This window comes from Amphiura filiformis, chromosome 14, assembly GCF_039555335.1.
Source record: "Amphiura filiformis chromosome 14, Afil_fr2py, whole genome shotgun sequence".
NCBI classification, from domain to species: domain Eukaryota; kingdom Metazoa; phylum Echinodermata; class Ophiuroidea; order Amphilepidida; family Amphiuridae; genus Amphiura; species Amphiura filiformis.
In genome coordinates, this window is record NC_092641.1 from 3,133,939 (window position 1) to 3,206,027 (window position 72,089).

The window sequence follows — 72,089 nt, forward strand, 5'->3', positions numbered from 1 at the left end:
AAGTAGCTATCTACTGCTGATATTGGTATTGATGAAGTAGCTATCTACTGCTGATATTGGTGTTGATGAAGTAGCTATCTACTGCTGATATTGGTGTTGATGAAGTAGCTATCTACTGCTGATATTGGTGTTGATGAAGTAGCTATCTACTGCTGATATTGGTGTTGATGAAGTAGCTATCTACTGCTTATATTGGTATTGATGAATTAGCTCTCTAGTGCTGATGTTGGTGTTGATGAAGTAGCTATCTACTGCTGATATGGGTGTTGATGAAGTAGCTATATACTGCTGATATTGGTGTTGATGAAGTAGCTATCAACTGCTGATATTGGCATTGATGAAGTAGCTATCTACTGCTGATATTGGCATTGATGAAGTAGCTATCTACTGCTGATATGGGTGTTGATGAAGTAGCTATATACTGCTGAAATTGGTGTTGATGAAGTAGCTATATACTGCTGATATTGGTATTGATGAAGTAGCTATCTACTGCTGATATTGGTGTTGATGAAGTAGCTATCTACTGCTGATATTGGTGTTGATGAAGTAGCTATCTACTGCTGATATTGGTATTGATGAAGTAGCTATCTACTGCTGATATTGGTGTTGATGAAGTAGCTATCTACTGCTGATATTGGTATTGATGAATTAGCTCTCTAGTGCTGATGTTGGTGTTGATGAAGTAGCTATCTACTGCTGATATGGGTGTTGATGAAGTAGCTATATACTGCTGATATTGGTGTTGATGAAGCAGCTATCAGCTGCTGATATTGGCATTGATGAAGTAGCTATCTACTGCTGATATTGGCATTGATGAAGTAGCTATCTACTGCTGATATTGGTGTTGATGAAGTAGCTATCTACTGCTGATATTGGTATTGATGAATTAGCTCTCTAGTGCTGATGTTGGTGTTGATGAAGTAGCTATCTACTGCTGATATGGGTGTTGATGATGTAGCTATATACTGCTGATATTGGTGTTGATGAAGCAGCTATCAACTGCTGATATTGGCATTGATGAAGTAGCTATCTACTGCTGATATTGGCATTGATGAAGTAGCTATCTACTGCTGATATGGGTGTTGATGAAGTAGCTATATACTGCTGAAATTGGTTTTGATGAAGTAGCTATCTACTGCTGATATCGGCATTGATGAAGTAGCTATCTACTGCTGATATGGGTGTTGATGAAGTAGCTATATACTGCTGATATTGGTGTTGATGAAGTAGCTATCAACTGCTGATATTGGCATTGATGAAGTAGCTATCTACTGCTGATATGGGTGTTGATGAAGTATCTATCTACTGCTGATATTTGTGTTGATGAAGTAGCTATCTACTGCTGATATCAGAGTTGATGAAGTAGCTATCTGCTGATATTGGTATTGATGAATTAGCTATCTACTGCTGATATCGGTGTTGATGAAGAAGCTATCTACTGCTGATAATAGTACCGATGAAGTAGCTATCTACTGCTGATATTGGTGTTGATGAAGAAGCTATCTACTGCTGATATAGGTATTGATGAATTAGCTCTCTAGTGCTGATACTAGTACTTATGAAGTAGGTATCTACCACGATAGGCAGGTAATACCAATCCAGTATTGTTTCACACTACCAACCTTCATTTTTCATTGAAGTAAAATAATGAGACAAAACAATAGTTAATTCTCACACCAATTCAACAAAACCTTTTATATGCCTTAATTATTCCACTGTATGCAGAATATTTTGTTTTACAGAAATCAAATATTATACAATAATTATGTTCATGCAAAATCTGAGTAAAATGAGCTGAGGATAGCTCAGTTGCAGCTGAACTGCATTGTCAATCCTGGTAAATATCAGTACCGTAAAACCTTGTCTACAAGCATATATAGTGTTATGAAAGCTAAATTAATATGATACATGCGTAAATATGCCAATACAATAGATTGGTCTTACAATAATACTTGTTTGCATAAAAATGCTTGGATATGTAATTTATTTGCTCAAACTCCATTATGGCAACTGGATTAATTTAGCTTTCATCAGAAGCATATTCTTGTAGACGAGGTTTTACGGTATATAGGTATATTTGTGCAGAGTAATATTCATTTAATAATTTCCTTTAATGGAGTTAAAACTTTCCCATATCTGTAGAAATTTGGTAGATTGTTTTGATTTGTTGATATAAGTTAGAATAAGCAAGATCTTGCATACTAATGTATATAATATGTAAATAATTAGATTTGTGAACTGTTTGTAATACTAGCAAAAATGTCCATACCATGTAGGCTGCCATTTTGTTTGTGTGTTTTGTTTCCTCCACTACTTCTTCTATCCACAATGTTGATTAAAAATCAAGAGATCTATCCACACTGTTACTGTTGTGAATGGATACATACAGGGTGTCCCAAAAAAGATATATATATCCGCACTGTTACTGTTATGAATGGATACATACAGGGTGTCTCAAAAAGATATCTATCCGCACTGTTACTGTTGTGAATGGATACATACAGGGTGTCCCAAAAAAGATATATATATCCGCACTGTTACTGTTATGAATGGATACATACAGGGTGTCCCCAAAAAAGATATCTATCCGCACTGTTACTGTTGTGAATGGATACATACAGGGTGTCCCAAAAAAGATATCTATCCACACTGTTACTGTAATGAATGGATACATACAGGGTGTCCCAAAAAAGATATCTATCCACACTGTTACTGTAATGAATGGATACATACATGGTGTCTCAAAAAAGATATCTATCCGCACTGTTACTGTTGTGAATGGATACATACAGGGTGTCCCAAAAAAGATATATATATCCGCACTGACACTGTTATGAATGGATACATACAGGGTGTCCCCAAAAAGATATCTATCCGCACTGTTACTGTTGTGAATGGATACATACAGGGTGTCCCAAAAAAGATATCTATCCACACTGTTACTGTTGTGAATGGATACATACAGGGTGTCCCAAAAAAGATATCTATCCACACTGTTACTGTTATGAATGGATATAGCTAGCAATAGAATTACATTAAACTGAGTTTGCACTCAATGTCAGTGTTTTACCTGGTTATATTAAATATTCTCTTTTGTCTTTTTTCTTTTTCATGTACTATCAACATTGTGTGTTTTTGGACATTGCAATCAAACAGGTAAGAGTAGAGTAGTATTGACATACAGTAAGCCCAAGAATTAAGGTACCAGTTATGTTCACCCCTGTATATCCTAAATAAAGACAAATATGTCAAAATTAAAACAAGCATTCAATACCTGCACTCTTTAGCTCTGATTTAAGACCTTATTTGTTGAAATTGGTTGATAATTAAAGACACGGTGATCTAAAAACCTAATGAAGAAACAAAATCAAAAGTTGCACTTTTGTGTTCTAATAAATGGAAGCGCAGCGCTAGTTCTCTTGTTCATGAACGCTTGTGTACAAATCAATAGGGCATTTAATGCAGCAAACTGCAACTTTTAAATAATTATTGTTATCTACCTTGGGTTTGGGGATCGTCCGTGTCTTTATTTCTGGAACAATTTCAACGAATGTGGTCGTAAATTCGAGCTAAAAGATGCAGCTATTGGCTGCTGGTTCCAATTATGACATATCTGTCTTTGTTTGGGATATACAGGAGGTGAACATAACTGGTACCTTAATTTTTTGGCTTACTGTATTTTGTATGGTTGTTTGTTTGTTTGCTTTAGAGTACTCACACTTGGTTCTGAATGCAGGGCTGTAACCAGGCATCATATGGAAATGCATTAATGTTGGGCTGTCATCAGCATATGAGGCAGCTAAATACAATTCTGTGCCAAATTTGTGAAAATTTAGGTGGAGGACTTTACCATCATATGGTTGTATCCTCATACCCATAAATGCCCCAAAATCCCAAAAATGAAATTAACCAACTTGCAGGATTCAAATAATGTTAAATTAAAAGCAAGTTGAATCCTATGGAGAGAAGAGAAGAAGTTTTATCGGGGGATTTATATCTTTCCCAGGATTTTCTCTTGGACAATGGGCCACAGTTGTATTTTTTTTTAGGTTGGATGTTACACCATGCAATTTTGACACCCTTCCTAGCTGTTTGTGACATGTGACTCATTTACTATATAACTCCCAGTTCTAGTAACCCACCCCTTCCCAGGTTTTAAAATTAGTTTGAGTATAATCTGTCTCTCAACATGACAACTCCTTCATTGTACAAACTGCCAAGTGTTGCACATTGTGTTCAGTAGAGGGCTCACATCCAAAACAACAACTGATGATACACCAGGCGGCGAATGGCATGATAGAGCCGGCAACTTGAGAAACCGCCCAGCCGTATGGCATTTTCCATATACTCAGTTAGTTTTGTGGGGTTCGTTATCGAACCCCAATGGTTTTCGCATGTATTTATATTACTTATTAACATAGGCCTATTTGTTCGTGATATTTCAAGCGTTTTAAAATTTCAAAATAATCCCATTCAATTACATGGTTGACGATGAAAATTTACTGAATTTAGAGAATGCAATGCAACCACCACCTGTGATACACTATATTTTCACAATCCTGTTCCTGTCCTGAAAAAAAAACCTTCTTACAAGAAACACATGCTGGGAACATATGCCCTTTGTAGGTTCAAGTAGTTTGAATACACAATAATTATCATAGTCAGAAGGTTGTGGGTTCGGGCCCTGGCACCACCATTGTGTTGTGCCCTTGAGTAAGGCATTTTATCTCAATTACTCCTCTCAACCCAGGTATATAAATGGGTACCGACATTCTTAAATACTGGGAAGGTAACAGACTCGCTGTGGAGGATGTGTGGCGATCCCCCTACAGCAACATTACATGGTGGAGTCTGGCCTAATTGCTAACATAGGAGAGATGGGCACTCCATCCTAAAAAATGCAGGTTCGATTCCTTTAGCTTTACCTTTTTAATCATAGTGAGTTTATGTGCAATTTATTCATTTGTCAACACAAAGAAGCAGTGGTGGCACCAGGAATTTTTTTAGGGGGAGTATGGGGGGCAAAGTGAATTTCGGAGGGGGGGGCAAAATCGACAACTTTTAGCAGCAAAAAGTCGAAATTTATCTTATTTTGGGGGGTTCGCCTCAAAAGTGGGGGCGGCAAGAAAAATATTTGCCCCCTTGCCCCCACCCCGTAGCGCTGTCACTGCAAAGAAGGTCAAACTGAGATAAGAGTTCAAGCCAATATTGAGAGCTGATTCTGAACAAGTTTAAAAACATTTTTAAGGGCTGTGCAATAATTATGTATAGGGATGAATTCTCAAAATGGTTTGCCCTGAAATTGCTTGCCCCTTTTTGACGTGCCAATAAATCCTAGAACTCCCTCTTTACACATGCCATATGTTTGTGAATCCAAATGTCATAAATTTTCTCAATATTTGATATGTGCCCATCGAGCAAGATATTTAGCACAATGGCATGCGTCCATACTGTTTATCTGCTCTTTTTAGGATGTAATTTAAAAGTGCCCAAAACTCTGTGCCAAATTTTGCTCTCCCTTTTGACCAGCCCGAAAATGTTTGCCCTCTCTTATCATGTTCATGAATTGTACAACTTCTATGTAAAGGGAATTTTTTTTTGACATAATATTTGGAAGAAAAAAAACAATATGCCAATCCACTAAGTGTTTCACACTCCTGACCTACATTTTTTATTGAAGTAAAACAATGAGCCAAATCATATTTCATACAAATCAACAATTTCCTTTAATACACCTTAACTTTTCTTTTCCACTTTATGCAGTATAATTTGACAGATATCAAATTTTGTACAAGTTTTCCATGCACAATCCGAGTAAAAACATGTTAAGGATACACATTGAAACAGAAGTGTCTTATAGGAAAAACCTTCACATCCTTGCTGTTCAACAACCTGATATTTTGGATTATTCTGAAACATACATTTTGTTAAGTGGACTTTACTTTGCTTTCTCATTTCACACTCTGTTCGTGAAAATCGAGCAAGAATTGACCAAGATATGCGCCTCCAAACTCTTAAACCCAGAAATCAAAAGTTGCAATTTTAACGCTTGTTACATTGCGTGTTTTATTGATTGGCCCGTGGTGCTTGTGTTCAATATCTCATTGAAAATCATCGAAATTACAACTTTTGATTTTGGGGTTTGAGGGTTTGGAGGCGCATATCTTGGTCAATTCTTACTCGATTGTCACAAACAGGGTGTCAAATGAGAAATCGAAGTCCAATTAACAAGATGTATATATCATGTATATACTGACGAGTTTCTTTTTGTGCCTGGTGTATATGTTTGAATTATTTGAAGATTTGTACCATGTCCCCTACTGTCTGAGTATGGGGTAGGGCTGATAGTATGGGCTACATACCCTTTCATATAGCATACTTTTGTAACCAGCGTGTTTGGTCTGCTATATAGTTTGGACCGTTGGTTACTTTTCGCCGGGAATTAGCTCGGTAGAAATAAGAACATTGTACCAGTCTGTAGAGGTTGGGATCGACCCAAAGGTGAAGTTTATTATAGGTGCTACATGTTGTTCAAGTCCAACCTCCTTATTAATATTCCATCCAATAGCAAGTAATCTTTAACAATGATGTTATGGTCAGTCTAACAAATTAACATGAATGAACATAATTGAATATTAATAATTACTTCCTGTGCATATGATGATGATGCAAGAAATGTATGGGATGACACGCCTACATAATCTTGAGACAAAGGGCCTTTACAATAATTGTTGGTCATAAAATGTTACTTAGAAATAAAACAATAGTTATTATGTTAAAAGTCTCAGTAAATACCTGGTCCTTAAAGAAGTAATGACAAACTCTTCTGACATCACTAACCATCATAATTCTCTTATTATGAAGAGAACATTTCAATAGACTTATACATTTTTTATGAATGGATGGACAGTGCATTCACTGATCACTGGCCTTCACACCTTTGTTTCTTTATCTACTACTTCTACTACTCCCGGGTACTACTCCTACTACTACTACTCCTAAATATTACTTAAGTACAAAATATTTCTTAATTATCTTTGGTGCACATAATTAGCTTGGTCACACTTTCATTTCATTTCATTTCATATTTATTTAGTCTTATCAACAACAACAATTGACATTTTAAAAGGCACATATAGAAAATACTTAAATACATTTGATAAAAACAGAATAAGAATATAAACAGCACATATTTATAGAGAGCATGTTGATAAGACCAAGGATAGCCCAAAAAGCCATGGAGGCTTATTTCCATTGGGGTCCTTTAAAAGGGGACAACATCAATGACAAAAGAAGGAAACAAACGAAACAGTCAAGTACTAGAACTACCCCCTTCTTGTGATCTTGCTTTTGTAGCAAGATGAGCTTTTACTTCTTTTTTGAAGTTGGCATAGCCATTGATGGATTTAATATTGCTTGGGAGACAGTTCCAGGCCTTGAATGTAGTGTATTGGAAGGTGGTACTACCAATTTGCCCATGAAACTTTGGAACAACAAAATTGAGGTGGCTATCCCTGGTATTATACCGGTGTCTTTCAGTTACTTTTATAAAATGGTCACTCAGATAATCTGGAGACATGTTATTAAAAATTTTAAAAGCATGGTTAAGCTTCAATTGTTTAACTCTATCAACAGTATTTAAAAACTCAAGCCTATCAAGTTCAGTCTGGCCAACATGTGTCCGTGAGTCCAGACCAAGAATGAACCTAACAATTCTATTTTGCATGACTTGAAGTTTATTTTGGAGTTTTTTAGAAAGACCAGAGAACCAAGAAGAACAAGAATAATCAAAATAGCACTGAATCAAAGCAGACACTAAAGTTTTGTGAGTTTTTTGATCAAGAAACTGGTACCAAGAAACTGAGCTTGTCTGAATAAAAAATTGAGTCTTGCACCAGCCTTTTTGGTGGTGTGCGCCTGACAAGCTGCCTCTCCAACCCTCCTGACAATTTATGTTTTCAACTGTGTTTGTGCATGTCTGTTCAGCTTTATTTTTTTACCAGAAGGAAACTATTGCACATGGAACCTACTGGACAATTTTGATGGTATTTACTAATGTACTTTTTATAGATTTGATAGAAATATATTTTGGAATCTTGACATAAATGTGTATCACCACCAAACTTATGTGTGCTGATATTGTACTTGTAAAATTGAAACTATGGATACATGTGGCTAAATTGTCTTTTTGCCTTATTCTATATACACAAACTTAACAATTAGTACAAGAAGTGTTCAGCAAAAAGGAGTCTTTCTTTGAGTGTAGTACCAAAAGCCTAATAATTCCTACACTGTAAAAGTCATAGAACACTTGACACTAGTGTTCTGTCTCTGTTTCCAAGATTAGTTATGAAAAAATGTCTGCATATCCATACTAAAATTTACCTTAAATAGTGTCTCCTTACCTAGCACTATCACATAAAGGAAACATTGTTGCATTAACATTTGATTTTGAAAAATAAGACAACATTTTCAAAACTTAGAACACATATGTAACACCTTTTGAATACTTGACACATGTTCAAAATGTCCTTATATTTCATTTGAACACTGGTGTTCCTTGTAGTTTGAACACTGATGTTTGGCACCCGATTTTGTAGAATGAGCGATATACAACTTGAGAACAAATCCTCAAACGTTGCAAATGTGTAGTTACTACAACTGGATATCTACCACAATGGGCATGTGATTTAGTGGTTTGCAAACTGCCTTGCTAGACATAATATGAATACAGCACGGTGGCCGAGCGGAACGGGCTACGACTCATAATCGGAAAGTTGCGGGTTCGAGCCCCGGCGACGCCATCGTGTTGTGCCCTTGAGTAAGGCACTTTATCTCGATTACTCCTCTCCACCCAGGTGTGAAATGGGGAGCTGTTATGAATACTGTCCATTGAGCGCCGCCCAAAGGTATGAGCATGCCTTGGGCATTGTATGGCAGCTGACATATTCTAACGACGGCGGAATAAATGTAAAGCGCTTTGGTACATGTTCACATGTGAAAGGCGCTGTATAAACACTGACATTTATTTTTATTATACAAAAATGCCAATCCATTATTGTTTCATGAAAACCCATAATCATGATAATTAGCCTTACACCGGTACTAATTTCATATTGAAGTGCTTCTTCCAGGGGAACTTTGAAGATACAGTAGAAAATAAAAATGTGAATGCTGGCACTGAAATGTGTTGGCCAATTCTGCGCAGTTCCTCACAAGCGATGCGGATATCTCTTTTCAATTTTTTTAACCTCACAGTATAAATCATGATCAAATTCACGCAAGGCACTCATGAATTCCTCATAGGCCTTTACATCTTTGGTTTTGAGAATTGCTAGTAGCATATTCACCCTTTCCCCGAGTCCATGTATATTGTTTATCTCAGCAACCTCACCAGCATTCAGTATACGTCTAGATTTTAGCCTCATGAGGATGTTATTTGTATTTAAGTTATCATGCAGGACATCCCTGGCATCGTCCAGAATGAGATGGAAAACCTGTACTGGGTTGCAACTCGGCATCTGGATATCTGGAAAAGAATAATACTAATTATCATCATCATCATCATTGTCACTGTCATCATCATCATTATCATCATCATCATCACCATCATGGTCATCATCAATGTCATCATCAGGCCTGTAGCCAGTATTTTTGTGAGGGGTGCAGAATTACCCAAATGTGGACTTTGTTTCCAATATGTACCAGATTTTACAAACCTGAAATTCCCTTAGTTTGCCACAGTTCTGGTTATGTTGTTAATAAAAATTCCTTTAAAAAGGGAATGGGGTGCCCAATGGGAGCTTTGATGTGATGTGCTGAAATCTGGGGAGGGGTCACTTCCACTTTGGAGGTGACACGTATGTAGGGCTGTTAAGACCCCCTTTTTCACCATCGCTGTCACCCAAAGACCCCATTACCAGCACATACTCTGTCACCTAAAGACCCAATATATTTCCTTTAGATCTGTCACCCAAAGAGCTAGACCCTTATATTTCCATCTGAACAGCAACAAGTCACCTATCACTGATTTTGTTAATATTTTTGAAATAACAAAGCCATTTGAAGCCATTTAGAACTAGAAATTCAATTTTCGAAGCTTCTTTTGGCTCTCACCCAAAGACCTCATTTAAAAAAAGTCATATTCTCATCCAATGCCAGTTAGATCCAAACAGTCCCTCTCTCACCCAATGTACATATTGCTCTCACCGAATATCATGCTCCCACCCTTGCAATGACCCCATATTTTTTACATTTTGCTCTCACCGGATGCCCCTTACTGCCCAGCCCTACACCATAGACCCTAGAAAGAAGGGTCTATGCCTACACCTATATCCATTTCATATTGAAGTGCCAGCCCCATTTGGATACAATTTTTTTCTTTAAAACAATAATGTAAACATTTGTATAGTAGGCTTAAGCAAAGAAAGATTAGGAAATGTAAAGCATATTAATTGCAGTGAGAGAGGTGTAAAATCGTACTGCATGGGATGAAAGAAGGTTGGTTTCAAATAAAAAGGAATAAATATCTTACTATTTCGGTTAATAGTGTTAGGAAATCATGTTGTGGAGGGTTGTTGGAGCAGAATTATTTTATTTAGAATATAGGTTTGCATATTTAATTCTTAAGGGTTGTTTTCCTAGTGGACATATGATATAACCGTCGGCTGTAATACCTGACAATATTGCGTGCCTGGTTATTGGTTTTAAGAGCATTTGAACTTGTTTAAGATGTTTAAGCAACACAAAAGTCACTGTATTGGGTGTTTTTATTAACCCAATAATTTTATATTTCAAACAAAGATGACAAACCTATACGCACAGGATTGTAAGGATTTTTGTAAAGGTAAATGTTTTAAGTAACACTTACAACAAATGTCAATTGCAACTACCACGCTAGATTTTCAAGGGACAAGAGACCATCCCTGGTTTTTTTAAAAATAAGAAACCATGTTTATCGATGGAATGCCTGGTTCTGATCGACAAAGGAGCTTTATAGATCAATGCCGCATCAAATCACACCGCCCTTCACCTGGATCATCTCTTGAAAAGCATTTTTAAAAGACATTTTTATTAACTTCATATTTCAAGCATTAATTACTTGCATTCAATACTGCAGTGAATCCTGGTTGAGGAATGGTATGCCATCGTTGTAGCTGCATATGGTTATTCAATGATACACCTACTATGGTTAGTGACTAGTGTTGTTTGAGCACAGAATAATTATGGTTAATTGGCATATTCTATTTGAGACCCCACTACATCTACGAAACATACTCAGCCATGAAAATGGTGATAGTTACAAATGTGGTGTCATTAGGGGAATAAATTAGGGGTCCATTGATATGCAACTTTTAAACATGATATGAACATTTGTTTTTTATGAACAACTTTTTTTGAGGAGTTTATATACACCAACAAAACATATGCTGTCACATACCATTCTTATAGCATGGTGATGGGGATGTTGAATGTACTGCAGCCTCAGCTGTAGAAGTCTGTTCAACTGTGCCTTCATTGTCATTACTGGTTGATGTGCCTGTTGCTTTAGCTGCAGCTGCCAATAATCTGGTATTCTTTGGTTGCAATGAATGTTGCATGATATGTATAATATCTACCGCAATGGCATCTGGGTCATTAGGTTTCCTTTGAACATTGAGAGTTGCTATAATGCTATCTATCTTTTCATCCTTTGGGGTCAGAGCAAAGCAACACTTTGCATTTCCAGGACTTTTGTTGATATTCTCAGCATTAATGTTCTACGTGTAGAAGGAGAGAGAGAGATAAGAAAGAGTAGGCAATATGTTGTATTAGGTTCATCTGGATTGTTCAACCAGCTTCTAGCACCACCACCGGCAGCAACTTTAGGAAAGAAGAAGAAGCAAGGTTGCCAGTCTGATGAAGTGCTGCGAAGCAGCATGAAACTGTATAACAAGGGTATGTCACCAAAAATAGATTTGATAGTATGAATTTCCATCAAATAGTAGGCAATATGTTTCATATTGTGATGGTTTGATTGGAAAGAACACAGACAGATATTTTTGTTGCTTTCTCACTTTAATGGCTATTTTAATAATTGATCATTTTTTAGATATGCAATGCTTGGTTAAATTTTCAGTTATCCTTTAGAATACCTAGCACATACCATTTGGACCATTTATTGCATCGTTCTTTAAAAGTCCTGTATTGAAAACCTATTTGGGAGCCGGGTCGGTCAGAGCAAAGCAACACTTTCTCATCTCATTTCCTGCCCCTTTGTCTATCTTTGGTATATAAATATACAGTAAGCCATAGAATTAAGGTACCAGTTGTGTTCACCCCTGTATATCCTAAATAAAGACAAATGTGTCAAAACTAAAACAAGCAGCAAATACCTGAACTCTTTAGCTCTGATTTAAGATGTTATTTGCTGAAACTGCTTGAGAATTAAAGAAATGGTGATCTAAAACGTAATGAAGAAACGAAATCAAAAGTTGCACTTTTGTGTTCTAATCAATGAAAGCACGACATGCTAATCAATGGAAGCGCAGTGCTAGTTCTCTTGGTCACGAACGCTTTGTGTACAAATCAATAGGGCATTGAATGCAGCAAACTGCAACTTTTAATTTGGTATCTTCCTTGGGTTTTGAGATCGCTGTGTCTATATTTTTTGAACAATTTCAATGAATGAGGTCTTAAATTCGAGCTAAAAGATGCAGCTTTCCTGCTGGTTCCAATTATGACATAATATGGCTTTGTTTATGATATACAGGAGGTAAATGTAACTGGTACCTTAATTTTTTGGCTTACTGTACAGGGTGTCCCAGAAAAAATTACAGAGTGAATAAAATTGAACGTAAGTCGCGAAGTAGACATCAGAATCAAAAGAATTAAAATGTAATGCAAAGCCTATTTTATTGTGCATCACATACGAAAATTTTATTTGATTCGGTTGACTGGTTGCGAAGAAATTGACTTTTACATAATGCGCGCATCAATGCAGTTCATTCCAAGTTTGATAACCGGCGCTTTTTTCACACTAGCTCACCGCTTCCTAAAGATTGTGTATCTCATTCAATTCAGTCCACATTATCTAGTTCATAATCCGACGGTGTTATGTTATTCATGCTTTCACTGAAGATGAATACCATTTTGTCCGAGAAAACTTTGATTTCTGCAAGTGGAAGCTTTCCAACGTTAATTCTTTAGGTTTTGCAAATATGTTATATTTTAACTTTTCAATGAACATTTGAGCCAATGAAAATGATCAACTGCTTACAGTTTATGTATGATTTTTGATACCATGCAATATTAATGTTGAAGATTTAAACTTTGCATTACAATTTCTACGACATATTCCAAAAACTTTAATGTGCGTGAGAAATTTGTAAAGCCAGCTGGAATTCTTTTATGCAATAATTCTTTATGCAACATTTATATCAACATTAACGAAAAAGGATATTTACAAGTACCGAGTATCATCTTACATGCTAGACTACCCCGTAGTCCACTTGCCCATTCTGCATATACTCTGGGTATTATATTTGAGCTTAAAACTCTGATTTAGTTAATGTGTGCACAATTGATAGATTTTCACATCTGATCTTTTTAGGGACCCTACACCCTCTGTTTGTTAGCTCCCCAAGTGGACTACTGACATTGGATTGCGGTCAGAGATGCTTAACACGGCTGTCTATGAGCTTCTATGGATGAGATTGTCGGAAATCTGGCCTACTAAAATTGGCAATGATGTAATGCATCTTTAAATGGATCTGGCTTGTGATTGGTCGCCCAGATCTCGTTATGGTTTAAATCCTCCGGGTACCTATCATTACCATTAATAACTACATGGTACACAAGTCTGCCGCCATTGTGTTGTGTAATTGCATGAATGCGTCACTAAGTGCATGAGCGCGTATTGTATTTGCTTGCGGTTAAATTTGATTGATAAACAAGTGTGATTGACAGTGTGAGTGTCAGGGACTTTGCCCACTCAAAATCCCGTTTAAAATTGGAAGTCCATAGTCTACTTACATGCAAGCTTTCATTTTCAATATCGAGCAGGTTTTCAAATTTGAACAAAACCTAATTAAATGTTTTGCAAGAAACAGATTGTTTAAAAAGAACGAAAAGGATTCCACAGAACAAAACATGAAGCCCATAGACAGTGCGCATTGTGTTGAATGATATTTCTTTCAAACTTGGAATGAAGTGAATTTACGCATGCGTTATATAATCCCTCATTTCTTCGCGATCAGTCAACCGATTCCAATAAAATTGACGTATAGGATGCAGAATAAGATGGGCTACACGCTGATGTTTAGATTTGTGGATTCGGATGTCTATTTCTCGACTTACGTCCAAATTCATTCGCCCAGTAATTTTTTCTGGGACACCCTGTATGTTAGTGAGTTGTCGTGTCACTCTGCCTTTGATAAAGATCCTGCTAGGATCGAAAGCTCAGGCCACTAACCAAATTTGAATTTAATTACATAGGCTATTTTTTGTGGATAAGCAGTTTCCAACAGCTCATTTTAACTTGAAAACCTATCATGGCCTGAAGAACTAGGTTCTTTTTTACACAAAACAATGAATTTAAGGCAACAATATACACAGGGGATGCATACACATTTATTGATCAGTGGAATCGATACTCACTTTTGGTGTTTCTGTAACTTCCCACGCATCTGTATTATTTTTGTCCTTGACATCTTTGAGATCGATTTCTAGCTTCTTGTGCCTATTGATATCATAGACCTGTACAACACTATTTAGACAGCATACATGATTCTTCTTTGCCATTTCATCTTGAACGCTCTGTGTAGTATCAAGAAAGGAAACAAATTTAAAATGCTGTGATTTTACGTTTTTCATTCCATTAAGATAGATCATTCCATTCAAAAGTTTGGGGCACAAGAATTTCTGTTGTATAGGCCAGGTTTTGAACTTTTTGAAAATACAGGCTTTAGAAGATCAATTGCAAAGCCAAAAATGGTGCAAATTATTATTGTGTTGTGGAGAAAAGGAAACACAAATCACCATTTTCAGATGCAACATTGTGTGAAAAAAAAAAGCTTCATGCATAAATAAATTACCAGCTTTTTTACCCATAATATTTAATATGGGTTCCATTATGATACATGTCAATATATAAATTATGCTCAGCTAAAGGCTATTGGTGTACCAACTCATAGTGAAGCTGCTCTATTGCTGAGAAGTGGTCAGCACTTTGTTTTATGGTTTGGGCCAATATATACAACTGCTTGAAGCTGTTTTTACTTGGGAATTCCCACTGCTTCAAATTGTAGGAACTCTCACTGCTTCAAATTGTGGGAATACTCACTGTTTAATATTGTTTTGTTCTTTGGAACTCCCACTGCTGAAATTTCAAATTTGCTGGGAAATTCCTATGTCTTCTTTAGTGTTTTGAAAAGAACTTCATGATGATTATTTTTCTTGAGAATTCCCAGGGGAATTCTATGTCTTCCCTATGGGGGATGCCATCAATTGCAAGGGTAAAATCAATCCTGTGGTCTGCTTTTAATAGTTTCATATCATGTGTTTTCAAGTTCATACCTTTACATGGAAAGTTTTCAATGCATACACCGTCAATCCAATTTTCTTGGACCTTCGTAAGTCAACAGGAATAAATGGCTGTATCTGTACTCGTAGTTTACTTCTTCCAAGGATGCACTTGATGCAGAAATGTGCCATACGAATCTTCACCACATCTTTTGATAAGAGTGTGTTTGAGTTGTTACCTGTCTGACTGTCATTGCCGAGTTGCCAGTTATGTCCTGGAAGGTATTACCATTGTAAACAAATAGCATTATTTTTTGCCTAGTTTACACATTATAAAGATTAGACTATAAAGTTGGACTATAAAGATCATTGCATAATTATTGGTATGGGAAATCTACTTGGCCTATATTGGATTTTTATGCCTGGGGACCAAATAGTGAACATTTAAAAATAAAGGGTGTTGCATTATCCTTTAGACCCAAAAAATATCTTGACTTATTCAATAGAGGTTATACATGTTCTATAAGTTACATATCCTATCAGCGACTGCTATACCTTGATTAGGACTTTCAAAAGAAGTACCTGCATGTGCAACCATGACTGCTTCAAAATAGCCCACCAAAGTCATGCAGGTAACTCTGAGGGCATGCATTGAATTGGTTTGAATGAGGAATACTACAGGAATCAGCGCCTTTTGTTAGAAGTCACGCATGAGTAAAGTGGATAACCTCTATATTGGATCTGCCTGGCTTTGTGCCAAATTTGATAAATAGCGGGTATCCCAGAATGATCTATACCGTGTTTGAAAAAGATATTAAAACTATATATATGCAGCAGTGTATCTAATTTTAATAGTGGCACACATGCCCCCAGCTCCTACTTATTCTGTGACTTTCATGGAAATAGCTTGATTTGTTTTGGTGTGACATTGATATTACTGAAAATGGACGAAAACTGCATTTGTGTAATTTACAGCACCAAGGCATCATAACACATCATATGCTTTATCCCCATCGTCCAGCCGTACTTAAAATTTGATTTTAATCAACAAACGTCTCATTTTGGTTGTTCCCATCACAAATATGTTCATTCTTCTCAAACTTACCTTCCCTGACCCCATAATTCAGCGAGAACATGTTTCACGCACAATGCAATTACTAATCTACATTATGCTCATATGCACTGTAGTCCATTTGGCTTCCTTGAGCCAGTGACATCTGTACTTTGTCACAGCCAGTGGCGTAACTAGACATTTTCATTTGGGGGGGCAAGCAGGGGCAAACATAATAAATGAGGGGGCAGGAATCCAGCACCTTTTGGCGACAAAAGAAGTGTATGGTACAAATGCGTGCGTAGGCCAAAAATTTTTGGCATATTGAAGCTAAACTGGTGACATATGGTAAAAAAGTGGAATAAATGCGCGCGAAGCGCGCAAAAATTTGTGTTTTTAAGGTTAAAATTACCAGATATGAGGTTAATTAATAACTCTCAGAAGTATGCCTACTTTAACTTTTTCATTTGGGAGGGCAAACAGGGGGCAAGGGTTCAAAATGGGGGGCTCCAACCCCCCTGCCCCCCACTGGTTACGCCACTGGTCACAGCTACTTTGCATATGTACAGATGCACAGCCAGTTCTTTGAGTCAACACAAAGGATTTAATACTGCGCCCACTGCATGCAGCACATACTACATACTGACGTCAGTGCCTCCAGGAAGCCAAATGTACTACTGGAGCTTTCATGATAAAGACATATTCACCTACCTGCTGTCTTTGTCCAGACTTCAAGGTTAGTAATTCTACCCACAGCTGCATGCTTCACTGTCAATGTCACTGGTCTCAAGAACCGAAGCCCATCAGGTTCTAAGCGCACTATTGGTGCAATAATGAACATGTCGCCAAGTGTGGGATGATCTGTCTCTGATAACATGGATAATGTTATCTGTATTTGCTTGTCCAATGCTCCAGGAGGAATGTCTAGGTGTGCTATATTGTTATCCATTTTTACAGTGCCCCCTGCAGGTCCAATAAGCGTTGATATTTGATCTAAAGTGTCTACTGCGTTGAAACTCTCACCTGCTGCTTCACTATTGCTGCCATTTGAGTGTTCATGGTCTAGTAGAAAAACATACATGTAATAGTTATACCATTGAGACAATAATAATGAATTGTTATGACATGGTGAACTGGGGAGTGGGGGTGTGTGTGATGCATTGGTAAGACCTATATTGTTAAAGACATTGTGACATTATCATATATATTCAGCTCTCTATGTCTTTTTGCATATTCTGTATTCATTTGTGCAAGGTGTAAAATTAAAGTGTGGGGGCATTAACATGATAACATACACTTTTAGTGCTTCAGTCTTTCGACCGTTATGTCCTGTGCATTATATGTCATGAACTAGCATTTTGCTCTCCATGCACAAATGCCAAAAATCACCCAATTACCCATATTCTTTATATCTTACTCTCACCGAATGCCCTTTACTGTTAAAGGTCAGTGACCCGATCGACAACATCATCATCATCCCCCGATTTTTGTCATTGTAAATGAGTTTTTGGTATCACAAAATAGATTGTATTTTTCTTATTCCTATTCTGAAATTTGACACTCCAAGTCGATGTATTTCCGGAGAAATTGGAGAATTCATGCCAATATACCTCCCTTGGTGGCTACCAATTTCTGGAATTCTGGACAGGCTTATCGTAGCTAATTATAGTCTCCTCAACAGCTAGTTTGGTTTTGCGTCATTCACATTGTATGAAAAGAGCGAACCGCAATAACTGCTGAAGAGACTTCAGTTACTATAAACCTTTTAAAATTCCTTCCGAATTTAGAAGCTGCCCGCGTGGCGCAGTTGGTTAGAGCGTCGTATATTTGTACCAGAGGTTCCCGTTTCAAATCCCGGTAGGAAAGTTTTTTTTCTGCTCCATTTTTTAAACCCAAAATTATTTACATTCATTTGAAATGTACATATTGCAAGGGGAAATATATTTGGTTCTTTTTTTTTCTGAATCGGTACAAAAAAGAGTTTTTAAAATCTAAATTTTCGGTTTAATACGGGCATTTCAAGCATTCATGCATTGTCGTCGGGGCATTTCTGTTTTGCTTTGTTATTGAGCTCTATTGCCATTATGCCATAATTTATAGACAAAAATCATCATGAACGATATACAGACGAACATGAAAAGACTGGTTGTGGGGAAATGTCACCGTAGTATTGGAATGTGTACCTAGACTTAAGACTAGGTACAGTGGAGCTTGGTTAATGTCAGTAAAAAAACGCACGCATGGCACATGACGAACGGGAATTACGGCACATGTTATTGCTTACCTTCCCAGAATGCAATTCATGCATACCAAGTATTGGGTTGCAAATTTTGCTATTTATTCACATTTACGCAGAAAATGCTCTCGTTTTTTCACAAAGCTGCATAAAGGGGACAATATTTGATATTATATGTAATTTTAAAGACAATCCATATCCAAAACCAAATATGTAATTTTAAAGACAATCCATATCCAAAACCAATAAGGTTACCCCCCCTTTAAAGTGCCAGCCTTAACCTATTATCCATTTCATATCAAAGTATCCCCCTTCCGACTGTGCACTCTGCATTAAGTTTTACTGGCACCTTCATTGGCACCTTTGATAGTTTTTCCGATTATGGTTTCAGAAACTGAAAATTTTCAGCACTCGATCCCGCGAGGGGGGCACTCGCATAATTGGCATGAGTCATGTGGCTGTCAATCTGCTACCCAATAACCCCTTTTTTTCACCAGCTTACACCTAATGGTCCTCTTTTTTTTGTCAGAAATTTACACTAAATCAGCAATTGTTTTGTTTTTCATTTTTCGTGTTTTTTACAGTTTTGCAATTTTAGCACAATCTTGTCCAGAAAATTGTTTTTCGCTGTCATTTTATCACATTATCACACATAATAACCCACTCTTCGATACAACCGTATGTACGTGTCAGCTCGATGCATGATGAAAAAGTAAATAAATCGCACCTATAATAGTGTGCATCCACAACCTTGAAGCCACTATGCTTATATCATCTCCGTAATGAAAAGTTTGGTTCAGGTATAATAAATGTATAATGTTAATGCGTCACGAGTCGTGACTTATGAGTCTGCCGGCTTATGCTGCTGCTTAATTTTCTTTTGTTTATGTAGAAAATAATCTGAAGCCCTCAAAACCCGAGAATAAATGCACAATATCAGGTGTTTTTATATTCAAACCATGCAATATTTGAATGTGTACGTTTTCAAGATTTTGTACATGTTGAACTTTGAAGGGGTCCGCAAGATATGTGAACATGTTATTACGAGTGATTTGTGCATTAAAGTAAACCCTGACTGTCACATGTACATCCAAGCTGTGTCCCCATTAGGATGAATGGCAATACCTGTTGCATACTTGACTTTTGGGGTACGGTAGTTTTGATTTGTCCACATTTGTTCCACTTACCATCAGTGCTTGGCTGGGTGCTACCCTGTGTACTTGGCACAGATCGGGACCTTTGGTATAGGCTGTCACTTGAATCTTGTCTCGATGCTGTTGCTGCATTAACTTGAGCATTTGCTGTAAAGGCTGACAAGGGTTTAATTGTTGATGACTGTGAGGATTTTACTGAAAATCCTGTTGGTGGGGATTTGGCTGCTGCTGATGATGGCAAATGTTTTGCTGTCGCTGATGGTAAAGGTTTTGCTGCTGCTGCAGGTTTCACTGGTAAATTGGTGGTTTGATGGCTTACTTGAGTGTGTTGGGTAGGCGCGACAGTGATATGTAACTTATTACATAGCAACTGCTCCAAAGAAGGCAAATCCATGGAAGTAGGCTGAGGGGGTTCTAGTTTGATCTCACCAAGTTTGCTATCTACTGGAATGGGTTGTGCTTGAGTAAGTTGTTGTAGTGCTGATGACAATGATGGGTAGAGGGAGATGATATCGGAATCGGAGCCAGACTCAATCACATTGCTTGCTAGTTCATTTGAACTTCTTAAGCTGGCTAGATCAACCCGGAGCTTTTCCTCGATCTGTTCAATTGTTTTCACATTTTCCTTTTTCTTACGATAGGCATCTTGCTTGTAAGCTCTAACTAGATTGTCAACTTGCTGCATATGTTCATTCCTTGCTTCATCTATGGCCTGTATCTTTGCATCTGTATCTTTGTCAAGATTCTGCTTTACCTGCTGAGTTTGTTGGATTGCAGTTGTATATTTCTCTTCTACATTTCCAACTATTCTGCTAAGATTTTCCAAGGAACTGCTCAGTGGTCTTGATGCTTCCTTCAGTCGGATGAATGAATGACCTCTATGACTGGGATCAAGAGCAGAACAATCTGAGCAGGCAGCACAGCCACAATTCTCACAGAAGTACTCACACTTCTTGCCCTTGTGATTTTCACAATAGTTGGTGCTGGATTTCTTCTGTAGAATAAATCTACCAAAAAAACGTTGACAACGTAAAGAAATCAGCAAGTTTAAAAAAACCCACCTCGGCTCACTTTTTGAAACTTGGTCCCATGTGTAAAAGGTACTGATTTAAACTTTATCATATTTACATAAATTTAAAATATTTCCAGAAGTGTTATGTATCTTTAATGTGCAGATGCGATATTAATTTGTAAGCTTTCTGGAACGACCTGAACGGTTATTATCTTGTTCTTACATGATAAGCCAATATCTTTTTGTGTTTTGTTTTATAATATCATGATTAATGATTGAATTCAACGAATAACAAGTAGGCTTGTTTGTAATCTTGTTGGAAACGCTGTATTCTGTTGAAATAAAATAAAAACACTGATTTGCTGTTGGTGTTCAAATGGGACCAAGTTTCAAAAAGTGAGCCGAGGTGGGTTTTTTTAAACTTGCTGATTTCTTTACGTTGTCAACGTTTTTTTTGGTAGATTTCTTTTCTTTTTATGAATGTAGCCAAGCAGCTCCAAGCTTGGAAAGTCAGGTTATGAAGTGCACCATAAAACGAATAAAACGAAAAGTTGATGTTTGAAGTTGCCATTCTTGATTCATGACAATAAATAATTAAACAAAACTTTATCGGTCGTTTATTTTTAAAACTTGCGTCACACAGCGGACTGTAATGTTCAGAGGCGTACACAATGATCAATAAACATTTTAATATACTTTAATTATTCAAGGCTACGTAAATATGTAAATAAAATGTAAATATGAACAACACACACCCAATGTTGACAATGCCAGAGAGACACACATAGAGTAAATCCGATTTAGGCCTACTTCATGTCGGAACTGGTAAATGCGCATATATTTAAGCCTATACTACGGAAGCGTCTAAATGCCCCAGATAATCGTGTTTTAATGTTGGTGGTTCTTTGTAGCCCTGTGGGGCAATCTAGTTGCATATCCAAATTTCGCGGTTTGTGGTTCTTTATATAGCACTGCGGGGCAATCTAGTTGGTATCAATATTAAGCGGCAGTTGTTGTTGATCTTTCGCGGTTTGTGGTCTTAATTTGTTGGATATCCATATAATCGATATGCCTGCGGGCAATCTGGTTGGATATCCAAATTTCTCGGTTTGTAGTTCTTTGTAGCCCTGCGGGGCAATCTAGTTGGATACCCCTATTAAGCGGTGGTTGTTGGCGATCTTTCGCGGTTTGTGATTTTAATTCCCCTAATTAAGTCCTGCCCTTCAGCCCTGTGGGGAAATCTAGTTGGATATCAATATTCAGCGGCAGTTGTTGGCGATCTTTCGCGGTTTGTGATTTTCATTTGTGATATTTATATCAAATATAATTTCAGTCTGAGCTGTGAACAGAGCCACTGATAAATAAATAATAAATAATAAATAAATTTCGGTGTTTTAAATGACGAAGATGCCATGATAGTCAGGCATGGTGATAGCATCTGGATGGTGAAAGTAGGCCCAAGGCCTAGGCCTAAATATGAATAAAAAATCAAACATGTTTGTTTGATGAAAAAAATAATAATATCACAATAGCAATGGATGTTCAATATGGTGTTATTCTTGATTTACGACAATAAATTGATTAATAAAACATTTAAAAAAAAATTGGGGGGAAGATTCGAACTTGAGCAAAAATTCATAAATGGATTAGAAGTCCGTGGCCTTAACCACTTCGCCACGGGGACGTCCCGTCATTACGATGTGTTAAAGTGGAGTATTTATTAATATGAATATATGCTGTGGTTCGGAAAGAATAAAAGAATTGTGAAAAACTTGATTTTTTGGCGAATGGGGTCCAGAATTTGTATGTAGGGTATCCAGGAAAATGCCTGGGTATATTTGAAAGTGAATCTGAAAAATTAGTGCGACAGTGACAGCCATGTATGGCTGTAGCAGTGTCGAAAGATTGTGGATATCAGTATGATTAGCTATGATTTGCCACTAATTTTGGCTATGAAATACCGCGTGGAATAAAGCAAGAATGTTTGTTTATTATCAAACAATCGGATTGACTGTAAGATTCGTGTAACTTTTTGAAATAAAGAGTTATTAAAATATGACACTTTGGACAGTAAATACGATTTAGCACGGTTTTAGATATATTTTGTACCCAGCGAAAAATATCATAGAACAATAGCGTTTTGTTCCGTGTAAATATAGTCTCGCGGTGCATCTGTTTATTCTTCTTTATCAGTCGTTTTTTTTAAAACTTGCTGGTCAAGCTACCGCGTGACTCTAATAGAAGGAAAATAAGTTAAGTGAGGAGGTGGGAAAAGGGTGATGATGGTGATAACAATGGCAACAACAATGAGGGAGAAGAAGATGAAGGATCTATCTATCTATCTAACTATACGAACATTTATTAAAGGGCATGCATATATATTGCTCGGACAACATCATATCATTGGCAAGCTAATATTATGAGAACAATGAAAATGACTCCTTTTTTGAGAAAATAAGACATTTAAAATTGATATTCATAAAAACCAACTGTAAGCGGTGAGTTCCTTCAATGAGACAGATTTGACCTAAAAAAGTTGACGTCATGAAATGAAATGTGCCCGCTTTGAGAGAAACACTCTCAATGCACAGAACGTATACTGTTGTTCTCAGAAAAAAAACTCTGAATCAAGTATTACAAATTTAATGTTTTTTTAAACAAATCAGACCGCTTCATTATTATATATTAGTATATTGTGATATTACAATTCATATGTATATCAACATCATGAGAAATAAAAAATAAGATAATATTTTAGAGCAATTGTATTGTATTTATTATGCAAATAAACAATTTCAATGGACCGGGAGTTATTCTTTTGTTATGCATTGAAGGCCGCACATTTATACATGAATGAACATGAAAAGAGCTAGTCTCATGTGTTATGTATACCGGGTGTCCCAAAAGTAACTTAACATTGTGAATTTGCCATAACTTGAGTTGGGTTAATAGTGTTGTTACAAAAATTGCACAGTATGTAGATAATTCTTTAGAAATGTTATGATACCAAACATGCTAATGTGGTCATGACCCTTTGGCATGAAATTAACGGATATCTACCGTGCCAAAACCCACTTTTATAAACGCAAAATAAGTCTCGTCATTTGAGACGTGATAACACAATATAACGTGTTATCGTTTTAAAATATGTTTTGTTTAATTTTGCTGTGTTTGTTTGATTGTTTGTTTGTTTGTTTTCAATGCGTAATCTTCATTTTCTTTTTATCTGGATTTTATATGGAAACTGCTTAAGATCTTTTCTGAGGATTCGATGAACAGTTGTACGCGGTACGTTGTTCTCCATTGAAAGTCGACGTATTGATCATCTTGGGCTTTTCGCCACCGCTCTTTGTATAACATCGATGTTTGTAGTCGATCTTCCTGTTCTTCCACGTCCTGCCCGAGATAGATCATGAACAGATCCAGTTGATAGGAATTTCTGCAATAGTTGCTGGATTGTATTTCGGCTGGGTGCATAATTTACATTAAAATGTTCCTTAAACTTTGCTTGAGTGAGTTTGTCCGACTTTGTCTCGGCAAAGAACCATACCATATCTGAATCTGTTGATCTATAGGTAATTTATCTTCACTTAAACTGTTTTAAAATAAAGTTTAATATTATCAATATATCCTAATTATAATCTAAAACAGCAGTCACGCTTTACGCTTAGGCCATGTAATCCATGAATGTTCATGGATCTAAATGTAACGTGTGCAGTGAGTGAACCAACTCTATTGCTCAGGGAAGCACATCATTCATGTTCTTGAACAAAGAACATATGAGCTTGCTTTTGTGGGTTTGATACACACATATGTAACTGTCGCACAGTAAGGTCAAGGGGTCATCAATAATGCTGTTTTTGGCATCATAATAATTCTAAAAGATCAATCTACATTGTATGTAAATATGTTCTCCATTTTGGTATGAAGTAGGAAATATTTGAGATATGGCAAATTCACAATGTTAAGTTACTTTTGGGACACGCTGTACATGTACTTCATGTACCAGGAAAGTTGAGAAAGAGGGAACGGCGGGTAATCCCGAACGCTGGTAATCCCGAACGGTGCTGTTGTAGCTAACCTGAGAAAGGTGATGCTCTCACACTACTCTGCAGCAAAAGCTATACTACAAAGATACATTCACAGAATGCACATTTGGGTCAAGAGGTTGGGGCTTTTCTCACAAGATATTAAAAAGGAAATTAGAATGTACGGGAAGTATAGTAAACTATATTTGGTTGAAAACGGTCAAGAATTGGCTTCAAAAACAGTGAAAATACGGTTAAAAACAAGGTTTTTTGTTATGAAAAAGATTCTCAACAAAACGAGTCACCGTAAATAGCAGGCAGCGCGTCGGTGTTAGCGTGTCGGCATACACGCAACGTAACATGCACACACAGAGGTGCATAGGCCAACTTACGTGCCAGAGACCAGTGGATGCATTATACAGAAAGAAAGAAAAATGGAAAGAAAAGGAGGAAAAAAAAAAGTATGGACGTGTTACGGGTGCGGGACTATGGTTTAGGGTGCGGATGGGATGAATGGATTACCGTAAGGCAATAAAAATTGTAAGTGTACAGGAGGAAGCAAGGAAGCTAAAATAATGAAGGAAGGAAGAAAGAAAGAAGAAAAAAAGAAAGAAAGAGTGAGCTAAAAGGAAATGTAAGAAAGGACAGATTTAGATAAATAAAATTGACCTTTTCAGTGAAGGACATAAACGATACATGGATGTGTACGGGGTTATGGGTTAGGGTATTTACATAATAAAATAGCAATTTGGTGTGGTATTAATCGCCATTATAACTATAGCGCCTCTGGTATTTGTTCACAAGTTTTTTGACATTCTTAGATATACAAATCTCGGCTCATATTCATAACATGTTGTGAGTTTCAAATTCTGTAATTGTGTATTTAACAAAAACTCCAGGTCTGACTTTTATTCATTAAGTGAACCACTTCAGTTGAAATTTGTATGAAATGGTGAAAATGCATTGGAAATATTGTTTAATATTGAATATGAACATTATATATTTGTTGTTAGGCCAATTACAATTGATTCTTAGTTTCCTGTTTCCCGCCCGCGTCCAAAGTAGAGAATTGCAAAATATTTAAGTATTATATTTATATTTTGGATTTTCTCTTTAAAAATAACTTTTAATGACTACCATTTGCTACTTTCTGACTTTGATCATATCATCTATAATGATGAATAAACATAGAACCTAATTGTACCATTACTTATGTATAAAATCGAACATAGTAGTAAAATAATTAAATGCATGCTCCTTGTCAAAATGGCTTGATGTAGGTTGCGACCACTTATTTTAAAATAAAGAAAATAAAAGATAATTAATAATTAATAATTAAAAGTCGCCTCATCCCTGGTTTTCAACCATGAAACAGGAAACTAAGAATTAATTGTGAAGGGCCTTAAGGCGACGAAAAAAAAGAAACCTGTTCTACGGGCAGACGGACCTTTCAAGTAGGGTCGGTCGGTCGGCCTTTTTTTTCATCGCCTAATGCTTGTCTTTAAATTCATTTTAATTAATTACCAGTAAATGACACAATTCAATGGGAAATATATCGGGATACATTATGAGGATGCTTAAATCAGTCAAATTAAGACATCAATTAGAACCACTTTTATATCAAACATACAAATCAAAACATACCATTAAAAAAACAAATGTTTTTTTTTTTTAAATTAATTACTTTCATTTTGAAATTGGTGATTCTAAAGCATGCTATGGTCAGTTTATTGGTGTGTGGATAAATATGGAGTTGGAAGCAGAGAACAACCGTAGTGACCAGTGCAATTTATAGAGTTGGGTGGGGGTGCAGTAATTATATGTACTGGCCCTACCGGGGTGATTTATAGGAAGGGGCCAAGCTTCTTTTGGCAGGAGGAAAGGGCCCAAGCATTTTTGCTTACCAAAATTATTGCACAGCCAATGAGCGTTTGTATAAAAGGTTCCTATTTAAGGTTCCTATTTTACATTTTCCTATAGACTTGAGTTAATTAAACTTTTCATTGGCTAACTTAAAATAAATACTTGTATTTCTATTATGTTTTGCTCATTTAGGGGCAGGATTTACACGATAGCTTGACGTTTTGGGGACAAATAAACAAAGCTAGGCTCTATTTACTTGAGCTAAAAATTGCAGGAGCAAACTGGAAATTGTATAAAGGTGGAACATAGGGCTGTCACAAAAGAAAAGAACACACACAATAAACTGGCAAGTTTCATTTTTTGGACAAATTGAACAAACTGTTCATTTGAGCAACAAAGAGAACAGCAGAGAACCAGACATTTTGGCAGAGGAATGGACAATGTAGCAGCTGTTACATCAGAAAAAGCACACACAAACATGAGGCAATGCTTTGGTATTACAGGCCCATACAAATACTTGATAAAGAAAAGTACACTACATACCTGCTTTGCTTTATCCAAAGTGTCTTGCAAATTAGTCACAAGAAAATGACCAGGAAATCCTTTTATTCCTTCCTCTTCTGGAATCCGATAGATATTTTTGCAGAGAGGGCAACTCACAATGCTGTTATCATTACTGCAGGATTTAGCCCAATTCTCCAAACACTCACAACAGAATGGATGCATACATGGTAAAGCTCTTGGATCATTGAAAATGTCTGAACAGATCACACACTCTAGAAAATGTCTGTCTATCGTTGATGCCAGGGACAGGGAACTATCGTTGAGGCCAGCTTCCGCCATGTTGCCCTATATATTATAAGCATAGACTCGCAGACAGCTAGCACAACATGACATAACAATGGTTCAGTTCAATCAGAGGCCATGGGTGAACAGGTGAAGGCTTTCTGCATGGCAAACAACCTCCTCCTGCAGTCTGTATTGATTGCTATATCATGCATGATACCATTATTAATGACTGCGCAAAGACTAGTCGTGCAACCAGCTTGACTCAGTCTTGGAAGAGGAACATGTTTTTGTTTAGTTTGAAGACTTTAAATGGAAACTTGGCTTTAATGTTATCTTATTACCTAGCTGGGGGGTTTACACCCCCAGCTAGGTATTGTAATCGTTCGGGTTCTTCCGCTGGCAACAAACCACTGTAATCTTCCTGTTTTCTTCTGCTGGCAACAAAGTGAATTTGCACATGTTTTTTACCTAGCTGGGGGGTTTCCACCCCCAGCTAGGTATTGTAATCGTTCGGGTTCTTCCGCTGGCAACAAACCACTGTGAAACCCTGACTTGATGCTATGTAAGCATTGGTAAGAATTATTTGACTTGTGAAGATATGGTTTGGCCTTTTTGAATCATTGTTTTTAGCTGCGGGTGTTAGCTGCGGGTAGCAGCTCTATTAATAAGTCACCATGTCTGTCTGTCTGTTAGTCCGTCCGTCCGTTAGTCCGTTAGTAACAAACGCTAAAAAATGCTGTTACGTCTACATTGTTTGTCGCATGGCTATGATACTTGGTGAGGGGGAGGGCCTATACCGGCCCCATACTGGAAAAGAGTTTCGTCCCGAAATTTGGGAAAACTAGCGGGATACCCGCGCTTCGCGCGGGTCCCCGCTAGATGAGTAAATGGAAGCGTTCACTATAACAGGAATAATTTCTGAACAGGTGGAATCATTGAAAAGGTACATTTTATTTATATAAATCTGTCTCTTCTTACATTTTTTTTTTTAAGTTTCTTCTGCTTAGCTTGTCATGCTTGTGATTTTCAGTTTCCATGTTGTTTATTTATTTAACCCGCTCCATCTCTTCTCTATTTTAGCTTCTTTTTTTCTTATTATTTCCTGATTAGTTTCTTTCCTTCTCTGTTTGGTTCCCGTTTCACTTTAACCCGTTAGCCTATAATTACTCGTACCTTTTTGTCCTCATTTTAATTTAATTTTTTCTTTATAGTACCGTTTCATGTTGTTTATATATCTTTTTCCCGTATTTATTATGTCCTCTCATAGCGTGTCTGCGGACGTGTCCAAACGTTATCATAATCCTGTGACCCATCCATGTACCTTTTAGTCATTTATTTTTGCTTCTTTCCGTATTATCATGTCCACTGGTCTCTGGCTCGCAAGTCGCGTGGCTTTGCGCCGTTCTGCGCACATTGGCGTAGTGCGCATTACGCGCTGGGCGCCGACGCTGCCGGACCAGCTGCAGTGGCGCGTAAGCTGGCAGCCGATTTTCATAACAAAAACCCCGTTTTACCCCTATTTTCACTGTTTTGGCAGCCAATTCTTGACCGTTTTCGAAAAAAAAATTTCAAATTTTTTTTTTTTTTCCAAATTTTTTTTTCAAATTTTTTTTTCCGAAATTTTTTTTTTCCGAATTTTTTTTTCCCGAATTTTTTTTTTTTTCCGAATTTTTTTATCAAACTCAGTGACAATAAACTTGATGAGAAGAGTAACATTTTGGAATATTTTGCATGGATCAGGTCAAAGGTCAGCTGGGGTCAAATCTTCAATTTCAATATCTGGACATCTGTAAGGGTACGGGGCTCAATCTCGGCGACAACCTCATGACCAGGGGAACATGTTGGAACATTTTGCAGGGGGCAGGTCATCTGGGTCAAATCTTAGAATTGCATTTTCTGGACATCTGTGAGGAGTACCGGACTCAAAGCTCGGTGACAACAAGCCTCATGACAGGGGAACATTTTGGAACATTTTGCAGGGGTCAGATACCTCCACAACACCAACATGCCCCAGCTAGGTTTGTGGTCTATGACCACCATTTGCCTCTAGTTATTATTATTATTATTATTATTATTATTATTATTATTATTTATTCTTTCTTTATTGAGGGTTATACTGCTTCAGTGACAAGCACTGCTTTTCAAGCAGGCCCTCATTGTATAGCAACAAAAGATATTACGATACACAATATTTACAAAATATCATACAGTATTTACAATGTATTTACAATATATTACAAATAAGTATAATGGTATCATCAACTACAAGATAATTATAAATACCATGATTCAAAATACAGAAATACAATAATTATATTTATATACAAAAATCAAGCAAGCAAATGAACAAAATGTAGATAAAGACAGGCCTAAATTTCTTTCATTTTTGACATTGATATTGGTATTGATGAAGTAGCTATCTACTGCTGATATTGGTGTTGATGAAGAAGCTCTTTAGTGCTGATAATAGTACTGATGAAGTAGCTATCTACTGATGATATGGGTGTTGATGAAGCAGCTATCTGCTGATATTGGTATTGATGAAGTAGCTATCTACTGCTGATATTGGTGTTGATGAAGAATCTATCTACTGCTGATAATAGTACTGATAAAGTAGGTATCTACTGATGATATTGGTGTTGATGAAGTAGCTATCTGCTGATATTGGTATTGATGTAGTAGCTATATACTGCTTATGTTGGTGTTGATGAAGAAGCTATCTACTGCTGATATCAGTATTGATGAAGTAGCTATCTACTGCTGATATTGGTGTTGATGAAGAAGCTCTCTAGTGCTGATAATAGTACTGATGAAGTAGGTATCTACTGATGATATCGGTGTTGATGAAGTAGCTATCTGCTGATATTGGTGTTGATGAAGTAGCTATCTACTGATGATATCGGTGTTGATGAAGTAGCTATCTGCTGATATTGGTGTTGATGAATTAGCTCTCTAGTGCTGATAATAGTACTGATGAAGTAGCTATCTACTGCTGATATTGGTATTGATGAAGAAGCTGTCTACTGCTGATATTGGCATTGATGAAGTAGCTATCTACTGCTGATATTGGTGTTGATGAAGAATCTATCTAGTGCTGATAATAGTACTGATGAAGTAGCTATCTGCTGCTGATATTGGTATTGATGAATTAGCTCTCTAGTGCTGATAATAGTACTGATGAAGTAGCTATCTACTGCTGATATTGGTGTTGATGAAGAAGCTCTCTAGTGCTGATAATAGTACTGATGAAGTAGCTATCTACTGCTGATATTGGTATTGATGAATTAGCTCTCTAGTGCTGATAATAGTACTGATGAAGTAGGTATCTACCATGATAGGCAGGTGATACCAATCCATTATTGTTTCACACTACCAACCTTCATTGAAGTACCTATCTACTGCTGATATAGCATGTATAGGTGTTGATGAATTGGCTCTCTAGTGCTGATAATAGTACTGATGAAGTAGGTATCTACCATGATAGGCAGGTGATACCAATCCATTATTGTTTCACACTACCAACCTTCATTGAAGTACCTATCTACTGCTGATATAGCATGTATAGGTGTTGATGAATTAGCTCTCTAGTGCTGATAATAGTACCGATGAAGTAGGTATCTACCACGATAGGCAGGTGATACCAACCCTTTATTGTTTCACACTACCAACCTTCATTGAAGTACCTATCTACTGCTGATATAGCATGTATAGGTATTGATGAATTAGCTCTCTAGTGCTGATAATAGTACCGATGAAGTAGGTATCTACCACGATAGGCAGGTGATACCAATCCAGTATTGTTTCACACTACCAACCTTCATTTTTCATTGAAGTAAAATAATGAGACAAAACAATAGTTAATTCTCACACCAATTCAACAAAACCTTTAATATGCCTTGATTATTCCACTTTATGCAGAATAATTTTGTTTTACAGAAATCAAATATTGTACAATAATTGCATTCATGTAAAATTTGAGTAAAATGAGCTAAGGATAAACATTTGACAATAAGGCTATATCCATTTGAAATCTACACATCCCCTATGGAAGAAGGTTCCATTTCCAGCCCAACTGCATTGTCAATCCTTGTATATATCAGTATTTTGCAGAGTAATATTCATTTGATAATTTCCTTTAATACACCTCGTAAACTTTCCCATATCTGTATAGAAATTTGGTAGATTGTTTTGATTTGTTGATATAAGTTAGAATAAGCAAGATCTTGCATACTAATGTATATATATTATGTAAATAATTAGATTTGTGAACTGTTTGTAATACTAGCAAAAATGTCCATACCATGTAGGCTGCCATTTTGTTTGTGTGTTTTGTTTCCTCCACTACTTCTTGTATCCACTATGTTGATTAAAAATCAAGAGATCTATCCGCACTGTTACTGTAATGAATGGATATATACAGGGTGTCCCCAAAAAAGATATCTATCCGCACTGTTACTATTATGTATGGATACATACAGGGTGTCCCAAAAAAGATATATATCCGCACTGTTACTGTAATGAATGGATATATACATGGTGTCCCAAAGAAGATATCTATCCGCACTGTTACTATTATGTATGGATACATACAGGATGTCCCAAAAAAGATACATATCCGCACTGTTACTGTTATGAATCATGAATGGATACATAGCTAGCAATGGAATTACATTAAACTGAGTTTGCACTCAATGTCTGTGTTTTACCTGCTTATATTAAAGTGTTTTCTCTTTTGTCTTTTTTCTTTTTCATGTACTCTCAACATGGTGTGTGTTTTTGGACATTGCAATCAAACAGGTAAGAGCAGAGTACTATTGGCATATTTTGTATGTTTGCGTGTTTGTTTGTTTGTTTGTGTGGAGTACTCACACTTGCTTCTGAATGCAGGGTTGTAGCAAGGCATCAAATGGGCATGCATTAATGGTTGGCTGTCATCAGCATATGAGGCAGCTGAATACAATTCTGTGCCAAATTTGATATGAATTTATAAAGACACAAAACATGAAAATTTAGGTGGAGGGCTTTACCATCAAGAAGGTTCCATTTCCAGCCCAACTGCATTGTCAATCCTTGTATATATCAGTATTTTGCAGAGTAATATTCATTTAATAATTTCCTTTAATACACCTCGTAAACTTTCCCATATCTGTATAGAAATTTGGTAGATTGTTTTGATTTGTTGATATAAGTTAGAATAAGCAAGATCTTGCATACTAATGTATATATATATTATGTAAATAATTAGATTTGTGAACTGTTTGTAATACTAGCAAAAATGTCCATACCATGTAGGCTGCCATTTTGTTTGTGTGTTTTGTTTCCTCCACTACTTCTTGTATCCACTATGTTGATTAAAAATCAAGAGATCTATCCGCACTGTTACTGTAATGAATGGATATATACAGGGTGTCCCCAAAGAAGATATCTATCCGCACTGTTACTATTATGTATGGATACATACAGGGTGTCCCAAAAAGATATATATCCGCACTGTTACTGTAATGAATGGATATATACATGGTGTCCCAAAGAAGATATCTATCCGCACTGTTACTATTATGTATGGATACATACAGGATGTCCCAAAAAAGATACCTATCCGCACTGTTACTGTTATGAATCATGAATGGATACATAGCTAGCAATGGAATTACATTAAACTGAGTTTGCACTCAATGTCTGTGTTTTACCTGCTTATATTAAAGTGTTTTCTCTTTTGTCTTTTTTCTTTTTCATGTACTCTCAACATGGTGTGTGTTTTTGGACATTGCAATCAAACAGGTAAGAGCAGAGTACTATTGGCATATTTTGTATGTTTGTGTGTTTGTTTGTTTGTTTGTTTGTGTGGAGTACTCACACTTGTAGCAAGGCATCAAATGGGCATGCATTAATGGTTGGCTGTCATCAGCATATGAGGCAGCTGAATACAATTCTGTGCCAAATTTGATATGAATTTATAAAGACACAAAACATGAAAATTTAGGTGGAGGACTTTATAATCATACAATTGTATCCTCATAGCCATAAATGCACAAAAATCCCAAAAATGAAATTAACCAACTTGCAGGATACAAATAATGTTAAATTAAAAGCAATGATTTGAATCCTATAGAGAGAAGATAGGTTTTATATCTTTCCCAGGTTTTTCAATTGGAGTGTTATGGGCCACAGTTGTATTTTTTTTTAGGTTGGATGTTTACACCAGGGAATGTTGACACCCTAGCCTTCCTAGCTGTTTGTGACATGTTGTGACTCCTTTACTATATAACCCACCCTTTCCCCGGTTTTAAAATTAGTTTGGGTATAATCCGTCTCTCAATATGACAACTCCTCCATTGTACAAACTGCCAAGTGTTGCACATTGTGTCCAGTAGAGGGCTCACATCCAAAACAACAACTGATACACTATATTTTCACAATTCCTGTTCCTGTCCTGAAAAAAAAAACATGCCGGGAACATATGCCCTTTTAGGTTAAAGTTGTTTGAATATACAATAATTATCATAGTCGGAAGGTTGTGGGTTTGGTTCTGGCGCCGCCATCTTGTTGTGCCCTTGATATCTCGATTACTCCTCTCAACCCAGGTATATAAATGGGTCCCGACATTCTTAAATGCTGGGAAGGTAACAGATTCGCTGTGGAGGAGGTGTGGCGATCCCCCACAGCAACATTTCATGGTGAAGTCTGGTCTAATTGCTAACGAAAGAGAGATGGGCACTTCATCCTAAAAAAATGTAGGTTCGATTCATTTACCTTTTTTTATCATAGTGAGTTTATGTGCAATTTATTCATTTGTCAACACAAAGCAGTGGTGGCACCAGGAATATTTTTAGGGGCATTGGGGAGGGGCCAAAGTGAATTTCGGGGGTGGGGGGTTGGGGGCAAAATTTTGGGCAAAATTGATGCAAAAAGTGGAAATTTACGTTATTTTGGGGGTTTCGCCTCAAAAGTGGGGGGGGGGGCAAGAAAAATATTTTGGGGAAAATGCCTTGCCTCCTTGCCCCCACCCCGTAGCGCCGCCACTGCAAACTGAGATAAGAGTTCAAGCCAATATTGAGAGCTGATTCTAAAAGAGTTTAAAAACATTTTTAAGGGCTGTGCAATAATTATGTATAGGGATGAATTCTCAAAATGCTTTGCCCTGAAATTGCTTGCCTCCTTTTGACGTGCCAATAAACCCTTGAACCCATTCTTTACACATGCCATATGTTTGTGAATCCAAATGTCATAAATTGTCTCAATATTTGATATGAGCGCCATGAGCAAGACATTTTGCACAATCGCATGCTTCCATACTGTTTATCTACTCTTTTTAGGATCTAAAAATGCTTGCCCCTCTTATCATGGTGATGAATTGTACAACTTCTTTGGAAGGGGATTGTCTTTTTTGACACAATTTTAAAAAAAATGAAAAAAAAAAATTATACCAATCCATTTAGTGTTTCACACTATACATTTTTCATTTAAGCCGAATAATGAATAAAACATATTTCATACCAAGCAGCAATTTTCTTTAATACACCTTATCTTTTCCATTTGATGCATTATAATTTGACAGATATTAACTTTGTACAAGTTTTCATGCAAAATCTGGGCTATGGAAACCAGTGAAACAGAAATGTGTTACAGGAATTCACAAACGTGATGCAATCAAGCAAAATCAGTCGGAACTCTGAAATATTGATTTTGAGATATAGCCAAACAATGGGAATACTTCCTTTTGTTTCCTATTGTTTTGGAAACTCTTTAATTGCTCATATCTTTGGAACTGGTTATTCAATTTCAATGGGGTTTTCTGCAAAATGCAGCTTTGTAAATTATTTTTACTATTCTATAAGAAACTAAACATTTAATATTTTTGAGTTCTGACTGATTTTGCTTGATTGCATCACATATGTTTGAATTATTTGAAGATTTGTGCCCTCCTGCTGTCTGGGTAGGGGAGTAGGTGTGATAATAGGGACCTGTCACCTTTTATATATCATACTTTCATCATCACCAAACTTATGTGTGATGATATTACAGCTGTAAAATTGAAACTATATGGATTAAAATTATGTCTTTCTGCCTTGTTCTATACACAGAAACATAAACAATTAGTACAATTATTGTTTAGCAAAAAGGGTTCTTTCTTTGAGTGTAGTAACAAAAGCCTAATAATTCCTGCCTATATAGGCTACCTATACATATTTACAAAAGAAAACAAGACCATATTTACCTTTCATAATGTCAAAAGGTTATCATTATCAATAATTGCTATATAACTGTAAATTAACCGTTGGAGCTTTGGCTTAAAAATACAGTATAACATCTTTATATTTGTAATATTTTCCTCATTTGAATGATACACTGCAAAAAAAAAAAAAAAAGATGGATAGCACTTTTTAAACATTTCAACATTGTGTATTCATATACTTAAATAAAGGAGGCATTGGATATTAACAGTGCACATTGATAGATGTGTTTGTGTTATGAATTCGTAATACTTTAACATGTTGATATCAGTGATATTGATATAAAGACTGCACAAAAAGTAACACAGCTGTTATAAATACACCAATGGCATCAGAACTAATGATTGTGTTCACAATATTTCAACATAGAAAGAAGGATGATTCATTTACGCACATTTTGATACCCCATTTGTCTAATTTCATACAATATTAACAACACAACATGAAGTTGCAGCTATTTGTATTGATTTGAAGTCAGCTCAAAGATAATGGAGGGTTTTATGTGCCACGATGTTTGCGTAATAACCATTGATCGCTGTAAACTGCAACTTTTAAATTTGGGTGTTTTTCTTTAAAAGCACTACTGTGTTGTTAATACTGAACGGCATTTGGCAAATAGGGTATCAAAATGTGCGTAAATAAACCATTCTTCTTTCTATGAAGAAATATTGTGGAAACAATTATTAGTTATGAAGCTTTAGGCTTATTTATATATAACAGCTGTGTTACTTTTTGTGCAGTCTTTATGTCAGAGTGTTTATAACTATCACAACGACTTGATAAGCTTATTTCTATTGGGGTCCATTAAAACACCGGGATAGGTTGGGACAGTCAGGTGTTAGCACACTACTCTTTTGGGGGCTGACTGCAAACTACACATGTCATGGCTATTCTGTACACTGGACCAATGACTTAGCACCCCCTCCAAAGGACATAGTTCTCACATGGTTTATTTACTAAACTCTAAATGCAACATGGTGAGAGCGGAATTTTCAATTTAATCTACAAATTCATATTTTTGTTTCTACTTCAGTACTGCATTAAAGCCATATTGTAACATTTGCTGAGGAGAACACTCTCAATAATTGTTTTAAAATTATTTTTTCACACGATTATATTGTACTTGATTCAACTAACATACACTGCATAAATCAAAACTCCAGGTGCTGTAGTATTGTCAAAATATGAGATCTTGAATAAAACACAAGAACCGTCGTGTAACTATTACGATGGAAATATGCGATGTTCATAACACAGTACGTTCTTGGCGTGCGGGACAGTGGCACACACATCAAAGGATGGTGCCGTAGTATGACCGATGGAGTGACATGCATTGGCAACATCATCGCTGGTAGTAAATTCCAATATTCTTTGCTTTACCTCAGTTGTTCGGCTCAAAATTAAAAGTGGACATATCTAATAATAAAAGCTAACATTTAATGGCAAAGAAATACTAATCTATTTTGTATGGAAATGTTACAATATGGCTTTTAAGTTTTCACTGCCAGGAATCAAATCCAGGACCTCATTTACAAGAAGCAAGAATTCAAACCACTGAGCCACACATTTTCTATTTGTTGAAGTGTTTACAGAGTTCTATTCATTTTGCAGTGTACCATGTTTTATTATTATTAGGTCCTTCACACTTGATTCAGAGTTGCCTGTCATATATATGTTCAGAAACAAGCGATGTAACTTTTTTATTATTCATTATTTTCAGTGAAGTTTTCTTATCAGTCAAAATACGGAATTAAACGCTATCTTCAGGCAAAAGCTTACTTCAAAAAAATAGCTATTAAATTTCAAATGCAGACGAGTGACAGGAGACTCAGATTCAAGTGTATTTAGTAATTTTGTTGTTATTTGAAATTACTTGGTACTCTAGGTCGGTAAACATGAGTAAGATTTAATCTTTCCCTAGAGAAGTCCTTTTCAGAGGACTGAGCTTTCGGAACTCTAGCAAGTGCCATCTTCGGAGCAACTTAATAAACATGATGATGTGCCTTATATACACTGTGTGTAGAACAAACAGGCTAATTAACTTGATCAGAGGTCCTTTTGAAAAATCTATTCCATTCAGGAGGAATGTCCACTCCTTTGCCCCTATTGAAATTGTCTGGAGTGGAATTGATATACCAAGCTTCCATGAACTTCCTTTCATACCACTTGGTGTTCATGTCCAAAATCTTGGTATTGTCCCAGTCAATGTCAAATTCACTAATGAGGAGGAGACCAATGACCAGCTTGCTTTCCTTGACATCCTCGTTAAGAGAAAGCCTGACCTTTCACTTGATACTACAGTCTACAGGAAGAAAACTCACACTGACCAGTATCTTAACTTTGACTTGCACCATCCAGAATCAGCCAAACATTCAGTGCTGCGATCACTGTTCAAATGAGCTGACAAAGTTTCGTCGAACGTTGAGGAGAAGCGCCATGAGAAGACTCGCATCCGACAAGCTTTGAAGCTCAACAAGTACCCTTCTAAGTTTGTTCATGACTTTACTTCCTCACAATACAGACAATACAAAGATTTTGGACATGAACACCACTCTGAAACGAAGTTCATGGAAGCTTAATTGGCATATCCATTCCACTCCAGACAATTTCAATAGGGATAAAGGAGTAGACATTCCTCCTGAATAGATTATTCAAAGGGACCTCTGACCAAGTTAATTAGCCTCCACACAAGAAGTTCTGCTTTTTTGACTCATTGACACTTCCTGTCAATCATTTTGACATCCCCCTCTTGCCACTTTATGTCAATCACTTTGACATGTCCTATTGACAGTTCCCCCTAATGTATATGGTCAATTCCAACGAAAGCGGGACAAAATTCTCTCTATGTTAACTTTCCACTTTAAAATGTCATTAATAAAGGATGGAGCATATTATGTCACGTCCAATGTGCTCTCTTTGTGCATATAGGCCTTTACTAGAAAGTCATACCAGGGGACAAGTTATGATGGCTTAAATGAATTTGCGTTACCCACATATTCAAAGATAAAGCACCATATAATTATGTGACCCGTTACAGCGAAAGGTACTTTATCTCACCTGCTACATGTGTTTATTTTTCCATATTGTTGGCAGAAAATATTAAACAATAATGACAATCTGAAGTGGCGGTCATTTCAAATCATCTGCAAGTCAACAAGGTTCAAGAATGATGTCCTCTCATTGTTAGTGAGTGGCTACATACCTATACAAATACAATACAATACTTTTGTAACCCACCACTCATGCCACTTGAACAGGGATTAGCCATAGCAAATAAAGACTAGAGCTGTATAACAAACAGTATAGACAGGTAGGCTACAAGCTTATTATCCTTTACAACAATGGGATTAATGATTGGTTTAGAAAGCATTTGGCACTAGCAAAATGAGGCATATGTAGCTCCCGACTTAAGGTACCTTTTGCTGTAACGGGTCACATATGTCATTGAATGTGCTTCAATCAAAATGAAATTATTACCGTTAGAAAGACGTTTGCATGATCTCTCATCATATGTAAAACGATTGAATTCCACCAAAGTTTGTGGACTCTAGAGGCCATTAAGTCAATTTGGCTAATAATTTTGTTACCCACGTATCAAAAATAAAATGATCGTTCTGAAAAATGTTAAGTGAATATGCCATAAATGACTATATCATGAAACAATGTTTTGTTATATAATTCTGAGGTCTAAGTGATTATTTTATGCAAATACGTTTTACCCATAAAATTCCATAAAATCAAATTTGACGTTACCCACGTATCAACTGTTACCCATGAGTCCAGCAAACATAATTGCCATAACTTAAATTAACATTTAATGACTTTGGACACTGAATTTAGTTTGACAAGCGCTTAAAATTGTCAATCGTAAAAATCGTTCACCGCTTTAAAAAAAGAATCTCTGACGGTTTAATCTTTTGTTACCCACGAATCCCGAATAGATGCTAACCTTGAAAAACAAGAAGATTGTTTATTTTAAGTTTAAATCAGCACATATTCAAGCCATGGGTATGCTATAATTTTTACAGTACTTACAGTTTATGCACCTAAGAAACGCAAACCCCAAACGGTACTATAGTACTTATAGCTTTACCCACAATTGGCGTTACCCACGAATCCAAGGATTTGCTCGTAAATTATATGTTTCTTATGCATCTTAACATTTTGAAAACATGCGAAATAGGTTCCAAAACAGTCCTGTTTAATAGCGTCCTCTTAGAGAAATGGGAATCATTGAAACACAATAGAGGAATATCCGCATGATAGTTTCCAACCTTCTGTAATATTTTCTATTTTGCCACTTACCAATACATACCTTCAAATATGTGTTACCCACAAACATTTTGGTTATCCACAAATCCCTACTTAAATTATAGTTAACAATGTATTGATAGTGTTTTAGTTCATAGGAACTGTCAAACACGAGTTAATAGAATATTGCTGCATGAAAATATGGAATGATTTTACTAAAATAATAATATAAAACTGTTTGCTCTGCCTATTTGAATTTGGCAACTTCATTATTCTCAAATTTTTTATACCCAAAATGCCATAATGATCCATTCTAAATATTCCATGTAGTTTGTATTTTAATTAAAATTCATTTTAGTGCCATTGCAGCCTGACTTATTGACACGGAAAAGTATTTTTTATTTTTATTTTAAAAAAAATTAATAGGAATTGCTATTTTCCAGACGCTGTTACCCACGAATCCATCCGAGATCCTCATCCTGCGACGAGATACAAAATCTAACTTTATAGCATTTATTCTAATCTTTCGAAATAATACAGTAATGTTAAATGATAGCCACTTTGGAAAGAGTTCAAGAATTGACACAATCTTAACTGTACACCTGGTTCTTTCTTAAAATTTGTAATAACCAAAATATTTCTTTGAAGATATATGTAATAAAATTCTATTTTACGTTCAAAGTCTTCACCGATTTCTAGTGTATATGAGTCACACATAAAATATTGAAAGATATTAAAGAAAGTGAAATTTTATGGCATACAACAGGTGAAAAAGGCTTGAATTGTGGGTAACATGCATATGCGCATTTAACACTTTATTTGGTCTAGCAAGAAAAGTTATTTTTCAATCCGATGGTACTTCCACCTGATGATTCACTAGATATGATCGTCTCATTTGATAAGTCTAGAATTGAAAAGGAAAACATTTCAAAATGGCCCCCAGAGAGAATTTTGTCCCGCTTTGGCTGGAATTGACCATATAATCATCTTGTTTATCCAGTTGCTCTAAAGATGGCACTCGCTAGACTTCCGAAAGCTTAGCCCTCTGAAAAGGACTTCTCTAGGGGAAGATTAAATCTTACTCATAATTTTGTTGTTGGTGGTGTTGTTGTTGTTGTTGTTGTTGTTGGTGGTGGTGGTGGTGGTGGTGGTGGTGGTGGTGGTGGTGGTGGTGGTGGTGGTGGTGTTATTACTATTATTATTATTGCATTTTCATGTAGCTGAGTTTCAGTTTATTCACTCACATTATAATTTTAATTTTACATTACTTAAAAAATGTCAATATTGCAAATCGTCGCTGTTTTGGCATAGTGTCGTATGACGATTTTTGGGCAAATGAGTTATATAAACTTTCAAAATCTATGAATGAAACCCTATATATTCACAAAGTTTTGAGACCTAAATGTAATTAGTTAATGAGATATGGCACTAATTAGTATGATCCAACATGTTTTTTATGTAACACCCCCTCTAAATCTTCATTCTGTGTTTTGGCATACAGTCGTATCATAGTCGTATCATGATACATCGCCATAGGCCACTGTGTAACTGCAGTTGCCTGTTGTTTTGGCATACTGTCGTATCACATGGCGTATCATATATTAATACATAGGTTGTCAAATGAGTACGAGTTTGCAGATTAATTACTTCTAATTAGTGAACGAATAAAAAGTTTGTATTATGTTGAGAACAAAGACAACTATATTATTGATTATATTCTTTGATAATAATAAACATATTTTACTTTGGTGCTCTCCAGTGGGTCTTCAAAAATTGGAAAAACGACAGTATGCCAAAACAGCGTCGAAATGATTTGTTTTCATCGAAATATTTTGACAACATGTGATCCTTTATCGACCACAAACAATTCCTGTTCATCTGCAGACAATGCAATACCCCATGGATTGTATTCCATCTTAGTGATGCAGTCTAGATACTGATATTCTCCACCTGTACACACATATCTATACACTACGGAAAGCCATATCGGATATGTTGAAGGATGATGTGGAACAGTGAAAAATTGTATGTATGATGATGAAGACGTTGAATGATGAAAATAAAATGTTGTATAATGAAGAATCCACGGACGTCATATCCGAAATTGCTTTCCGTAAACCGTTGTATGATGAAACACCTTTGATTTCATGAAGAATGATGAATGGTCACGTTGTGCGTCGACGTACGATGTGGATTGTGGCGACGTATAACGAAGAGTGAGTGTACGCACGACGTGGAAATTAGTGTGGTGCGATGCGAGAAGCTTCTCCGCATGATGTTGAAGAGTGTACGTACGACGTGGAAAAGATCAACGCATGATGAGAAAACGATGTACTCATGATACGTATGACGATATACTACACTCCACGTCGTACATCAGAAAGCCATTTCGGATATGTTGAAGAATGATGTGACACATGAAAAATTGTATGTATGGAAGACGCTGAATGATGAATAGAAAGCCAAAAAGCATTAATCTTGGATACGTTAAGGGCGGGGTATGAACGTTTGGACAGTATTTATTTTGGGACATTAGGGCACATCAGACATATCGAATTGCATTCTGAATACGAAGAATGTCATTCTGATATCAAATAATTTTGGTTTTTTGAAATTAGCAATTTAATACACATTTTATGGCAAATCATTAAAAATTGATATTTTTGATATTTAACAGTACTCGAAGTAAACTTGATAAATCTGATGATTTATACTTAACGTGTATGTAGGTGGGATGAAATGTTGACGATCAATTGAAAATTTTGACCTTCGTATTGAAGGTATATGGATTTTTTTTCCCAAAACACCAAAAAAAATTAGGTCTTTTTGGGAAAAAAATCTATATCTTCAATTTGAAAGGTCAACATTTTCAATTGACCGTCGACTTTTCCTCCCTGCTACATACACTTTAAGAATATATCATTAGATTTATATAATTTACTTCGAGGACTGTTATATATCAAAATTTGAAAAATATCAAATTTTTATAATTTGTCATAAAATTTGTATTATATTGTGATTTTGGCGGCACATTTTTTTTTTCATTTTGGGAATTCAATACCACCCCGTATGTTGTGAGGTGGTTGTTTGGCTCCCTTTTCTTTATTCTTATTTTATCAAGCATGATTTCTTATTTTATTCTATAGCCTAATTATTTCTTAACTTTAGTATAGCCAAGGGGCTGTATATAATTATTAGCCCCTACCGTTTAAATTTCCAAATGGTGTGCCAAGAACGGCTCCCCACATCCGACTCGGTCTGCCCAAATTGCTTGCCCCCCCCATTCATTCATTCATTCATTCATTCATTCATTCATTCATTCATTCATACAAAGGTTTATTAACAAATTGTCATCACAGTATAAAAACCGAATTGCATCAATTTTACATACAAATTCAACAACATAATAAAAATCATATACACGATACGAGAAAATTACGAAAAATATCAAAACAGCATTGACCAGTACATAGGCCCCCTACATTCATACAGGCCCAAGCACACGCCCAAGCACCCCTACGCACATCCCACCCACACACTCATATGAACGCACACCCACCACACATCCCACGCACACCCCATACTCACCCACCACATCACACACACACAAACAAATCACACACTGAACACTCACACCAACGCCCACACATACCCCAACACTACCCACACGCACCCCCTACACTTGAAACCAAGCCAAAATATAAAATAGAATCCTGCAACTATGCAACAGGTATGTCCTCGGAAAGACCATCCCCCCTTTTTTTTTTTTTTTTTAGCTCCGGAAGACCCCCTATATTTGACCAAAATAGAGCTCCAAAAGACCCATGATTTTGATAATTTCAGCTCTAAAAGACCCCAAAATTGCTCATTCCTTATATATCTGGGGTTTTTTTTTTTTTTTATTTTCAACCAGAAAGCCAAGAAAGACCCTTGATTTTGACTGTTTGCAGCTCCAAAAGTTCTCATTTTACTTGTTCGCAGCTCCAAAAGACACCCTTTTACCGGTACGCCGCCAGCTCCCGAAGACCACCACCTAAAATTTTTTTTTTTGATGTGCCCAGGCTCCCCCCCACCACCCCACGAATAAAGCAAATTAGCATTTGTTAACCATGTTAACGGCAAGCAGGAAGATGCGATCATGCGAAGTGAACCATTTTAAACATCTTACAACTTTTCTGCACACTTACAATTACTGAATTTCAGTATTTGAGTAGTACTTAGTCTTGATTACCAGTCGTTTAGTATCGAATTTAATAATTGTTCTCTATTATCAATATCATGAGTATTTGGAATGCTCAGATATCATAGACTGTCCAACAGTCTCGGTTCGGTCCGGCCTGGATAATGGAACGATTATATTATATTATAGCCTACCAAAATATGCCATAGTCCTTCACCCCCCCCCCTTTTGGTTCTTTGATTCACCATGATTCAGTGGTGGATCCACGGGGTGCAAACTGCTCCAACAACTATCAAAGGACATGAAAGAAAAAGAACACTAAGGGGCATCGGGGTATCCCTGGGTTATCCCCCACCCCCACCGCGGTCGTGGGCTTTGTCGCCAGTAGCCCCTCATTGGGCTCCCCCAGTTGCCTGCACCCTATCAAATAAGGGCGGCACGAAGGAGACATCGGGGTATTTGCAGTGGCGCCGGCGCCAGGAATTTTTTTTCGGGGGGCATTGGGGAAAAGTGAATTTCAGGGGCGCAAAATCAACAAATTTTATGCAAAAATGCCGTAAAGAGCTCTATTTTAGTCAAATATAGGGCGCTCTTTCAGAGCTACTGAAATCCAAAAGGGGGTTCTTTCCGGGGAACATACCCGCATGGTCATTTGTGTTAAGTGCCCCCGAGTCTGAACTGAGTATAGTCTGGTAACTTAGAAAAAACAGGGGAAGTGAGTTGAGGGGAAGTAATTTAAGTGAGTGTAATTGAAGGGGGAAGGAATGAGAGAAAGGGGAAGAAATTGGAATATAATGAAGAAGAAAAGAGAAGGAAGGGAAACTTAAGGACGAGAAGGGGTAGTAATTTAGGGGAAGTAATTTAAAGGAACTGTGGCAGTGGCGCATGCGCACATGTTCAAAAGCCCGGATTGTGGCGGGCCAGGTTGTTCAGTTCCCCGAATGGAGTGTGGTTATGACTTATGAGTGTAAGGTGTGGGCACTGCTAGCGGCTTGCCGCGAAGCCCCTCACGGGTGGGGTCCAGGGGCCCGCCTTAGGGCCCTGGTGGGGTCCAGGGGAAGCTCTGGGGTTTTAGCGTTTTTAAAGAGCAAGGAATCCTATTTTGAGGGGGCACATTTTGACGTTTTGGCACCGTCAAAAGTGACGGACTCTTTCATAAATACTTTCTCAGAGATTTTTCCTTCCGGGACCTTCCAATTTCCCCCGAATGACTGATTTCACGCGAATGACCAACAAAAGTGGGCGGGGATGTACAAACCCCCTGCCCCCCTTTGCTTGCACGCCACTGCGGGAAGGAATGAGAGAAAGGGGGAAGAAATTGTAGAATGTAAAGATTTCCCAGATGAGAATTCCCATGTAATATTAAGAGAACAAGGAATGGGAAATCCCAGTGTCATCTTTGGGGGGGGTGGATAATATCTGAATAGCTCATTGGGTTCCCAAAAATCTGGCATGTGCAAAGGGTGAGGGGGGGGGGGGAAAAGATTTTTTGGCAGGCCGAGAAGCTCCGAGAAGGAAATTCCCATTGTCGTCTTGGGGGGGTGGATAATATCTGGAATAGCTCATTGGGTTCCCAAAAATCTGGCATGTGCAAAGGGTGAGGGGGAGGGCAAAGATTTTTGGCAGGCCGAGAAGCTCCGAGAAGGGCCGAATGCATTTTTGGCACGCTAATTATTGTACAGCCCGTATAAACTTGTTGGAAAATTACAGACTGAAACAGTTTGTGAAAACTTCTTTATTTTTAATATAAAGCTAAAATATCAGGCAATTGAAGATACCAGATATTTTCCTCTCATCATCACTTGAAGATATCGAGCTATACCTGTGATGATGCTAAATGCATGTTCTCTTGAGCGCCAGAAACAATTACACAAGGTCGTACAGGTCAAGTTTATCCTTTTTCTGTAGGGCCATTGTGGGATTACATCATTTTGAAGGTCTATGGTCCAAACATGTTTATAGTGTTACATAATAGTAAAGGACACCATAAATTATGTTTCAGGCATAAACATGATAAGGGACGCACCATAGATTCTGGGGGGGCATGTGAGTTTGGGTCAGGCGAAGGTGGCGGATTTTTTTTTTCAATTTTAATTTATGCCTAGGCCTATACAGAGTTGGGTGGGAGAATTAGGCTCATCAAAAATTATAGCAGATTGGCGACAAGTAAGATATGCATATTATAGGGGCAATGACTACAACTACTGCACTGAAAATTCAGCAACTCAAGGCAAGTAGTTATTGATTTATTGATCAAATACTGGTTTTCCCTCATTTTTGACTGTAACTCCACAACTGTAGTCTGTGCTGAAATAAAAATTTCTAGTGCAGTAGTTGTAGTCCTTGCCCTATAATATACATATCTTACTTGTCACCAACGCTATGATTTTTTAGAAAAATGCCAAAATAGGCACAAAATTGGACAGGGGTGTAGTACCCCCTTAAAGCAATAATTTACGCGGCAGGGGTAAAAAGACAAAATGCAGAAATGACAGAAACAACCGAAAATTGAGCCTCCCCTGGCCTTATGATCACAAAACCTTCCTAAAGTGTTTCTTTTATAGGCTAGAAAGCATCTCAATTGAGTTGTTTCACATCTTACTAGTTCATAAAATACTCCGAGTCTGAGTACGTGCATAATTAATAGGCTATTTAAGAAACAAAAAAATGACATTCAGTAGACCCCGGGGCAGTAGACTAACCCCTCTCGACTAACGATTGGATTACTCCGTTTTGTGAAAATACTATTAAATGACTAGCAAAATAAAATATAAATCAGATTGAGCACGAATATTATATTAATTTCATTTTGGTATACTGAAAAATGGTATATATAGGCCTAAGTAGTGCAAACAATAAACAGGTAAATAGGTATCTGCCAATTTTTATGCAATTTAATTACAATTAAGGGCCAAAATTGAGTGTAAATGACACAAATTTCAGCTTAAAGAAAATTTTAATTGAAACAGATTTGTAGGGAAATAGCACGCCGTACTTTGTAAAACATGCTTTCTGAAATTACTATTTAACGATACTTGAGTGTACGATGCATGTATGTGCAGGTGAAGTGTACGATGATGTACATTGCATGTTTTTTCAAATGTATGTATGATGAAGATGAACGATGTGGACTTTTCGTCACGTATAACGAACTTGAAGTATGTCTGACGAATTGGATCATGTTGTATAACGAAGCTGTGCAGGTGGATGTCCGATGAAAAAAATCGGTGATGCACGATGTGGATTTTCGCCACGCATGACGAACGTGTGGCGTGTGTATGATGATGTGAAAGCGTTCGACACTACGTCGTGCGTAACACTGTTCATCGTACACTTTCATCATCAGACATACAATAATGATGAGCCAATGAAAATTTGACGAAGAGTGTGAAATCATCGTGCAACATTTCTTTCACGTCGTGTGTAGTTTTCCAAATTTCATCATCATACAACACATTTTTCATCGTACAACACAAATGTTGTATGATGATGTAACTCTCCATAGACTTGTGTGCAAAATTTCATCATCATACAACAATATCCGATATGGCTTTCCGTACTGATACTAGTATGTTGAAGAATGATGTGAGACATGAAAAATTGTATGTGTGATGATGGAGACGCCAAAAAGCATTAATCTTGGATACGTTAGGCCGTGTAAAATTAATATTTTGGTTCTCGCCCCTCCCTCCTCAATTTCTGGGATTTGTCAGATTTTTTTTTTACCTAGCTGGGGTTTACACCCCCCAGCTAGGTACTGTAATGCTCTCCGATTCTTCTTTACCTAGCTGGGGGGTTTACACTCCCCAGCTAGGTACTGTAATGCTCTCCGATTCTTCTTTCTTTCTTTCTGCTTCTTCTTCTTCTGGCAACAAACTTCAAAATGCTTCTCCTCCTACATGTTACACCCTACAATTACGTAACTTGCACATATGTATCGCCTATATCCAGTGCCCATATGGTACAAACAGAATTGGGATCAAAGGTCATTAAAGGGGCATTTTCGGTATATAACCAAATATCTTCAAAATGCTTCTTCTGCCACATATTACATAGCACAATGACGTTACTTACACATGTGCATCGGCTTTATCCAGTGCCCATACCTTGCACACAGAATTGGGGTCAAAGGTCATTAAGGGGTAAAATCTTACAATTGCATTATCTGGACATATGTAATGATTATGGGGCTCAAACTCGATACAATAAATCTCATGACCAGGGGAACATTTTATGGGGTCAGGTCAAAGGTCATGCAGAGGTCAAATTTTAGAAACGCATTTCCTGGACATCTGTAAGGGGTACGGGGCTCAAACTTGGTGACAACAAACTTAATGATCAGGGGAACATGTTGGAACACTTTGCAGGGGTCAGGTCAAAGGCTATCTGGGGTCAAATCTTTATAACTTCATTTTCTGGATATCTGCAAGGGGTATGGGGCTCAAACTCAGTGACAACAAATCTCATGACCAGGGGAACATTTTGCAGGGGTCAGGTCAAAGGTCATGTAGAGGTCAAATTTTCTAAATGCATTTTCTGGACATCTGTTAGGGGTACGGGCTCAAACTCCACAACAACAAACTTACTGACCTGGGGAACATTTTGGAACACTGTGCAAGGGTCATGTCAAAGGTCATCTGGGGTCAAATCCTAGAATTTCATTTTCTGGATATCTGTAAGAGGTACGGGGCTCAAACATGGTGACAACAATCCTCAAGACCAGGGGAACATTATGGAACATCATGCATATGTCAGGTCAAAGGTCATCTGGGGTCAAATCTTAGAATTGAATTTTTTGGACATCTGTTAGGAGTACGGGACTCAAACTCGGTGAAAACAAACCCCATGACCAGGGGAGCATTTTTGGAACATTTTGTAGGGGTCAGATAGGTCCACAACACCAACATGCCCCAGCTAGGTTTGTGGTCTATGACCACCATTTGCCACTAGTTCTTTCTTCTTCTTCTGGCAACAAACTTCAAAATGCTTTTCCTCCTACATGTTACACCCTACACTTACGTAACTTGCACATATGTATCGCCTATATCCAGTGCCCATATGGTGCAAACAGAATTGGGATCAAAGGTCATTAAAGGGGCATTTTCGGTATATAACCAAATATCTTCAAAATGCTTCTTCTGCCACATATTATATAGCACAATGACGTCACTTACACATGTGCATCGGCTTTACCCAGTGCCCATACCTTGCACACAGAATTCGGGTCAAAGGTCATTAAGGGGGTAAAATCTTACAATTGCATTATCTGGACATCTGTAAGGAGTATGGGGCTCAAACTCGATACAATAAATCTCATGACCAGGGGAACATTTTGCGGGGGTCAGGTGAAAGGTCATGCAGAGGTCAAATTTTAGAAACGCATTTCCTGGACATCTGTAAGGAGTACGGGGCTCAAACTTGGTGACAACAAACTTAATGATCAGGGGAACATGTTGGAACACTTTGCAGGGGTCAGGTCAAAGTTTATCTGGGGTCAAATCTTTATAACTTTATTTTCTGGATAAATGCAAGGGGTATGGGGCTCAAACTCAGTGACAACAAATCTCATGACCAGGGGAACATTTTGCAGGGGTCAGGTCAAAGGTCATGTAGAGGTCAAATTTTCTAAATGCATTTTCTGGACATCTGTTAGGGGTACGGGGCTCAAACTCCACAACAACAAACTTACTGACCTGGGGAACATTTTGGAACACTATGCAAGGGTCATGTCAAAGGTCATCTGGGGTTAAATCGTAGAATTTCATTTTCTGGATATCTGTAAGAGGTACGGGGCTCAAACATGGTGACAACAAACCTCAAGACCAGGGGAACATTATGGAACATCATGCATAGGTCAGGTCAAAGGTCATCTGGGGTCAAATCTTAGAATTGAATTTTTGGACATCTGTTAGAGTACGGGACTCAAACTCGGTGAAAACAAACCCCATGACCAGGGGAGCATTTTTGGAACATTTTGTAGGGGTCAGATACCTCCACAACACCAACATGCCCCAGCTAGGTTTGTGGTCTATGACCACCATTTGCCACTAGTTTTTTTAGATTTTTCAATTTTTTAGACTTTGGAATGATTTATGAAATCTTCATACATATAAATAAGAAAATTAGAGAACAAGCATCACGTCAAAGTCATTTTGTGGTAATCTATGGGGTTTATCCCGCAGAATCTCACATTTGAGAAAAAAAAGGCCTCATCGTTCCTCGAGCACTGTTGGAGAAGACCGAAAACTACTGACAATGCTAATTTTACATTGAAAAAAAAAAAAAAAAAAAAAAACCTCCCTCCCTCATCAATTCATGAAAATCCTCTGGACGAGAACCAAAACATTAATTTTATACGGCCTTAATAGTAATTTTCGTTATGAAAATGTTTTAGTTGATTATGGCCACCCTGTTTGACATGTGAAGTGTGTTTAGGGGTGGTGCAATAGTCATGTGCCGGATTGTGCCCCCACCCCGTGGTTAATGGGGTGGGGGCTACTTATTTATTAACTTTAGTATAGCCACCCAGCGAACTCAAAAACGTTTTAAAAACCTTTTAAAAAAGTTATATTTTGGTTTAGGTACAAACGCTTTTCATAACATTAAAATGTCGGGTTATATAAAGGTCATGATAACGCTTTTAAAACGCTTTTGTATGAAAACACACTACAACAATATTTTTAAATATGTTTTCAAAAAATGGTATTGTGAACTATTTTTGCAAAAATTTTGGCCATATATTTATACTTAAATAACATTATGTTAAACTACGGTATTTGAACCCAGCAAACACAGAAATTTTCTTAAAATGTTTGTTTTTTCAAAACCTTTTAATAACATTTAAATGTCGGGTTATATAAAGGTCATGAAAACGTTTTTAAAACGTTATTGAAAATATTTTGGGCAAACATTTTTCGCAAAAATATTTTTTCAACTCCCAAAATAACATTCTGTTTAGAATGTTTTGTATCAAGTTTTCAAGAATGTTTTTGGAATGTTATTAAAACGTTTTTATACCCTTTATATAACCCGGTATTTAAACGTTTTCTGTAAAACATTTTTGTTTGCTGAGCAGGAGATTATCAAAAAAATGTTTTTTAAGGTTTTGAAAACGTTTTATACTCTTTTATACCCTATAATCCGACATTTAAACGTTTTCTGACAACCTTTTATAACCTTTTGCGAATGATGTTGAAAACGTTTTGTGTTTGCTGGGCAAGGGGCGGTGCAATAATTATTAGCCCCTCCTCGTTTAAATTTCCAAATGGTTGCCAAGAATTGCCCCCCCCCCCCCCCCATCCGAATCGGTCTGCCCAAATTGCTTCGGACCATGCGCGTATTTGGGGGGGCTTTAGGGAGCGCCAGCCGGCGGGTAAAAGCAGGGGCGGCAAAAATGAAGGGCGGCGAAAAGAAGAAGGGGCGGCAAAAGCGAAGGGGGCGGCAAAAAGAATTAGTAAATAAAAAAGGGCGGAAAAATGTGATAAAGCATAAAAAAATTTGAAAAAATGGTAGGCCTATGAGTACTATACATCAAAATGTGCTGCTTTTAGGGCGCTAGCGCCTGAAACCTTTTTTTTTTTTTTTTTTTTTTTTGCTTTTCACTTTTCAAACGACCGAGAAAAAAAAATTGGGTCAACCTTTTCGGGCTGTTGAGGAAGGGCGGCAAAATTGAATTTTCTTCAGCCCCGGTTGGGGCGGTCACGGCACGCCACTGCCCCACCCCCGATCTGAAATATTTGAACGTTATTTAGTGTTTTGTAAGCATTTTCAGAGCGTGCTATTAAAAAAGGTGTCTCGTAAATGTGTGCCAAATATTCCTTGTCCCTCTCCCTCCGGCTTGCCAAAAATTGACCCCCCCCCCTCCTCTTGGCAACTTTTTGCTGTGCCCGACGCATAACGTAACAAAAAAAAATGATCTTCAATGACAAATACTTTATAGATTATATGTTTAAAGCAGGGCCGTCGCTAGACCATTTCTCACGGGGGGGGGGGGAGGTGTCGAGAAATAAATTTTGCTGGTTTTTGGCCGGTTTACCTTTTGCTGGCCCTTCAGCAACATGATTACCACCCCTGGCTCTTCGGATAGAAGACACCTCTCCCCCACACTGTAACTCAAGTTTTTCCAAGCTGTCCGCAGAAGTAATTCCTTTACCGAGGAACAATATATATTTCCCTATAACAAAAATAAAAAAATATAGCTTTTCAAAAGTGACAAAAACTTGCGTAGTGGATTAATAAGTCGCCGTTTTCGCTTCTGCTTTCGACATCCGGCACTTTATGTTTCAGGGAGGTAAATAACATGTTAACTGGGTGGGCATTTGCCCACCCAGTAAATTATTTTGGCCACCCAGTAAATTCAACTTGCCCATTGCCCAAAAGTGCCCACCCAGTAAATTATTTTGCCAACAAAAAATTGGGCACCATATACATGTAATAATTACCATCTAATTTTACTGCTTTTTCCTTCATAGGAGTAACGGTGAGTGATAATTAGTATAAGTTTCTAAATACCAAAAGTGAAATATAATATGGTATATAAATTTCTTGAAAGTACGCATGAATATGCTAAAATTGGCAGAAGATGCATTTAGGGGAGGGTAATGTGATGTCCACTTTTTACATCAAAGCCAAATTGTACCCAAAAACAGGTCTACATTTCCGAAAATCCAAACGCCTTGATGCCAATAATTATCGCTGCCCACCCAGTAAATTATTTTCCATTATTTAAGGGCAAACATAAATTAAATTGCCCACCCAGTAAATTATTCTTATTTACCTCCCTGTTATGTTTAACACAATTTATAGGCCTAAAAAATTGGGAGATCGTAGTGCACGTTAGAATATGACCGTTGCCAGGTCAACTGGATCACGCTTTCCTTGTTACGAACCACTGATCAAAATGATCACAACACAAAGCCTATGGCATATCAAAATTCGAACAGGTGCTTGAGCCCTAGACTATGCCATAGTCGAATTTTATTAAAAATGTGTTATTATTAGTCATGATGAACCCATTTCGTTGAACTCAAAATTATACTGATGTTTATTAAAATTAAAGTATTCAATAGTAAAATGGTCATAAAGAGTTAAAAATATCAGACGATTAGTGACAATAAAAGTAATTGAATGCAACATTATCTTGCATAATTATAACGGCTCACTTTAATACTGAACAATTCTGATTTTGGAATCTACCAGTTTATTGATAGCGAACCCGAAATTTCGACTATGAACTTTGAATTGTAAGCAGAACTTTACCCCTGGACTTTGCTCTCTAAAACACACTGTCAGGCATACTTGTTTATCAGTCCATTAACCACAAGTACGCTGCTAGATGTTTGATGAGAGATTAACTTTCAGCACAACACAAAAAGCGCCACAAATACCACAGACAGTTGTTTACGGTGTAGTTAATGGTAATGGCGCTGGCCCAGACGATTTAAACCATAGCGAGGTATGGGCGACCAATCACAAGGCAGATCCATTTAAAGATGCATTACATCATAGCCAATTTTAGTTAGGCCAGAAATTGGCCTAACTCTCCAAAGAGTCCCGTGTTAAAAATCTTATTAAGGCAATGTCAGTAGTCCACTTGGGAAGCTAACAAACAGAGGGAGTAGGGTGACTGATCAGATGTGAAAATATATCAATTGTGCACACATTAATTAAATCAGAGCTTAAATACAATATCCAGAGTAGGCCTATGCACAATGGGCAAGGGGACTACGGGTAGTCTACTTGAGCCCAGGCTTGGAGCAGTAACCAATGGTTACTAACGTGCACTACGACAGCGAATAGGGATAGCAACCGTCGCTGCCTCCTTGCCGACTTGAAAAGGAATTGACATGGTGAGATAAATTATTATCATCTCGCCATGTAGAACCCCAGGTGGGGTGGGGGGCACTTAATACAAATGACCTGTTTTGACCATACTATGTTCCCCCGGAAAGACCATCCCTTTTTTTCGCAGATCCGAAAAAAACCCTATATTTGACCAAAATAGAGCTCCAAAAGACCCATGATTTTGATAATTTCAGCTCCAAAATTGACCCCAAAGTTGCTCATTCCTCATTTTCTGTTGTTTTTTTCAAGCGATTTTCAACCCGAAAGCCAAGAAAGACCCTTGATTTTGACTGTTTGCAGCTCTAAAGGTCCCCATTTTACTTGTTCGCAGCTCCAAAAGACACCCTTTTACTGGTACGCCGCCAGCTCCCGAAGACCACACCTCAAAATTCCGAGGGAACACACCCATCAATTTTTTTATGTGTCCAGGCTCCCTCCCCCACCCCACCCCCACGAATAAAAAGAAATTAGCATTTGTTAACCATGTTAACGGCAAGTAGGAAGATGCGATCATGCGAAGTGAACCAATGCATTTTAAACATCTTATAACTTTTCTGCACACTTACTGAATTTCAGTATTTGAGTCTTTATTACCAGTCGTTTAGTACCGAATTTAATAATTGTTCTCTATTATCAATATCATGAGTAGGCCTATTTGGAATCTTCAGATATGGAAGAACTATTACGACGGAATGTTAGTGATATACGTATTTACACTGCAGGGATGCAGATAGGGTCCTACGTATGGAAATTTAAAGTTGTGCAAGTATGAAAGAAAACTATAAACACTATTAGTATACACGTATACGAAATGCATACATGTACAATAATTAAAAAGCCTATTGTGTTGTATGGGCCCAACAAAGACGTACCTCCCTCTTTGCATGCTTTTGGTTCTTTGATTCCCCATGATTGGGTGCAAACTGCCCCGACAACTATCAAAGGACATGATAGAAAAAGAACACTAAGGGGCATCGGGGTATCCCTGGGTTATCCCCCCACCCCCACCGCGGTCCTGGGCTTTGCCGCCAGTTGCCCCTCATTGGGCTTCCCCAATTACCTGCACCCTATCAAATAAGGGCGGCACGAAGGAGATCGGGGTATTTGCAGTGGCGCCGGCGCCAGGAATTTTTTCGGGGGGGGGGGGGCATTGGGGGCAAAAGTGGAAATTTTCCTTATTTGGGTTTTTATTCGGGGCAACAGGGGCAAGAATTCTGACTGGGGGTATTTGCCCCTTGAACCCCCCTGGCGCTGCCACTGGGTATTTGTCCCTCATTTATGGACTTTGCCGTCTGTGTCCCCATTTAAACAGGGGCAACACGAATGGGTATTCGTAGTCTTGACATGCATGCTTGAGGAAAAGTTTCCATTTTTGAGGGAAAGAATATGCACAATATTCGACATGTTTGTTACCTTGAACATTGGGGCACATCAAAAATTTTGGTGGGTATGTTCCCCCGGAATTTTGAGGTGGTGGGTCTTTGGGAGCTGACGGCGTACCGTACCGGTAAAAGGGGGTCTTTTGAGCTGCGGCGGCTGCGAACAAGTAAAATGGGGGGGACTTTTGGAGCTGCGAACAGTCTAAATCAAGGTCTTTCTTAGCTTTTTTGTTGAATGAAATTCGCCTGAAAAAAAACAGACATACGAAGAATGAGCAAATTTGGGGTCTTTTAGAGCTGAAATGATCAAAATCAAGGGTCTTTCAGAGCTCTATTTTAGTCAAATATAGGGGGTCTTTCAGAGCTGCGAAATCCAAAAAGGTGGTTCTTTCCGGGGTAACATACCCGCATGTCATTTGTGTTAAGTGCCCCCCTCCCCCGAGTCTGAACTGATTATAGTCTGGTAACTTAGAAAAAACAGGGAAGTGATTTGAGGGAAGTAATTTAAGTGAGTGACTAGACTTTCGCGATTCGCCTTTCTTGCGCCATGTGAGATAGTGATCATAGTCTGAACCCGGGGTGCGGAGGGGGGGGCACATCAAAAATTTTGGAGGGTATGTTCCCGAATTTTGAGGTAGTGGGTCTTTGGGAGCTGACGGCGTGCAAAAGGGTCTTTTGAGCTGCGGGCGGCTGCGAACAAGTAAAATGGGGACTTTTGAAGCTGCGAACAGTCTAAGGGACGCACCATTAGATTCTCGGGGGGCATGGGAGTTTGGGTCAGGCAGAATTTTTTTTTTCGCCTCCAAGAGCATCAAATTTTTTTTTTACTTCGCCGCCTTCGGCGGCGAAGTATTTTTTTCAATTTTAATGTCAATTTTTATAAGCTTTTATACAAAGTTTGGGTGGGGAATTTTTTTTTTTTACTCATCAGTGAGGCAAATTTTTTTTTTTCATCTCACTAGTGGGCAAAGTTTTTTTTTCTCACTAGTGGGCGAAGTTTTTTTTTTCAAAAAACTCCCATGCCCCCCCCCCCTGGAAATCTAATGGTGTGCCCCTAAATCAAGGTCTTTCTTAGCTTTTTTGTTGAAAATCGCCTGAAAAGAAAAAAAAAAAAAAACAGATATACGACGAATGAGCAATTTTGGGGTCTTTTAGAGCTGAAATGATCAAAATCAAGGGTCTTTCAGAGCTCTATTTTAGTCAAATAATAGGGGGTCTTTCAGAGCTGCGAAATCCAAAAAGGGGGTTCTTTCCGGGGGAACATACCCGCATGGTCATTTATGTTAAGTGCCCCCCCCCCCGAGTATGAACTGTCAACTGAGTCTGCACTTAGAAAAAAACAGGGGAAGTGATTTGAGGGAAAGTAATTTAAGTGAGTGTAATGGAAGGGGCCCGGGGAAGGGGAAGGAATGAGAGAAAGGGGAAGAAATTGGAATATAATGAAGAAGAAAAGAGAAGGAAGGGAAGGGGGCGTAAGTTAGGGGAAGTAATTAATGGAACGGGGAGGCAGTGGAGTGCGCCTCACATTCAAAGTGGCGGGGCCCGGTTGTTCAATTCCCCGAATGGAGTCTGGTTAGAGAGGTAAGGTGCGGGCGTAGCCTGCACTGCTAGCGGCTTGTCATGCTTGAAGCCCCACACGGGTGGGGTCCAGGGAAGCTCTGGGGTTTTAGCATTTTAAAAGGCCAAGGAATCCTATATTGAGGGGGGTGAATTTTGACGCTTTTGCACCGTCATAAATACTTTCTCAGAGATTTTTCCAATCTCCCCGAATGACAGATTTCACCCAATGACCAACAAAAGTGGGAGGGCTGTGCAATCCCCCCTTAGCGCACGCCACTGCGGGAAGGAATGAAAGAAAGGGGGAAGAAATTGTAGAATGTTAAGATTTCCCAGATGGGAATTCCCATGTAATATTGCGAGAACAAGGAATGGGAAATCCCAGTGTCATCTTTGGGGGTGTGTGGATAATATCTGGAATAGCTCATTGGGTTCCCAAAAATCTGGCATGTGCAAAGGGTGAGGGGGGACAAAGATTTTTTGGCAGGCCGAGAAGCTCCGAGAAGGAAAATCACAGTGTCATCTTTGGGGGGTGGATAATATCTGGAATAGCTCATTGGGTTCCCAAAAATCTGGCATGTACAAAGGGTGAGGGGGGCAAAGATTTTTTGGCAGGCCGAGAAGGGCCGAATGCAATTTTGGCACGCTATTTGGAAATCTTACCCTGGCTCATAATTATTGTATACAGCCCGTAACTTGTTGGAAAATTACAGACCGTAATAGTTTGTGAAAACTTCTTTATTTTTAATAAGCTAAAATATCAGGCAATTGAAGATACCAGATATTTTCCTCTCATCATCACTTGAAGATATCGAGCTATATATTAGCAATGGGGAATGAAACTTGTGATGCTGCTGAAATGAATGTTTTCTTGAGCACCAGAAAGTCAGAAACAATTACACAAGGTCGTACAGGTCAAGTTATGATCCAGTTTCTGTATAGGACCATTGTGGGATTACATCATTTTGAAGGTCTATGGTCCAAACATGTTTATAATAGTGTTACATAATAGTAAAGAACATCATAAATTATGTTTTCAGCATAAACATGATATTAAGGGACGCACCATAGATTCTGGGGGGCATGTGAGTTTGGGTCAGGCCGAAGGTGGCGGATTTTTTTTCAATTTTAATTTATACCAAGGCCTAGTATACAGAGTTGGGTGGGAGAATTTTTTACTCATCAGTGAGGCGTAGTTCTTTTTTTCGTCTCACTAGTGGGCTAAGTTTTTTTCTCCAAAACTCCCATGCCCCCCCCTCAGTGGAAATCAAATGGTGTGCGTTTTAGGCCGCTGCTTCCTTCTAGAATCTCTGTAGGCCTACCCATGTTAAAGCAATAATTTACGAGCCAGGGGTACAAGACAAAATGCAGAAATGACAAAAACAACAGAAACAACAGAAAATTAAGCCTCCCCTTATGATCACATAACCTTAGGCTATTTAAGAAACAGAAATTGACAGGCAGTAGACTAAACCCCTTTCGACTAACGATTGGGATTACTCCGCTTTTGTGAAAATACTATTAAATGACTAGCAAAATAAAATATAAATCAGATGGAGCACGAATATTATATTAGTTTCATTTTGCTATACTGAAAAATGGTATATATAACTAAGTAGTGCAAACAATAAACTTAAATAGGTATCTGCCAATATTTATGCAATTTAATTTCAATTTAAGAGCCAAAATTGAGTGTAAATGACACAAATTTCAGCTTAAAGAAAAGGGAAATAGCACGCCGTACTTTGTAGTTTGTGAAACATGTATGTGGTGAAGTGTAATGATGATGTACATTGCATGTTTTTTCAAATGTATGTATGATGAAGATGAACGATGTGGACTGTTCGTCCCGTATAACGAACTTGCAGTATGTCTGACGAATGGGATCATGTTGTATAACGAAGCTGTGCAGGTGGATGTCCGATGAAAAAATCGGGATGCACGATGTGGATTTTCGCCATGCATGACGAACGTGTGGCGTGTGTATGATGATGTGAAAGCGTTCGACACTACGTCAGTATGCGTAACACTGTTCATCGTACACCTTCATCATCAGACATACAATAATGATGATCCAATGAAAATTTGACGAAGAGTGTGAAATCATCGTGCAACATTTTTTTCACGTCGTGCGTAGTTTTCCAAATGTCATCATCATACAACACATTTTTCATCGTACAACACAAATGTTGTATGATGATGTAACTCTCCATAGACTTGTGTGCAAAATTTCATCATCATACAACGATATCCGATATGGCTTTCCGTAATACACAGCCCCAGGATGACCCCAGTTGCCAACAAACAGTTCCCCTTGTTTGCTGCAGCACACATACCAAGGCTCCCATGATTGAATACCAGGAGGGGGAAGAATGATGCTAGCATTGTGACCTGATTGATCCATTACTTGCAGGGTATAGTCAGCAAATGATATGATAAGTTTATCATCTGGTGTACAGGTTAGTATGCGTGGAGATGATGTTGTTTCAAAATTGGATATTAGAATCCCATCAGGCTGATGAATGGACACAGTCTTATATCTACCTAATCCTACTATGATTCTACCTGTTGAATCTACAGCAACTGTGCTAGGTCTGGATGGCTGATTGTTGATATCATAGGTGGGAATAGTACTGACTAGGACACCTTGACTGTCATATATGTAGAATTCATTCTTACCATACTTGCTAGGTATGATGTATTGGTTGCTGGGATTAATGGCAATGTCATAGATACCAGAAGGAGAGCCTTCAATGATATGCTTAAAATTACCATTCCAAGACCAAAACTTTCTATTCCTAGAGAACACTGTCACAGGTGCATCCAAGCTGGTCAAAACAATATCCCCATTAAGATCAATGGCAATACCTCTTGGAGACTCGGCTTTTGGGGTAGTTTTGATTTGTCCACATTCTTTCCACTTTTTACCAATACTGGACTGGGTGCTAGGCAGGGTGCTTGGCTGGATGCTAGGCTGGGTGCTGGGTTGGGAACTAGTACCGATGAAGTAGGTATCTACCACGATAGGCAGGTGATACCAATCCATTATTGTTTCACACTACCAACCTTCATTTTTCATTGAAGTAAAATAATGAGACAAAACAATAGTTAATTCTCACACCAATTCAACAAAACCTTTAATATGCCTTGATTATTCCACTTTATGCAGAATAATTTTGTTTTACAGAAATCAAATATTATACAATAATTGCATTCATGTAAAATTTGAGTAAAATGAGCTGAGGATAGACATTTGACAATAGGCTATATTAAAATCTACACATCCCCTGTGGAAGAAAATTTAAGTTGCAGCTGAACTGCATTGTCAATCCTGGTAAATATCAGTACCGTAAAACCTCGTCTACAAGCATACATAGTGTTATGAAAGCTAAATTAATACGATACATGCGTAAATATGCCAATACAATAGATTGGTCTTACATAAATACTTGTTTGCATAATTATGCTTGGATATGTAATTTATTTGCTCAAACTCAATAATGGCAACTGGATTAATTTACTTTCATCAGAAGCACTCTATATGCTTATAGACGAGGTTTTACGGTATATAGGTATATTTGTGCAGAGTAATATTCATTTAAAAAACTTTCCCCTTTCTGTAGAAATTTTGTAGATTGTTTTGGTTTTTTTGATATCAAGTTAAAATAAGCAAGATCTTGCATACTAACGTATTATAATGTAAATAATTTGATTTGTGAACAGTTTGTAATACTAGCAAAAATATCCATACCATGTAGGCTGCCATTTTGTTTGTATGTTTTGTTTCCTCCACTACTTGTATTACAATGTTGATTAAAAATCGAGATATCTATCCGCACTGTTACTATTATGTATGGATACATACAGGGTGTCCCAAAAACAGATATCTATCCGCACTGTTACTATTGTGAATGGATACATACAGGGTGTCCCAAAAAAGATATCTATCCACACTGTTACTGTAATGAATGGATATATACATGGTGTCCCAAAAAGATATCTATCCGCACTGTTACTGTTATGAATGGATACATACAGGGTGTCCCAAAAAAAGATATCTATCCGCACTGTTACTATTGTGAATGGATACATACAGGGTGTCCCAAAAAGATATCTATCCGACTGTTACTGTTATGAATGGATACATACAGGGTGTCCCAAAAAAAGATATATATCCGCACTGTTACTGTAATGAATGGATATATACATGGCGTCCCAAAAAGATATCTATACACACTGTTACAATTATGAATGGATATATACAGGGTGTCCCAAAAAAGATATCTATCCGCACTATTACTATTATGAATGGATATATACAGGGTGTCCCAAAAAAGATATCTATACACACTGTTACTGTTATGAATGGATATATACAGGATGTCCCCCCAAAAAATATCTATCCGCACTATTACTATTATGAATGGATATATACAGGGTGTCCCAAAGGATATCTATACACACTGTTACAATTATGAATGGATATATACAGGGTGTCCCAAAAAAGATATCTATCCACACTGTTACTGTAATGAATGGATACATACAGGGTGTCCCAAAAAAGATATCTATCCGCACTGTTACTGTAATGAATGGATACATACAGGGTGTCCCAAAAAGATATCTATCCGCACTGTTACTGTTATGAATGGATACATAGCTAGCAATGGAATTACATTAAACTGAGTTTGCACTCAATGTCTGTGTTTTACCTGGTTATATTAAAGTGTATTCTCTTTTGTCTTTTATCTTTTCATGTACTCTCAACATGGTGTGTTTTTTGGACATTGCAATCAAAAAAGGTAAGAGCAGAGTAGTATTGGCATATTTTGTATGTTTGTGTGTTTGTTTGTTTGTTTGTGTGGAGTACTCACACTTGCTTCTGAATGCAGGGGTTGTAGCAAGGCATCAAATGGGCATGCATTAATGGTGGACTGTCATCAGCATATGAGGCAGCTGAATACAATTCTGTGCCAAATTTGATATGAATTTATAAAGACACAAAACATGAAAATTTAGGTGGAGGACTTTATAATCATACAATTGTATCCTCATAGCCATAAATGCCCAAAATGAAATTAACCAACTTGCAGGATTCAAATAATGTTAAATTAAAAGTGGTTGAATCCTATAGAGAGAAGATAGGTTTTATATCTTTCCCAGGATTTTCTCTTGGACTATGGGCAGCAGTTGTGCTTTTTTTGAGGTTGGATGTTTACACCAAATAATGTTGACACCCTTCCTAGCTGTTTGTGACATGTGACTCATTTACTATATAACTCCCAGTTCTAGTAACCCACCCCTTCCCAGTTTTTAAAATTAGTTTGAGTATAATCTGTCTCTCAACATAACAACTCCTTCATTGTACAAACTGCCAAGCATGTAAGTGTTGCACATTGTGTTCAGTAGAGGGCTCACATCCAAAACAGCAACTGATACACCAGGCGGCGAATGTCATGATAGAGCCGGCAACTTGTGAAACCGCCTCGGCCGTGTGGCATTTTCCATATACTCTGTTAGTTTTGTGGGGTTCATTATCGAATCCCAATGGTTTTAACATGTATTTATATTATTTATTAACATAGGCCTATTTGTTTGTGATATTTCAAGCGTTTAAAATTTCAAAATAATCGCATTCAATTACACGGTTGACGATGGAAATTTACTGAATTTAGAGAATGCAATGCGACCACCACCTGTGATACACAATATTTTCACAATCCTGTTCCTGTAAAAAAAAAATATCTTCTTACCAGAAACACATGCTGGGAACATATGCCCTAAGTAGTTTGAATACATAATAATTATCATAGTCGGAAGGTTGTGGGTTCAAGCCCTGGCGCCACCAAGTGTGTTGTGCCCTTGAGTATTAAGGCACTTTATCTCGATTACTTCCCTCAACCCAGGTATATAAATGGGTACCAACATTCTTAAATGCTGGGAAGTTAACACACTCGCTGTGGAGGAGGTGTGGCAATCCCCACAGCAATATTTCATGGTGGAGTCTGGCCTAATTGCTAACGAAAGAGAGATGGGCACTCCATCCTAAAAAAATGCAAGTTTGATTCCTTTACCTGTACCTTTTTTTATCATAGTGAGTTTATGTGCAATTTATTCATTTGTCAACACAAAGAAGCAGTGGCGGCACCAGGATTTTTTTAGGGGGGCATTGGGGGCCAAAGTGAATTTTGGGGTGGGGGGGGGGGGGGGAAGGCAAAAACGACAAATTTGCGTTGTTTGGGGGGGTTCGCCTCAAAAGGGTGGGGGGAAATACACCCTTGCCCCCTTCCCCAACCCGTAGCGCCGCCACTGCAAAGAAGGTCAAAGTGAGATAAGAGTTCTAGCCAATATTGAGCGCTGATTCTGAACGAGTTTTTGTCAACATTTTTATGGCCTGTGCAATAATTATGTATGGGGTTAAATTCTCACAATGGTTTCCCTAAAATTTCTTGCCCCTTTTGACATGCCAATAAACCCTTGAACCCACTCTTTACACATGCCATATGTTTGTGAATCCAAATGTCATGAATTTTCTCAATATGTGATATGAGCGCCTGTGAGCAAGATATTTTGCACAATGGCATGCTTCCATACTGCTTATCTACTCTTTTTAGGATATAATTTAAAAGTGCCACCCAAAACTCTGTGCCAAATTTTGCTCTCCCTTTTGACCAGCCCAAAAATGTTTGCCCTCTCTTATCATGTTCATGAATTGTACAACTTCTATGTAAAGGGAATTGTCTTTTTGTGACATAGTAGTTGGGAGAAAAAACAATATGCCAATCACTTAAGTGTTTCACACTCCTGACCTACATTATTTATTGAAGTAAAATAATGAGCCAAATCATATTTCATACAAATCAACAATTTCCTTTAATACACCTTAACTTTTCTTTTCCACTTTATGCAGTATAATTTGACAGATATCAAATTTTGTACAAGTTTTCCATGCACAATCCGAGTAAAAACACATTAAGGATACACAGTGAAACAGAAATGTCTTACAGGAAAAACCTTCACATCCATATACACCAGGCACAAAAAGGAATTGGTCAGTTATAGTCATTCTTGCTGTTCAACAACCTGATATTGTGGATTATTCTGAAATACACATTTTGTTAAGTGGACTTTGCTTTCTCATTTGACACTCTGTTCGTGAAAATCGAGCAAGAATTGACCAAGATATGCGCCTCCAAACTCTTAAACCCAGAAATCAAAAGTTGCAATTTTAACACTTGTTACATTGTGTGCTTTATTGATTGGCCCGTGGTGCTTGTGTGCAATACAACAAAGCGTTCCCATTGAAAATTGTTGAAATTGAAAGTTTTGATTTTGGGGTTTGAGGGTTTGGAGGCGCATATCTTGGTCAATTCTTACTCGATTGTCACAAACAGGGTGTCAAATGAGAAAGCAAAGTCCAATTAACAAGATGTATATACTGACAAGTTTGTTTTTGTGCCTGGTGTATTATGTTTGAATTATTTGAAGATTTGTACCATGTCACCCACTGTCTGGGTATGGGTAGGGCTGATAGTATACAAATATTAACTGTCTATGAGTGTGATGGGCGAAATATAATCACGAGGTGAAAGATGGATTGTTCCATTCTACGAGCCGGAACGGCTAGTGGAATGGAACAATACATCTTTCACCGATTGATTATATTTCGACCATTACACAAATTTAAGACAGTTAATATTTGTTTTATATCACTCAACATGCATATATTCTATTACTAAAATACTATTTCAGGTAGGAAATACATTTTTCATCAACATAACACCATGTTTTATGCGTGATATACTTCACATTTTGGGGTCCACCCCATAACTAAATCAAGCGAGTCCAAGAGTCAGCGCATGGCTTGGCGCAGGCGCACTACGGCAGAGCACATGATGGTAAAGACTATCACACGGAGAGGGTGATAGTAAAAATGATAATGGTAATCAACCAATGAACTGTCTAGAATTTATGTATGAGTGATATAATATGGGCTATACACCCTTTCATATAGCATACTTTCACCACCACCATACTTATGTGTGCTGATATTGTACTTGTAAAATTAAAACTATGGATACAAGTGGCTAAATTGTCTCTTTGCCTTATTCTACATGTATATACACGAACTTAACAATTAGTACAATTAGTGTTCAGCAAAAATGAGTCTTTCTTTGAATGTAGTACCAAAAGCCTAATAATTCCTACACTGTAAATGTCATAGAAAACTTGACACTATATATAGTGTTCTGTCTCTGTTTCCACGATTAGTTATGAAAAAAATGTCTGCATATCCATACTAAAATTTGCCTTAAATAGTGTCTCCTTACCTAGCACTATCACAAAAAGGAAACATTGTTACATTAATATTTGATTTTGAAAAATAAGACAACATTTTCAAAACTTACAACACATATGTAACACCTTTTGAACACTTGAGTGTTCTATAAGTTGAATATGTGTCATGTGTTAAAAAACCGTTACATTAATAAACGCGTTCCATGTGTTCTGGCCAATTTACAGTGTACCAATTTGGTTGATCATACTACAGCCTAGATAGAGTTATAGGTCAATGTTTTCACAAGGCTAAATACACACATTTGCAAAGAAAAAAAAAGGTTTGTCTCAAAGCTCCTGCGCACATTAGTTTATTCACCCGCATTATTTAATTTTTTTTCTTCAGAAAAAGTGTAAAAAATATGATGGAAATGCCGTTTTGACAATTTTAGACCCCGGTGCTCTACAATAGCAGCATCACTTTATTGTTCAATACAACACTTCATACAGTAGAATATGACTTTGAGGTTTGTTCACATTTGAAAAAAAGTTGGAGAGGTTTGAGACAAATCTTTTTTAATTTGGCCTTATGTCAAAAGGTTATCATTATCATTAATTATAGTAAAACTGTAAATAAACCTTTGGAGCTTTGGTCTGAAATACAGTGTAACATCAATGATAACATTTATCAATTTGAATACACCCCAAAAATGATGAATATCACTTTTTAAACTAAATTAAACATTTCATTTCATTTTTCATATACTTTACACATAAAAGGAGGCATTTGTATATGGTTAACAGTATGCACATTTACAGAGGTGTTTGTTTTATGAATTCTTTTAAAACACTTTAACATGTTGATATCAGTGATATTGATGTGTTTGAGTGTTTATATTTAGCACACTACTTGTTAAGCTTTTTTCCTTTGTGTCCATTTAAACACTGGGGCTAGTTGGGACAGAGGGGCGGACTTCGCTATTCAAGGTTCGCTATTCAAGGTTCGCTGTTCCAAAGGTTCATTAATTTCTATGCAGATTGGCCAAAATTGCTAAAATAGTATATTTGGTTAATTTATTATAATTATTTAATGATAGATTTTTAAATTTTGTTTTCTTTGACGGTGTCAGAAAAGATAGGCATTTAACATGTGATACTTAAATTAACGCTGCTTTTTCAAGCAAGCGTCCAAATAAACCTTCAAAATCTCGAAATGTGCCAATTCTGTGATTCTAGCCATTTGTGGCAGATTTGCATTCCATTTATGAGCATCCTAAAATTGACATTACATCACAATGCATTGACGGATTTCAATTCGGTTTTTTGATTTTTGATGCTTTAATAAAGCTTATTCATGTAGAAACATTAAATAATGCATTTTTGCTGCGCTTATTTTTGAGGTGATATGCCTACTAATAACGCTGCCTATGCATATTTACAAAGGAAAACAAAAACATAATTACCCTTTATTATGTCAAAAGGTTATCATTATCAATAATTGGTATATAACTGTAAATAAACCTTTGGCTTGAAAACAGTGTAACCATTTTTTATGTAATTAGGGGTTCATTCATAGGATTGAGGGCATGATCGCCGTTTATGCCCCAGGCGTGAGCCGAGGGCATAAACAACGATCATGCCCGAAATCCTATGAATGAACTCCGTTCATACATACCCAACATTCTTAGCAATTCAATACAGATGAAAATAATAAGGGTTTACAAGTTTAAATAACATTTCCATACCGTTTTCCTTCATAAAATTGGAAGAAAATGAGTAGGCCTACTTGCTGGAAGCAGCTCGGCTCATGAGGTCAAGCGGCGGGAGTCAACGCGTGATCTGCGTCATCTTTTGCGCTCAGCGTGAGTGGGCGCGGTGACATCGCGCGTGTACGCAACACTAGCAAATCGTGGATCGTGTTAATTGGGTTCCAACGCTGCGTGGCGCAGCTTGTTTATGCCCTGCGTACTGGTCATAAACGGAATTTATGACCAGCAAAAAAGGGTCCAAATCCAATCAGAAACGTCGTTATATCGTGAGTATGTATGAATATTTATTAATTTGAATGATACACTGCAAAAAATGATTGATAGCACTTTTTAAACATTTCAACATGTGTATTCATTTACTTAACACATAAAAGGAGGCATTGTATATGGTTAACACTATGCATGTTTATAGAGGTGTTTGTGTTATGAATTTGTAATACTTAAACATGTTGATATCAGTGATATTGATGTGTTGGAGTGTTATAATTATCACAACTGTATTTTCCATTTGGGGTTACACTGGGACAGGTTGGGACAGTCAGAACTGACTGTAAGCTACATGTACAACAGGTATGTCTCTGCTGCACACTGAACCAATAGCTGAACATTTCCCTCCAAAGGACAGAATTCTCTCATGGTTCATTTACCCAATTCTACATACACCAAGGGTAGAGCTGAAATCCGAATTTAATCTACAGATGTTGCCAATTAAATTCAGATTTCTGTTTCTAAGTCAATACCCCATTAAGTTTCCACTGCCAGGATTCAAACCCAGGACCTCATGCACCAGAAGCAACAATTCTAACCACTGATTCGTGCTTTGTTTACATGTTGAAGTTAGAGTGCTATCCATTTTTTTGCAGTGTACCATGCATAATGTTTTAATTATTACTAGGCCCTTCACACATGATTCTGAATTTCCTGTCACATTATGTTCATAAAACAAACGAGGTAACATATTCATTATCATTTTTTCCTAAATTTTATTATCTGTCAAAATGCGGAATCACAGCTTAGTATTGAATTATTTAAGGATTAAAGTCTGACTTACGTAGACATGCTTCAGCAGGTGAAGTATATGAAGCAAGTCCAGATTATGTTGATTCCAAAAATGAGCATGAATTCATGGGGCTTTTTTGATTAATTTTAATTGTTGAAAAATTAGAATCAGTTAAATTTTAAATGCAGGCGGGGTGACAGGAAACTCAGAATCAAGTGTATTGACTAATTTTGTTGTCTGTTGTTGTTGTTTTTCTTGTTGTTGTTCATTATTATTATTATTATTATTATTATTATTATTTTTATTATTATTATTATTATTATTATTATTATTATATTATATTTTCATGTGTTTGAGTTTCAAATTATTCACTCACATTGTAATTCTAATTTACATTAGACTAAAATGTCAATATTGCAAATGACTTGTTTTCATCGAAATATTTTCACAATATTTGATGCATAATCAACCACAAACAATTCCTGTTCATCTGCAGACAATGCAATACCACATGGATAGTAGTCCATCCTAGTAATGCAGTCTAGATACTTGTATTCTCCACCTGTACACACATATCTATACACAGCCTTAGGATTACCCCAGTTGCTAACAAACAGTTCCCCTTGTTTGCTGCAGCACACATACCAAGGCTGCCATGATTGAATACCAGGAGGGGGCTGAATGATGCCAGCATTGAGACCTGATTGATCCATTAATTGCAAAGTATAGTCATCAAATGATATGATAAGCTTATCATCTGGTGTACAGGTTAGCCTGCGTGGCGATGATGTGGTTCCAAATTTGGATATCAGAGTCCCATCAGGCTGATGAATGGATACAGTATTCTGATCATCCCAACCTAATCCTACTATGATTCTACCTGTTGAATCTACAGCAACTGATGTAGGTCTGGATGGCTTATTGTTGATATCATATGTGGGAGTAGTACTGACTAGGACACCTTGGCTGTCATAGATGTGGAATTCATACTTGCCAGGTATGATGTATTGGTTGCTGGGAGTAATGGCAATGTCATTGGTATCAGAAGGAGAGCCTTTAATTATATGCTTAAAATTAACATTCCAAGACAATAATTTACTATGCCTAGAGAACACTGTCACAGGTGCATCAGAGCTGGTCAAAACAATGTCCCCATTAAGATCAATGGCAATACCTTGTGGATACTTCGCTTTTGGGGTAGTTTTGATTTGTCCACATTTTTTCCACTTTTTATCAATACTGGGCTGGGTGCTAGGCATTGTACTTTGCACAGATTGGGACCTTGGAAATAAGCTTGGATCTTGTCTTGATGCTGTTGCTGCATTAACTTCAGCAATTGCTGTAAATGCTGACAAGGGTTTTATTGTTGATGATTGTGGGGATTTTACTGTAAATCCCAGCAGTTGGAATTTTGCTGCTGATGATGGCAAATGTTTTGCTGTTGCTGATGGTAAGGGCTTTGCTGCTGCTGGTGGTTTCACCGATAAGTTGCTGATTTGATGGCTTACTTGAGTGTGCTGGGTAGGTGCAACAGTGATATGCAACTTATCACATAGTAACTGCTCCAAAGAAGGCAAATCCATGGAAGTAGGTTGAGGGGGCTCTAGTTTGATCTCCCCAAGTCTGCTATCTACTGGAGTGGGTTGCACTTGAGTAAGTTGTTGTAGTGATGATGACAATGATGGGTAGAGGGAGATGATATCAGAACCAGACTCGATTACATTGCTTGCTAGTTCATTTGAACTTCGTAGGCTGGCTAGATCAACCTGGAGCTTTTCCTCAATCTGTTCAATTGCTCTCACATTTTTCTTTTTCATACGATAGGCATCTTGCTTGTAAGCTCTAACCAGATTGTCTACTTGCTGCATATGTTCATTCCTTGCTTCATCTATGGCCTGTATCTTTGCATCTGTGTCTTGGCTAAGATTCTGCTTTACCTGCTGAGTTTGTTGGATTGCAGTTGTGTATTTCTCTTCTACATTTCCAACTCTTCTGGTAAGATTTTCCAAGGAACTGCTCAGTCGTCTTGATGCTTCCTTCAAGCGGATGAATGAATGGCCTCTATGACTGTGATCAAGGATACCACAATCTGAGCAGGCAGCACAGCCACAATTCTCACAGAAGTATTTCAACTTTTTACCATGCTTGTCACAGATGTCAATGGTAGATTTCTTCTGTGGTATGAGAATAAGGAGAAGGAAGAATACAGATGAGAATGAATAAGAAGACATGATTAGGATGAAGAAGATAATAACATTAATGTTATAAGGGTAACTTTTTCTGGATCATCTTTGTCTTGAAAATGTTGTATTGAATCCATGTGATTGATTTTGTTTTTCATATTGAAATGTTGACATTTAACCATTGTTCTGTCTTGTAAATTCTTCAAGTTCAATCCTAAAATGCTCCACATTCAATCCTGAGCTTTTGCCCCATCTCTTACCAAACAATCTAACATTTTAACTTTTTCTTTAATGAATTTGTAGGTTAAAAATGTTTGTTCAAACATTGTTGTTATGGTTGTGTAAAAGTTTGCACAACTTGTGTAACATTATACTCAACCACCATTTACTATATCAATTTTATTTAACAGGCACCCCATGAACGTGCTTTTAGCTTGGCAAAAATTACTTGCCCCTCCCCCTTTTGACTTGCCAACAAATTCTTGCCCCTCCCCTAATTTTACTCATAATTAATCAGGTGTACAACCCTGTCTACACTCTCAGAACATTGGATAAAAAATGAATGGGCAGAAAACAGTTGGTTAAAAAATGCCCAACAATGGTTAAGATTCTTGAAGTTGGGCAAAATACAGTTTAATACATGGTTGGTCAAACCTGTCAATATGGTATTTACACAATGTTGGTTAAAAATTTAACCAACCTTGGTAAAAAACCTCCTTTTCCCGCCAATAAAGTTGGGCAAAGTATGGTTTTGCCCAACCATGGTCACATGGTGTTCCTTTGCGAACTGTGATTGGTCATTGTGTTGGGCAAAAATGCATTTCATAAAAGAAGATGGCCGATAGGAGTGGCTTGTTGCAAAGCTGTGGATCGGAGTCTTCAAGATCAGTTAGAGACATTTGAAGGTAGGAAATTATATTATAAAGTATATCATTTCATCGGTATAACACTTAGTTTAAGTGTAATGCGAGGCCGAGACTGTGAGCAAGACTTACGATGCTTTATCGGCGACAACTACCACCACAACCGTAAGCTTAAGCTTAAGCTTACCGTTGTGGTGGTAGCTGTCGTCGATAAAGCATCATAAGTCTTGCTCACAGTCTGGCCTCGCACACACTTAAACTAAGTGTTATACCGATAAAATGTTTATAATATAATTTCCTACCTTCAGATGTCTCCAATTGGTTAAAATATGAACAATGAAATGAACTTCCCATTCATAGTGTTTAACCAACTATTGGTTATATTTTGCCCATTTTGCCTAACATGCTTTGCCCAACTGGTTGGTTACCGTAATGTTAACCAGTAGTTGGTCAATGTTTTTAACCAACCTGTGGTTATATTGTTACCCAACCCAGGTTGGTTAACAATATAACCAACTGTTGGGCTGTTCACCTGTAAATACATGGTTGGTTAAAATTTTAACCAAGTTGGTTAAAATTTTTAACCAATGTTCTGAGAGTGTATGTAATTGTAAACAATTGTTCAATACAATTTATACGTAACTAGTCGTATAGATGGTTTACGGTTTTACACAATTACAGTTGTGCATCAGGATTTGAAAGGACCCATGGTTTATTTTTACTTGGTAGCTTTGGTCTGGGGTGACATAATTTTTTTGAATTAAAAGATGCTGTTGGGAAGCGAGTATCAAAGCATGCAACAATGGAAAATGTGCACATAAATCTTACACTACATTTACACGTCTTTGCAACCAGGTCGGAGCCAGGGAAGTAAAGAGAGAGAGTGCATAGAAAGCTTTAATTTTGACCCCTTATTTGT

At 37.4% G+C, this 72,089-nt stretch overlaps 1 protein-coding gene across 1 annotated transcript; it reads right to left on the reverse strand.

Moving 5' to 3' along the window:
• Positions 1-5,671: 5,671 nt before the first annotated feature.
• Positions 5,672-27,782, reverse strand: LOC140169613 (uncharacterized). Its single transcript, XM_072192878.1, has 7 exons — positions 27,389-27,782; positions 19,976-20,936; positions 17,264-17,614; positions 15,556-15,776; positions 14,638-14,796; positions 11,441-11,759; positions 5,672-9,529 (listed from the first exon to the last, which is right to left on the reverse strand). Exons 1-7 carry the CDS (start codon positions 27,686-27,688, stop codon positions 9,213-9,215), a joined length of 2,628 nt encoding a protein of 875 aa, XP_072048979.1. The 5' UTR covers positions 27,689-27,782; the 3' UTR covers positions 5,672-9,212.
• Positions 27,783-72,089: the final 44,307 nt, after the last annotated feature.

Bases quoted from the DNA above. Each gene is read 5' to 3' on its own strand.
- LOC140169613 (XM_072192878.1), bottom strand. From the start codon at position 27,688: ATGGCGGAAGCTGGCCTCAACGATAGTTCCCTGTCCCTGGCATCAACG. The intron at 20,937-27,388 runs GTATGTAGTGTA...TTTATTCTACAG, and splicing joins CTTTGGATAAAGCAAAGCAG to AAGAAATCCAGCACCAACTA. The intron at 9,530-11,440 runs GTATGTGACAGC...ATTCTTTTCCAG, and splicing joins ATCACCATGCTATAAGAATG to ATATCCAGATGCCGAGTTGC.